Below are 72,089 nucleotides of genomic sequence, written 5' to 3'. Positions count from 1 at the left end.
ATGTACAGATGTTTTTAGGTCTCTAAGGTGTTAATGACTTACAGGAAAAGGTCACTGACAACAAAATCTCTTTCTCTGCTTGGTCTGCACATTTCCTCCAACCAGAGGGGCCAAAGGCAACGCTACCACAGTCATTAAGAGGTCGTGGTTTACACTTATTATTCCATTATCGACCTTGATCTAAAATTTGCATCATGCTTTCTTCTTTATGCAGTGGTAATCGATGTGTGCTAGCCTTTTTGAGTTTTAAAACCAGTGACTGACAATGATAAATGGAGGTGCCAGTACTATACAGAGCACAAAAACTGAGCAGAGGAGACAAAGGGTGCATTGGGACACATTACAGTGAGACAAGAAAAAAAAGAATAAAGAATCATTATACCTAAGAAGGAAATCTGGAGATGTTGAAATTTTTACAGGGCAAAGAAAGAAGAAAATAAAGGATCCAAGTCTGAGGAGAAAGAAGAAAGCCTGGCACTCAGGTTGATGTGCAGACACCCAATCAGACAGCCCTTCATCCCTTAACCCCCAGCCAAGAGTAGAGTAGCAAGATGAGAGGAAAGAGAAGAAGGGGGAGGAATCAGCTTTAGAAGTGCTGAAACTGGATTTCTTTGTCCTTTTTTTTTTTTTAGAAAAAGAATATAGACAAAAGGAAAGGGAGGAGTTCTACAGGACGTAATGCACAAGAGTTAATCTTCTTAAACAGGAAAAAGATGAGAGCAGGTGGAAATGTGGAGGTGAAACAAAGTGTTTTTTTTTTTTTTTTCCTCTGCAGCCAAGCTTTCGAGCTTGTGAGACAATGCTTAAAGGATCCAGTCAGGAGGATCACAACACAATGCCCTGTGCCAAGCAATGAAGATTTCATTCCGCTAATTCAGTTGCACAACTTGAGTTAGATTGAATTCACGGAGGAATATGAAGGTCAGGTGCTGTGCTATGTACATGCTCAATCTCTACAGCCATTAGTGCTTAGTTATAAAGCCATTAATGTCCATTATCATAATTACTTTTGCTAACTCGCAGAAGCCAGTGACACAGAGTGAAATCTGCAGAAGTTGCAGTGCAGACTCCCCTAGAATTCTCTACCCAAAGCCATTAGTGTTTTTTACTTTCCTGCCTGGTCGTCATGCATTGTCTTCTGCTCTTTCACCTGACTGCATGCTTCCTGTTCTTTATAAATACAACCTGGAGCCGCCTCTTGCATATGTTTGCTTGCTGTGAAAAGGTGTGCCATTAATATGCAAGTGCAGGCCATTAATTAGTAATGCAGCTCCCTTCTGCAGATGCAGTGCATGTCAAGTTCAGTAAAGCACATACTGTAGGAGAAGGCGGACATTTGGCGGATTACACCAGTTTGCCATTGAGCAAGCAGGGCAGTTGTTCCCCTTAAGGGGGCAATACATTCCTGTTTCATACCAGAAACTCAGCTCCCAAAAGAATCCAGTTTACTACACAGCACATTTCTTCCTTAAGCTGAACAAATCATTGACAGGTCGAATACAAACCTTATAGACACAGTTTTTGTATTGTTCCTCATAATGCTGAGTCAAAATAAAAGAATCTCCTTAACATTCATCATTTGTGGACCTCATTAGTGAATAGCTGTGTGGCGATATCCTCCCATTTCTTGCCATTGACAACATGCTGGAGCACTGTTTTCCTTTCTCATATGTGAGATGCTGGAACTTTAGGGTCAAAGGTCGTTAACGGCCAACAATCCAATTTCACAGCTCCTGCCTCTGACAGGCACTGTGTGATCTTGGGTGGAACCCCTCGAAATCCCCCTCTCTGCATATCCTTAAGAACACTCAGAACTTAATCAAACTTTAATTAGCCCTCTGCTTTTGTGATAATTCTCAGTCCAAGAAGGGCCAGCAAGCCTACTCATGCAAGATCCATTAGTGTGTATGTGAGGCTCAAACCATGAGAGGAAGCTGACCATAATCTGCTTCTTAGCCAGATAAGACCTCTGTATTAGACACATAACATTATGGCAGTCTGTCATGCACAGCTGGGGGATGAATCTTTTGATAAAGTTTGCCTGTCTAGAAATATCAGTACAAATGTACATCTGCTCAAACAAGAAACAAAGCAAACATAAAGGTAAAAAATCCTGATCTGAATAGTGGAAAATCAGTCTTTCAGCGATGTACAAAGCTTATGTTGTGCATTTTATAGCTATGAAGTTTTTATTTCACATTGAAATCTGTCTTGGCCAAACAAAAGGTAAGAAAAATAACATTTCATTGGGCACCTACATCTCACTAAAGGTTCAGGGTTTCTCTGTAAAAGACAGGCGTAAAAGAGAAAACTGACCTATGTCAGTGATGCATGAGTGTGTGTGTGTGTGTGTGTGTGTGTGTGTGTGTGTGTGTGTGTGTGTGTGTGTGTGTGTGTGTGTGTGTGTGTGTGTGTGTCATATCCAGCAGCAGTGAGAAATGTGATCCATAGATATGTTTTTAGAGTCAAAAAGTAATAAAAAACAATTATGGTCCGAGACTCTTTGACCTGATAGAGAAAATCCATGCCAACCCAATCTTGTTGTCAGTACTATGATCTTCTGAATTGAATGCCCTGTGAAATTAAATCAATGGAGTAACTCTCTCCAGAGCCACATCAATCTGTTGAGATTGTGCTGCATGCGGATTTAGAGGCCTACCTTTCCCCTCAAGACGACTTGGTTCAATAGAATTAATGTGAAAAGTTTGAGGATAGCAACAGGGCGCTTTGGCCCCTAAGGCCAATTTCAAGTAAAGTGTTCAGTTAGCAGCGGTGGGAGGTAAATTAAAGGAGCTTCCTTTGAGAGTAAGTAAGAAAACACAGTTTAAATGGTGGAAGCACAACACAACAAATTATGTCTGAGCTGAATGAATGATCATTTTAACAAAAGCAAATAAAGAAGTTTGAACAGAATGTAAAAAAGTGAAATAAAACTATATTTATTCTCTTCATCTGAGCTGCCTGCAGATGTGCAATAGTAACGCCGGAGATGTCATTCAGATGCTTAATACTCTGAAAACAGCATCTTATCAAATGTTAATTTGCTGCAGTATAGATGCTAAAATGCCGTCTTCATCTAACTGATACACCTTCACACTACTACAGAGGGACACATGACCTCTCTCATGAAACTAACTTTACATTGTTTTCATTGTTATCCAGACTGTGACCACTTGTATTTTGCAACTGAATGCACCACTACAACTTATGGGTATGTACTTCATGAAACACCAGTAATGAGCGAAAATTTGTATGTGTCTTGTGTAAGTGAGAAACCAGAAGGTTATCATGCCTGTCTCCCATAACGACAATGCGGTTGTCATCTATCCATCTGTTCCATAAGCAGCTGCTGTGATGCTCACTTGGCTTGAACTTTTGAACTATGACGCAAACCAGCAAGAATCCAGATCTCCTGAATTGATGATAAAAATATGGACTCAGGAGCAGAGATCCTGTCCTTTGGACAAGAAATGGTTAAGCAGTTTATCAGGTAAATATGTTGCAAAGAAGGGATTGCTGTGTACTTCATGTGCTGCCATCACTGTGGCCCAACATTTGTAAAGATATACACCAAGAAACTGTACAGAATACAGAGTCCGGACATTTGTGTGCATTTTTGTGAATGAAAGCCACTGATGTCATACGTTCTCTCTACAAATAGTCAAAAAGAGAAGGATAAGACCACATTGTACCTTAATCTGGTTTGAGGTAGAAACCTACAAATTGGACTGCAATGTATTACTTTTAATTTGACTATATTTTTTAAATTGCCTTGAGATGTCATGAATTGGAGCAATACTAATTAAAGCTTAATTGAAAGGAACGGAATTTCCTTTTCTACTTAATATAGTTTAAGTTCAACTACATGATCCCAGCTTTTGTGGGCTTTTTATTCAAGATATTGTTGAAATTAGTCTTAACAAATTCAGTCACCTGCAACACAGCAGAAATATTAACAAGTTTTAGCTCCCCTTGCACCTTTAATTTGGCCTCTCCTTTTAGATGCATTCTTCACTCATCATATCCGGGCCAGAGAATGAAAGAAAAATACCTATGAATTCTACTCTTCAAGTAGTACATCTTGTTTGAAACTGAAAAGTAATTAAACCATGGCTTTAGCATGTCTTTTTTAATGAAGCAAATTCATTAATAAGACCCAGTTGTTATCATCTGGTTTTGAACTAAACTAATAAAATGCTGCTGCACTTAAACTAACAATGCAGCTTGAAACAACAGTTGCATTCTATATGTCTCATATTGATTTTGAGTACTGACATTAATATCTGATGCAGTCAAAAACATACAGTTGAATGGTGTGTGTGTGTGTTTGTTATTAAAACAGACAAACACAAATCAAAGTATATGTGTTTAGATTTGCTCTTGTATGCATCTATCTGCAAAATGCCCAAGGTCCAATATTTCAGGGATTCCTCCATGGTGTAATTTATCATAAGATTTTGAAGTTTCCCTGTGCAAAAGCAACAGTTACCTCCAGAAGACATAGCATTACCATTCAAGGATACCAGTTTGACATATACTGGGCAGATTTGTTTCCCTGTTGGGTTGGCAAAGAGCAAACAAGAAAAAAAGGGAAAAGCCTTTGAAGTGCATGCTTCATGGGCTCGTCGATAACTGCTATTGAACCTTCCCACTTTTATTTAATAAGGTTCCCATTCCTAAGGCTTGATTTGCTGGATGCTCATTGCTATGCTAGCTGGGCTGCAGTATGCTGCCATACTGCTGATGCCAAGTATTTCCGCATTGATTACACCTCTGGGATTAGCTCAAATGCAAATGCAAACAGTATGTGTTTGTGCATGTTGGGAATGTGCTTGAAGAGAGAGGCGTGAGGAAAAAAAAGTTTCAAACACTTTTTTACTGATAACACAAGTTGTTTAATGTATACTTTTGAAAAGTTATCATTCTCAAAATACTTCAAAGAAATAGGGATAACGTTTATATCTAGAGGCTCTTCAGTACCAATAAAAAAAAAAAAAAATCTGTTAATGTGGGATCCCCGATTTAGAAAGCATTGTTATCATCCAGGCATATTCCATTGGCATCTGTGAGAATCATGCTTCCTTGAAAAGCCTGGGAAACATTATTTGGAAAAGAACGTCAAGCAGAAAGAGATTAACATGCGGCAAAGGAGAAGTCTCTAGTCTTATAATTAGAGTGTGGATTAAATTGCGATCAGCCATTTTGAATTAATCTTCATGAAAGCATCAGCAGGATGTGGCGTCCTTGTGCATTCATAGAGTACCATAACTGTAGACTTAAGCATTTTACCTTATTAAACAAATCCAATTTGGATTTTGGGAGCAGCTCAAGTTCACCGCATTGTGAAGGTCATTGAAACACAACAAGCTGGTTTAATCTTTCTGCCCTTTGGGTTTGATTGGTTATAAAAGTGTTTCTCTCCTTTGCACACAGGTGTTGATCCTTTTGTGTAAGAGATTTAGAAGTTGCTTATTGTAAAATGTGCTGTAGTTCTTTGTTAAATATAAAAAGGTTATTTTGCTTATTTAATTAGTGAGGACAGAAATTAAAAGGAAAGTTCGTGACCTCTTCCCCTTTTAACAGGTAAATGTGTCTGTGCTGTGAGACCAGTATTCATCTCCTCTGCACTATTCTGAGTTTGTCAAGAATATTTCTCAATGGAGCAATTTTCAGTTTGGCTTTTTTGCCAAATCTAACATTGGTCATAATAAAATAAACTTTGCATTTATGCATTGATGGCTGAGTTATCAGCCGATGGTCCATTTGTCCTGACTTGCACTCACGGAGTGAAGTCAGCTTCTTTAACCAGACCAGTAGGTGTGGAAGTTTGGACACACTTTCCCCTTAAATCTAGTGAGAAAGTGTGTCCAGGAATTTGACTGGTACTCCCCTAATGTTACCTTTCACCTATATCTAAGACAAGGAGCGCTGTACAAACGGCTGCTGCCTCAGTTTGCCTGATCCTGTTTGTGTTATATGTTGTTATTGTCTAGTCTTGGACGGGTTGTACTGGAAACACAAATTTCCCTACAGGGATTAATAAAGTATTTCTGATATCTGATTCTGATTCTGATATAAAAATATAGCAGTCACTGGAGTGGAGTTAATGATTCAAAACTTGCTTTGTAATATTTTCTGTTATATCTACTGGAAACCAGATCAAAATTGATGACATTTTAAATACCTTTACGATGGTTTTTGGGTCACTGTGGGGTGCTAAAGCAAGGTCACACAGGAAGATTAAACCTTCCTGTAAGAAGCCAACACCAGTATGTCTCCTTTAGTCTCAATCACAGGTCAGTAAATATTCATTAAATGAGTGTATACTGCAACCTTTGATGGTTTAATTTAATTTAATGAGTGGTTCGTACCTGTTTGTAAACAGAGCAGTTTGGGAATTGATTTGTGAGAAAATAAGTTTAAGATGGTCTGCTAACAGATGCTAACGCTAACGCTGTGGGAAGCTTAACAAAACAACTGAGAATCAAGTAAATTCACCTATAAACTAAATTCACTTTGCAGTTTATTAAAAAAAAAGTTTTATACAGTATGAGATTTTTTGTTGTATTCTGAACCTTAAAGAGAAATTTTGGTTAATGCCAAAACCAGAAATGCAATATTGTAGGTAAACATCTGGCTGCATGAAAAAAACATAGAGGGGTGGCTGTAGCAGTCATCCATCATGGATCGATTACATGCTTCCTGATACTATGTACTGAAGTGTTCTTGGGTGACACTGAACCTCACGTTGCCTCCCGGTGTATCTATCAGGGAATGAATGTATGTGACATAGAAAAGCACTTAGTATAATATCAATAAAATGCTGTATGAATGTGTGCGATTGTGTGAATGTGACATGTGGTGTAAAAGCTCTGTAAGTGGTCAACATATGACTAGAAAAGTGTTATATGAGTACAGTCTATTTACCATCTACCTTTTGTCATTAAAGGAGACTTGCATACTCTGGTTAGACTTTTAGTTTAATGTGTAAAAACTTGTTTGATATACTCTCTATAGAAATGAAGCAGCAAAAGTGTCCATACATAAAATAGATTTCATTAAGGAATGTTTTGTTCCTTTTTTATACAGTTAAAAACAATAGATTAAGAACAAGAAATCTAAAGTTGTTAATTCATACATTCAGAAAAAGTGATACAAATAATTTGTATTTTTCATATTGTTAACTGTATCCAAGTAAAATTGATGGAAATGTTTCAATTTAATGAAATATGTTGAGAATCAGATTATCACAACTATGGCATATTTTTGCCATTCTATAAACAGGACTCTAGATAAAGGTTCAATTATAATACCTGATATATGTAGAAGAATAACTCTTCCCTTCTGGAGCTAACGCCAGATCACTGTGTGTCTTCTCTATTCTTCACCACAGCTTCACATATCGAGACAAACTAAAGAATCAGTTGCCTTTTGTAAAGTCAACAATTTTGCTATTTTGCTAATTGTTTTAATAACTAGCAATCCATTTAAAGAGTAAATTTTAGTTTGTGGCTTCACCCCACACATGCACACAAGCATAATTCTTTTGTATGGAAATTGCAAACTGAGAGCCCTTTCGATTCCCATGGGGACCGCACTGAGCTGCGAGGCCATATGGAAGTGGGTGGACCGTGTCTTGTGGGAGAATGTGGTGAAACTGAAGAAACAATTCAGGTATGGAGAGGGTCACAGATAAGCGTCACCCTCCACAGGGACCAGGCATGACAGGAGTCACCGTCACCTGCTCTCACTCCTGAGTTCTGCAGTCGCAGCTGTCACAGTTGCATGGCTTTGGTGGCGGGTGGGAGACATCTAGCAAAGACAAAGTGAAGGATCGCAAAGAAATGTTTCACGCTCTGCCAACGCAAAACAAAAACATCTGTTTGCTATAACACAAGGACATAGATTCAAGCTACAGATCACCAAAGAGAATTTCTGCAAGATTACAGCTGTGCCACATTGTTTTTTTTTTTTTTTTTTTTTTTTTTTTTTTGTCACTCTTTTAAGTAATTGTAGCTCTATATTAAGTCTTTCACATTTTGCAATTAATTCAGCTGACTCAAAAATAGAAAAAGAATATGACCTATTCACTACTTATGAGAAGAAGAGTGGTTAAAATCTGGTTCAGAAATTACCTTGAATGTTGATGGCCACATTATTTCAAGTAGTGCTTTTACAAATATATCCCAGCCCACTTTGAAGAACAGCCCTCTCAACTGATGTCCTTCATGTTAACAGTTAACAGTATTGCTGTTTGCTACTCATAAAAAATGCATTTTGTATTTGCAAATACAAACAATGGACTGTATTTTCTTAATTTAAATCCTACAATATAAGGCAGAGAAGTGAGGTCTGACCGCATTTGTTCATTGAAGTATGTGTCGACATACACTTTCAACCAAAAGCCAACCGGTGCTGGTACTACAGCCAGTTCCAAGTTGGTTTTTATAGCTATATAGTTTTGTCTTTCCCATTTCATGTTGGACCTTATTTCCAATGTCTTCCGAATTTTGACCACACGCTGGTAAACAGTTTGGTCTTCAACGTGACTACCATCGTTGCCATGCTTGTCTCACTTCCCCAACAAATGGATGCCTTAATATCAGTTGTTTGGTTTTAGAAAACTTCTGTAAACAACAGTTGCCTTTTGTGATTGCTGCCCGCAATTCCATTTTTCCAAATGCTAGCTAGCATTTATGAACAGCAATAGAGGTTTACTATAACAGGATTTAAACAAGCTGTTCGGTCAGATTTCTAAACACCAGCTGACTTCACTAGCTTCAAATGCTGCATATGGTGACAGTGAATGCCACTATTGGTGGAATATTGGGTAGCGTTTACATATTGGCGATACAAAACTTTAGACAGCGGGAACATGAGAGGAATTCTGCAGATTTTTCCACTGCTGCTTCAACTTTAGTTTTCTTACTGGTCTTTTGAATTACAGAGAATATATACTAGTTTGGCAAGTTGTAAATAGTCTACTTGCCAGTATGTAGTAATATGTCGAGTAGTGTTTTAAACATGGTGTTTAAAACATGTTAGTCTGTCTGTATGGTCTTTATGAACCTGCCCACAGCCACAGATGTAAGTGGTTATGTGTGAACATGTAGAAAGGATAAAAACAATAATATTGAATGAAATATTTATCCCTATTCACATAGAGAATTTACAGCATACAAACAAAAATGGGCATCTTTTAATGATAGACTAGGAAACAGGGATGGGCCATGTCTATACTCTGGAGCTGCGATGAACAGGCGACCTGTCCAGGGTAAACCTGGCTTCTCACCTGCTAATTGCTGGGATAGGCTCCAGGTTCCACGTGACCCTGAATTGGACTTAGCAGTATAGAGAATGGATGGTTGAATGGGCGGATACTCTGGAGACAATATTTTGATATTAGCTGGTCAAAATATCAGATTCAAAATTTTTTGAATATCAAGATACCACTCTGCTGATATAAAACATGCCATTTGTTTTTATTTCTCAGATTTTTACACAATAAAACTGCATGAGAAGCAACAGTGTACTCTTTCTGTGTCACATGACTATGGTAGCCTACCAGATGTCATGATGTCATTATGATGTTGCTACTGTTAGTGATGATGAGATTTTGTTTGGATATTTTACTGGTTTGATGCAGGTTATTGTCCATTATGTTTTATTGTATTTATGATATTACCTTTACACATTACACATATATATTTTATTTTCCATTTAATAAATGTCAATAGTCTTATATTAATCTGAAGTTAAATTATTTTATTATTTAAAAATATTTTTATGTTTTTGTTTATTTTATATATCAGTACAATTTATTACTGTTTTAAAGCATTTCTTTCAAGTATCAATGATCTTGAGTTTCACTGGCTTTCCATATTGCCCTCACAATAAAGTAAATGCAAACTGTACAATCGTGATTTCCTTTAAGGATTAAGAAGTATTGATATCAATATTAATATCGATGAAAAAGTGCCATTACCTAATGGTATCGTATCGAATAATGTTGGTATTGGCCATCCCTACTAGGAAAGTTGGGCTCATCAAAAACCTGATTGATGGCACACATTTTTATTTAAAGAAGTCTTTTGAAACTTTGGTAGATTTTTCTCAGAGAGGCGCCCTCTAATGACTCTCTTTTATCTCTTGCTCTGTCCTTTTCTTACTTTTCATCAATTCCTCAGACAATGGCTGCTTACGTTTCTTTGCTGAATCAACTAGTGTGTTGATATCCAACTGCTGATGACAAATCTCAGCTTCAATGTGACGCAGTGTCCCAGAAGCTAGAGCTGTGAAAGGCAAGGCAAGGAAAGGCACTTTATTTGTACAGCACCTTTCATGTACAGGACAATTCAAAGTGCTTTACATAAAACAAAGGCATTACAGATATTTAGAAATAGTAAAAGGCATTAACACATAATCAAAATAAAATAATAAATTGCATTAAAATGATTAAAAGTTAAAAAAAAAGTTAACATGCAGATTTCATGCATAGGTGCACGAGAAAAGAAATGTTTTTAACCTGGATTTAAAAATGTCTACATTTGGTGAAAGTTTAATCTCCACTGGCAGTTTGTTCCACTTATTTGCAGCAAAACAGCTAAATGCTGCTTCTCCAGGTTTAGTCTGGACTCTGGTCTGGACTAGGTGACCAGAGTCTTTGGATCTAAGAGCTCTGCTTAGGTTTATATTCTCTGAACATATCACAGATGTATTCTGGGCCTAAACCATTCTGGGTTTTGTAAACAATCAGAAGGGTTTTAAAATCTATTCTGTGACTGACAGGAAGCCAGTGTAAAGATTTCAAAACTGGTGTGATGTGTTCAGATCTCTAAGTCCTGGTTAAAACTCTAGCAGCAGCGTTCTGGATGAGCTGCAGATGTTTAGTGCTCTTTTTAGGAAGTCCAGTTAAAAAACCATTACAGTAATCCAGTCTACTGGAGATGAATGCATGGATGAGTTTCTCTTGGTCTTTCTGGGAGACTAAACTTTTAATTCTGTTGATGTTTCTGAGCTGGTGAAAAGCTGTCTTAGTAACAGCTTTGATGTGGCTGCTGAAAGTCAGGTCTGAGTCTATCAACACTCCAAGGTTACGAACTTGGTCGGTGATTTTAAGAGTCCGAGTCTCCAGGTGTTTTCCAATGCTGACCCTCTTCTCTTTGCTACCAAACAGAATAATCTCAGATTTGTCTTCATTTAACTGTAGAACATTCTCCTTCATCCAGGTGTTTATTTGCTCCAGACACTGACACAATAAGTCTACTGGACTGCAGTCATCTGGTGACAGAGACACATAAAGTTGTGTATCATCTGCATAACTTTGATAATTAATGCTATAGTTCTGTAATATTTTACCCAAAGGGAGCATATACAAGTTGAACAGAAGAGGTCCAAGGACTGACCCCTGGGGGACTCCACAAGTCATGGCCACTAGCTCAGATTCATAGCTGCAGATCGTAACAAAATAACTCCTGCCTTCTAAATAGGACCTGAACCAGTTAAGGACCGCTCCAGAAAGTCCAACCCAGTTGTCCAGCCTGTGCAACAGGATTCTGTGATCTACAGTATCAAACGCAGCTCTGAGATCCAACAGAACCAGGACTGATACTTGACCAGAATCAGTATTCAACCTAATGTCATTTAGCACTTTGACCAGAGCTGTTTCAGTGCTGTGATGAGGTCGGAAGCTGGACTGAAATTTATCAAGATTTTCATTTATCTTTCATTTAAAAAGTCATTAAGCTGGTGAAATACAACTTTCTCAATAATCTTGGAAATAAAAGAGAGGTTAGAGACAGGTCTATAGTTGATCATTATAGAGGCATCTAGAGTTCTTTTCTTTAGGAGTGGCTTAATAGCAGCTATCTTTAGTGACTTGGGAAAAATGCCTGATGCCAGTGAGCTGTTAACTATCAATAGGAGATCACTTTCTACTGAGGTAAAAACTGTTTTTAAAAAGTCAGATGGTAAAATGTCCAGAGTGCATATTGTTGAGTTCAAATGCCAAACTGTTTCTTGTAGGATTTTTAAATCAACCATTTTAAATTGCGACATAACATCAGAATTATTTCCAGGTTTTAGACACAGACTAGTTTTCTTGTGTGACTGTGTGGAATTAATATTTTGCCTAATTGTTTTGATTTTTTGACTAAAAAAGTTGGCAAATTGGTTGCATTTCTCAGTGGAAAGGAGCTCTGGGCTTATCTGTATAGAAGGATTTGTAAGTTTTTCAATCATAGCAAACAGAGTGCGAGAATTGTTGACATCCCTGTTAATCATTTCAGATAAATGTAGCTCTCTGGCCTTGCACAGCTCATTGTTATAGTTACGCAGGCTTTGTTTGCACAGGTCATAGTGAATTTGAAGTTTATTTTTCCGCCATTTCCACTCAGTTTTTCTGCATTCTCTTTTTAGGCTGGTAACCAAAGTGGTGTTTCTCCATGGTGTTTTCTGTTTTCTCTAAGTGCTCTTGATTCTTATCAGTGCAACAACATCCATTACATTCAAGACTTTCAGACTGAAATGATCCAGGAGTCCATCAACTGATTCTGCACTGGTTGTTGGTAACATGTGGTTTTGTCAGCCTCAGGATGCTGCTGGGCAACGTTGGCTCCAGGAATGTCCATAAAAAATGTCACTGTGCCATCAGCCGACTCATAAAAGCTGATTATTAAGTTTGGACAGCTACATAAATAAACAAAAAAAAAGATAAGTGACATTAACCTGGGTCCTCTGGACCCAATCCACCTCAACCATTAGACTACAACTCCTCTAAAAAGTACTGATGTGAACGAAAAGAGCGAGATTACATAATACATTCCTACATTCAGATGTGGAGAACATGTTTGACTTGTACCCTGCTTTGGCATACTTTTACAGTAGTAAAACATTACATGTGCTTTTTATCATGACCGATAAAAACCACGTCTCTTGGTGCAGGTTTGGGCATGTGCACTCAAGACATCAGCTGTACCATTATTCTGCTTATAGTATACAGCTTATCTGAACAACATGGTTTGCCATGACTATCTGGTTTGAGCCTGTATTGTCTAGTTTGCTCCAGACACAGTGTTTTTATCTAACTACATACTTGTTTTCTTTTTGTTTTTTTGTTTTTTTATTGGATATTAATAAAAACATAATCATATATATAATAAGAGAAAAATTAAGATCGGAGCCACCAAATCCAGTAATAGTTCATTTCTTTGAATTTAGCTACTCTTTCCATTCTTTCCTGAAGTTTGGGACAGTTTTTTCTTGTTTCAAGTCCAACACATAGAAGAAAATGAAAATGCTCCATTTACCATAAAAGTACCGTTATGTTCTTCGAGAAAACAAGATAAATGTGGGGGTAATGTGTTAGATAAAAGTGTTGTTTAAGCTTTGCCCCACCCCCAATTAAATAAATAGATAAATAAAATTTGTTTGTGTGTGTCTTTGTTCTGTACATATCTGTGTTTGTGTGAACATGCTGAGCAAGCCTGATAACTGCAGTGTGCGGTCACCTTGCCATATGATTAAAGTTTTTGATCTTTAGCTGTTTAAAAGGAGGCGGTTTGTCCTCAAAAGGGAGAAAGGAACACGGGAAAGGGGGAAAAAAAAAAAAGGCATGTTTTTATCAGTCACAACCAGAACTCAATATTTAGCTATTTTCCCCAGATTAGGCTTATTCAGAAGGTCCTATAGGTGAAATGCCTTCAAAGATAATAAAGAGATTAAGATCACGTTCAGAAATCCCTACCAGGGAAGGAAGAAAGCTTTTGAAATAAACAAAGCTCTCCCACTTCCGACAATTTCACACTTTTTTTCCACCCTGTCGCAGAGTGATTTGGATTTGGCTTATGCTTAACTTCTTAAATGTTCACATTAAGATCTAAAGATGTGTTCATAAAGATTTTTTTCCTCCTCAAAGTCAACTAAAGAAATAGGATAAAAAGAAAGAAATCCAAACCCACAGCAGATGGAATGATTAAAATATGAAACTACAGTCGCCTGTCTGTGAAAAGGGTCCTGGCTTGATGCATGCAAGGAAAAAAAAGGGGAAAAAAAATCATTTGTGAGAATGAAATGAAGGTTGAAATTACTCATATCATTTCTGGAACAGGAGATGAAACACTTGATTATTCGATTGGCCATCTAATCAAAGTCATGTATAGCCACACTCTCCATCCAAGCTGTCATCTGTTGTCTTGCTGTCAAAGTATTTGGAGGGACACTGGGTGGCCCCAGGTGTCAGCACAGACATGAAAATGACTATGTAGCAACGCCAATGTCCATTTACTCCACTTGCTCAATGAAATGGTAACTAAGGGGCAATCAGGCATCATATAAATGGAGGCAGATGAATCTGCCACATATTTCTTAATCTAATTCCAAACCTCTAAAGCCATTTTTTTTGCCAACCTGTGACAGGATACCTGCCCTAACAATACAACAGCCTTTAACCTTTGCATCTTCACACCCTAAAAAATAATATTTTAGTTACTTTATTCACAGCAGGATAGTAGTAAGGTTTTAACCTGGCTGCTTTTCATAGACTTTTTTTTACATTCACTGATTTGCATGCACATTTTTCCTTTTGTTTAATAAAACATTGCAAATGTATTAATGATGGTTTTTGCTCTGCACAGGCTTTCGTTGAATCTTAGGGCTTCATTATATCCTGAGGTGGTTTTCTAGATTTTAAACTTCTTTAACATTTTTAAATTATTTAGATTTTGCACTTTAAACCAGTTTTTATTTTTAATTCAGTAGGCAGGTTGTATCTACTTATTATTTTACCTTCCTGCGAGTTTATGTGTGAAAAGCAACAGATCCACCCTGAATTGCTCATATGCTCTGTTCAATTCTGTGCAAACATAGAATTGATTCAGTTGTACATTTTTAAATTGCGCACACACTGAGATAAATAGTTGACCATCTTGAAATCACGCTGTTTTGTGGCAGCACCGATCAGTCCCGGGCAAGACATTTAATCTCTTGTCACTTATCTGAGTTCCAATTTGTCATCTCTTCCCATGAGCGCTCAGAACACAGTTTTTGCACATATTTGTTGATGCATCTTATGAATGGGACGCCTCGGACATATCAAAGGATTTGCTGTTTGTCTCAGAATCCGTCTGCCATCTGCTTGCCACCCTCAACCAAGATGCTTCTACTGGAACCCTCCACACTTAAAAGCCCTGCGTTCTGTCTGTGGCAGTCTATCAGCTGGATTTAGTTTTGGCTTTGGCTTTCAAAGACATTTAGAGTTCATTAGTAAAGTTATGTTATGTATAAATACTACTATATTTCTAAATTGGGTTATTGTGGTAAACTACATCAATATTGCACAACACATTTTACATTTTTCTCTCAACTGTGAATGCTCATGCATCTTGGTACCTTTGGAATGGAAGAGATTATGTTCAGCAAAGTTCTTAAAATAATCTTTATTTACGAAAGAGCAAAGAAAAAAACCAGGAACATTTTATATTTGGATAATTAACTTAGTTGTCAAGTTCATTCCTCTTATTTTTTAAAAAAAATAGGTATATCTGTAGTCAGTCTTATACTCTTCCAGCAACACTTTTTCTATTTCTAAAATATTTAACCTCTTCTGGGAGACGACTGCCAGCTACATCAACTCATCAGGCCTAATGGTGTCTATTAATATGATTTATGAAACAAAGCTTCTCAGTAAGACACATTACTGTTAAGGAGCGGAATATCCTGCAGAACTCAGCTGCATATTGTAAATCTGACACTTAAAAGTACATGTAAATGCATTAATATGTACTCACCCCTCACATTAGTATCACAGTGCCAATAGTCAGCTACAAAAATGAGACAAAATCTATGTGGAATCTTGATCTGCAATCATAAAGTGTCATCTGACACTGTGCAACCTTGTGTGACTGGATAGAAAACTTGTCTTCAATTGTCAGGGCAAATACCAGAATTTAAGGTATTAAAGTGTGTAATATGGAATGTAAATACTGTACAATTATGCTTAAAATTTCAAGGCTGTCCAGATTTATTAAATGCTTTTCCACTTTCACTGTTTTGCTGCTGGAGAGATATTTTCTTTACTGTACAAATGCAATCACACTGCTTTAGGACATGTCTTAATTCATGTGTGATGTACAATCCCAAGAAGAAAAAGAAGATTTACAAAACCTCAGAGCTGTAATGAAAACACATTGGAATATTCGTTTACGTGTATTTCCATGTCAATCACTTTAAATTTTTTTCTTAAATCAGATGACTGCTTCTTTTTTCAGTCTTTATTACAACCTGTGTGTTTACACCCCCACTGCATCCCTGTACCGGCTGAATTGAAATCAATAAGAAAGCTGATCAATTTGTTGCAGATCTGATTGTTTTTTTTTTTTTTTTTTTTGTTTTGTTTTGTTTTGTGTGTGTGTGTGTGTTTAGATGAATGGATTATTTTTATTTTGTTTGATGATGATTTAGTGACCCTTCGTAGTATGGCCATGTTTTCTTACTGTGTGCTAGCTTATTTTAATATTTTGTTATATTTGTCACATTTCAGTGTTTTTAGTACATTCTCATTAATGCATGTGTTTGTGAAACAAAGGTGTAAAAATGTGTTTGATGCCATAAAGAAACAAGCACTACTTTTAAGTGACAACTGTAATTAAAGCTTCCAAAATCTCCCTTCATACTGTGTCATTTTTTTGCTTGTATATGGTCATAGACAGTCTGATGTTCTATGTGTTTTTATTAAAGTGACTTAATCTTGATTATATTAACACAAGCTTGGTATTCAAAACAACGAAAGTGAAGGAAAATCCTCCAATCCAATGCAATAAATAATTAAACATGAATTATTGCTCAATTAAAAGCCAGAGTAGCCACATCCTCAAATACTCACTGTGGGTGTAACGAGTCAGAGTATATGAGAAGTGCTTGTGGGAAGGTGGGGCCTCTAGCACTTCGCACCTGTCAACTTATGTAAATGTGACTCTTTATTAATGGCAGGACAGTGGCTTCCCTCCAGTGACTGTCAATGTGTCAATGGGAGCAGGACCTCCCTTGTGGCTGTGCTGATTATTTCACTGACTCTGTTACTACTAGAGGGCATGCTGCAGACACTGATAACACCTTCCTATCTCATTTGACCCTATAGAGTGAGCAGAAGTAAAGGAAAACACTGCAACAAATCAAGAAACGAGGCCTTTTTTCATCAAGTGACAAATAGCTAATCAATCTAAAAAGGCAGCACATTTAGCTTCAAAAGCCTTGTCATGCTTAGCTTGCAGCATGAACACATTATAATCCTTGCAGGGTTTGTGAAGAGAGGTAAGACTATGGTGTTATCAGTACAGGAGAGATGCCTGTGGGTTGTAAACATGAAAACAAAATGATGACATTTGAAGAAATGTTGGGCAAAATGTCCAAACGATGAAAACCTTGAGTGGATACACCTAAACTCATCTCTGTGTGGACATGGTCTTCTTTGCATTGATTCGTATTTATTTGGAATCTTTAATTTGATTGGTTTACATTTTGTTTTGTTTTAAAATGTTCTAATTTTCTCTTATTTTCTACCATTTCAAGTTGTTTTTTTTTCTCAGTTACATTTTTACATCTTTGTAGGCTTTTTGCTTTTTTAATCTCTGTTTTTTTATCAGTTAAAGTCACTTTCTAGTTGTTTTCACTCAATCTTGAGTTCTTTTAAGTGGTGGTTTAATTCACTATAAAATACGAATGTGATTTTTTATGCACAAGTATTTTTGCAAATTTAGATTAACACAATATATTGAAGGCTTATACTGTGCATCTTCATAGACATGTATCTCTATCAAGCAGTATGTAAATTGATAGTCTTGGCTTCAGAATTTGAGTGTTTACATTGACTAATACTCAAAGGCCAGTAATTTGAGTCTGAAATGGTCCACTTGCAGCATGGTGGTAAATCAGATAACACTGTCCCCTCACGCAAATATGCTCCCCAATCTGAATATCAACTGGAGCTTTTCTGTGTGAGGTTTTCATGATCTACCTGTAGGATTTTTCCTGATTTCTTTGACAGTTTAAAGCAGGGATCATCAACTTGGGACTTCTTGGGGTCTGTGTCTTGCAGGTTTTAGAAGTCTTCATGCTAGGGCTGGGCAATACTGCAAATTTTAGTGCTGAGCCGATGCCAATCAAATCCAGGGAAAGTATTGCAGATACCGATATGATACAAATACTGATACAGATATAGATACTGATACCTTTTGCTTTTGCCTTTAATTCTTGATAATTTTATTATCATAATCAAACACAGTATAAACCTTGTTGTCAATAAAACATTTTTAATAACAAATAGAATGGCAGAACTGAAAATTTTAAATTTATTTTTTTATTTGTAAACAAATCATGAAGCCAGGGAGGTGGGTGCTGGTTAGTGTTCACAGTCACTTGGTTTGCGAGCACTTCCTGCAACTCCAGTTCCTCCGGTTCCTCCTGGCTGAGAAGCCGGCGGGCGTAACAACTGTTATTACCTTTTATCACACAATTGTTTTATAAAAATAAAGTCAACAATGCAAATTAGCTAAACAAAAACTAAACCTACTATTGGCTTTACTCTCCTTCACATTCTTTGGCTTTATGCCCCCAAAGCTATAAGAAAAATATAGATGTCATCACACTGGTATTGACAGATACCGATACTCACCTCGGTATCGATATTATCAATATTTTAATCGATCCGCCCACCCTACTCCCTGCTGCAATACACCTGATTAATTTTAAATGGATCTCCAACATGTTACAAGTCTCTTAATGACCTGTTTATTTGGGTCAGGTGTGTTGCAGCAGAGAAACTTCTTAAACCTGCAGGAATCAATGTGATCAAGGTATCTAAAGCTGATGATCCCTGGTTTCAAGAATTTGTATGTGTTCAAGTGGTAAATCTGCAGTGACTGTTTGTGTGTGTTAATGTGTACTTGGTTGTATCATCTGTGTTGCCTCTGTGATGGACTGATGATCTCTCCAGGTCGTAGGGTTGGGGTTATCGCACAACAAATGAAATATATCAATGTAATCAAAAGGAATTTTTTTTTTTTTATCAAAATCATCCCTCTAAAATTACATTTTTCAACCACAACATGCAAGAAATGAAATCTTTAGAAAACCAGTCTACCATCAGTCAGTGTATAGCTTGTTTGAGGGCTGTTATCAGGTTTGTATCAAGTCAGCTTAGTCAAAGCAGGCACTACCCAATATAACACGTCCAGATAACAATCTTACTATTCAGTCTGCAGCCTATATTCTTTCTGGGCTCTTGTTCTATCTGCTGCTACTTCACCATCTCACATAAAATCCACTTTAATCTCACAGTAAACATAAAAACAACATGAGGCAAACTTCAGCTGCATGTGAAAGAATGTGACTTCATGACAACCAGCAACAGCAACATGCCTTGCAAGAGATGCTTTAAAGAAACAGTCACTGAAAATATATGCCAGTTATCTTAGAATACATTTGATGTGAGATGTGCGATAACCTAATGGCAGTACATTACAGATAAAAACAAATATGGTGAACACACAACTGTCTGAAGTAAGGCAATAGCTTCCTTTACAGGTGGACTCTGCAGGCTTTCACCTGCAAACTCACCCATAAATCCTTTAAATTTAGCTGGCATAGCTCAGGCCCGTTTTGTCTGTTTATTAGCTTTCTTCTGAAAATTACTTTTCTTTGTGATTACCATATATCTCTATGAAGTTCATTTTTAAAATAATACAGTATCCCATTTATGTATTCTGCTTTTTTGTTTTTTTATGATTCTCATATTGATCCCTGGTCAGTGCAGGCCCCTTTTATAGTTGCAATAGCTGGATAAATGCAACTTTCCCCTTGTGACTGTTCATTTCTTAATTTCACAGGTTTTCTTTGCACCTTCATGTTTGTATTAATGCACATGACAGACAAAACCCATAAATGGCATTGCAATGCAAACCTAGAGTGTAAAATGTCACCATTTACCTTGCCACGTGGAGAGGACACTGGTGAAAAAAGAGAGGGGAAAAAAAAGCATGGAATGGAAAAGTATACTTACTTAAAGACTGTGTAAAAATCTGTAATACTATTTTGGATTATAAGTTAGAATATGCACCTTTATTGTCCTAAATGCTGAGATACTGCTGGAATGAAACCATAAAATCCCCATATAGAAATGCAACAACACCTCCGTGCCCACTCCATAATTGTATGCATGACACCGTCATTCATTTGTCTGTCAGATCCATGTGCAAACCTGTATGTGCGATCTGTGCTTTAACTTGACAGGCTCATCAGAAAGTCAGCTCTTCATCATCACCATGTTATAAATAGAGTCCAGAAAAAGGAAGCAGCCTCCTACTTGCAGTCCTGACTTCAAGCTAACCAAATTGAATAAAATCTGTTATTCAAAACTCAATGGGAAATGTAAATTCCATACCCATTTCTCAATTTAATGGCAGGTTCAGCAATAAATTGTAATTGGCCATATCTCTCTTAAGAAGCTCATTCAATAATTCAAAATATACTAGAATTGGCACAACCCCAAAATATGTTTATATGTTATATTTTTTCTTTCTCTAAATACCAATGGAGTCTAGGTAATTTAATACAGAATACATGGGAAATTTACACTGTCCAGTATCAGTAGCTAATTTCCTCAGGGAAATTAATCTCCACTGGGTATAAGATGAACACTGTCCAGCGTCTGCTCTGTAAATATTGACAGATGGGGGAGAATAAGACAGCTAAAACTAGCTCATATATGTGAGAGCTAAATTATGTCTGCACAGAAGCTTAAATTTGCACTATGGCTGATATTTATAAAGACTTTACTAACATAAATCATTTGTGTACTGAGGTGACTTGGATGGAAGGGGATTTAAAAAAAAGCAAAGAGGGAGTCAAGTGAATGAGCTTAAGAGGTTTTGGCATTGCAAGGAGTTATGATTATTTCATACAGGCTTGCAAGGCTTGACCACTCACACTGCATCTCATCACAGATCCTTGAAAAGAAATGAATATTTGAAAAACAGGAGCAGTTAAACTTAATGCCCATATTTGAATTTCCTGACCAATCCCAAACATGGTTGTACCTACCTATTCTGGAAAGTCTGACATGTTCTCATAAAGTATGGAAGCCTTTACAAGCCAAAGCCTTTTTTTTGAGATTTTTTAGATTTAATCCTGATGAATGCAGAACCCAAATATCATGTTTAAGTGGCATTGGCTAAATCAAGGACAACTTTTTCTGTCTAGGTTTAATTGTGTTTTTAAGGACATGCTCTATTAAACTTTTTCTTGCATTCTACATCTTCATGAAGTTTATACTGTAGTATCATGCCATTCAGTGCTGAAACCCCAAGACAGATGGGGTCACTTACGTAGATACTCTGGATGTTAGGGTTCTGTTATGGTTACTGGGTTTTTGTGTTTCTTGGTTTATTAGGTTCTGATTTATAGTTTGGGTTTCTGAGCTTTTGTCATGTCCAGTTCTGTTTTCCCTCATGTGCTCTGGTTTCTGTACCTAGCTCGTTACCCCACCTGGTTTGATTTGTCATTCACGTCACCTGCTCCTTGTTACTCCCTCTGCCTATAAATGCTGTTGGTTTTCAGTTTTGCTTTGTCAGATCCTTGTGTGTGTTTCCTGCTCCTCAGTTTGAGTTAAATAAACTCATTTTCACCTGCACGACCTGTCTCCTGCCTTGACTGCCTACAAGTGGGTGCGCACCTCCGACAACACGCGCATAACAGTGGATGGTTTTCATTCATATGCAGATTTGAAAGTGAGGGTAAGGACTTGTACCTTTCCAACTGTTGTTGAATCGTTGCATAAGTTTGAGCTATAGCCAAAAGAAAATAAGAAAAATATTAAATATTGCCAAGTATCACATCATCAGAAACTAGTTGAAAAGCAAAAGTAACACAAAAATACCTTTTTTTTTGCCAATCAATCTCACACTGTCAATCCATGATACAAAATGTACTGTATTAGTTTAACAATAAAGAAACCAGCTAAATAAACAGAAATCTACATTTTCTTTGTTTATTTCTTTTTTCTTTCTTTTCTTTCTTGGGTGAGAGCTGAGAAATGTGTGGTAGTGATAAGGAAATTAAAATAAGTGTGTGTGTGTGGGGGGGGAGTGGAAAACAACAATAGCAAGGATGAAACCTACGAGGAAACTTGTCTGGGTTTCTATCTCCCTCCTCCGCTCTGACCTCTTAATACAACTTGTGTTAATTGTTGATAACTCAACAATAGAATGACATTTCCCATTGCCACCTAGTCATAGCACAGCTGGTGTGTGTCATTTACTGACACAGAAGGATAACTGGCAACCGCACAGCAGTTCCCTGTGATGAAGATGAAAGTGAAGGCCATTTCAGCATGAACTAGTTTGTAAAGAGTTTGATATGAGCATAATCTGAAAAATGGTAGATTTTCCTTGCATGTATTGTTAAATTAAAAGATATTTATAATTTATCATGTAGTGCTTTTCAGCCTTTTTATGAGCCTGTGGTCCCACGTCCATTAACCAGGTCCCTAACTGCCCCCACCATTAAAATGTAGGGTAGTGTTATGTTTGCACTGATGGTCTTAACATTCAGTTATCATCTTTTGCTGAAATCAAACTTTTTTCCTGTGTGTGTGTGTGTGTGTGTGTGTGTGTGTGTGTGTGTGTGTGTGTGTGTGGTCGTTCATTATAATTTAAATATGACTTCCTTCAGATTCTATGTGTGATGCAGCTCTAAAATGACCCACATGTGCAGCAGAAGATGTGATGAAACACGCTCTGTGTATAGTAGTAATTGCTTCACGTATCAGCGTGTGTGTATTTCTTTGAAGCTGTTGCGCAATCAGAGCCAACAAAGTTATAATATTGTTTTGTCTATTATCTACATTTTACCACGCCCCACCTACTCCAGTATAGATTGTGATGTCTGTCTCATTTCAGTGCTGAAAAGAGTGGGATGGATTGTGTCATCAGCACACAGACTGAGGTTACTGATAATTTACTACCCCCCCCAAAAATGTCAAAGAACATCCTTCCTGTGATCATCTGTTTTGTGACTCAGAGAAGTGCCCCTGTTGTTTTTATTTACTTACATCTTAAAAACAATAATAAAAAACAGCACTGAAACTGCACAAGAACATGTAAAAACATGATTACTGATAAACTCTTCCTCAATGAGCATTGCCAAATCTGTAAAACTAATCATTTCCCAAGAGGCGTTCATAGCGCCTGCTCATTTGGCACTTTCCTTCCATGTCCTCCTCTCATAACAATAACATTAAGCACTCAGGATTTTCCCTGCACAACACCTGCCACATTATGAGATGACGTGAACCATCCTACCATCCCGGTTCCCATCTGGCAGCTGCCAACATTATAACTGTTCGCTAACACGGGGGTTAATGAAACCCCCGTGTTAGCGAACACACCTCGCTGTTCAGGGCTCAAGCTGCTTGGAGATGCACATGCAGCCCTGAAGGATTGGCTCCATTATAGATGCCAGCACGGGGCTACACACACTTCCTGAATAAAATAATACTCACACCTGCTACCTGGGCTCAGCTGTTGCCATGCAACGCAGAGATGATGCATTCTGTTGTGTACTCTCACGCTGTGCGCGCAATGTCTGCAATTACAATGCAATTAGTGGACTTCCAAAATAGTTAACTTGCCGGTACAAAGGCTTTTGTTTGTGCTACTATCCAGCATTTACTTCCTTATTTAACAAGCTGTTTACTTAATATTTGAGTGAAAAAAGAGCTCCTTTAATAACTGAAGCTCAAAAACAAATGAAGCACTGATTTTGCCTGAAAACATGTGAGTAAATGTTGTTTTATATATTTTTCTTTTTTTTTAAATCAATACACAAAAACCTCCAATGTTGTAGTTAGCTACATCCAATTATAGCCAAACATTTTAATTAGTAGGGTCAGATGTACATATTTGTATGTAAACACAAAGGCAAAAACGAGCATGTGCTCTACATTCATCAGATATTTAATCAAATCACATGCATGCCTGGTTCTATTCAATAAATCTCTTGGATTATGATAAGGCACAATTACTCAGGCCCAGTTCGGACATTTATGCCTTAAGTGAAGTGAAAACAAAGCATATGATGATCAGTGATCCGTGTGCAACCTTATCAACTTTTATGGTAATCATGACCAAACAAAAGATTAAGTGCATACTCCCTCACTACTCAGCCCTAATTAAAATAAACCTTTTGATTAAAACATCTTTTCTTTAAGGAACTAAATTCACGTCTTTGCTTAGATCAAAGTTGATATATCGTGACATGGATGTCTGGGATTTCACCCTCCTGGATATGTCATATTGCAAAAGCAAGCCATAACTGGAAGTAGATCCTTTTGCATAACAAGGTCTCTGCTGTGAATAGAATTGCATAGGAAATGTAATATTTTGACAGTTCTTCCCATGAAATTGTGTGTTTTATTTAAACAGTGGTTTGCTCAATGATACGTTATGCCACTTAAAAAGGAATGCTGAGAGGCTTGAGCTTTTAGACAGTCAAAGGAAATCCTGAATATTTGAATCCAGCTTGAAGGAATATGGGAGGGATTGGGTGGGGGGTATCTACTCTGTTGCCATCAATATCAGTGCATGCACCCTCATACCTTTTCCTTTCTTTGTACACTTAGTGAATGCTAGATGAAAGATCCAGACCTTTGCTCTCTGGCTTTTAAAACCCCCTTTGAGGATGCCACGCGACATTTATCGCAGGCAGTGTCTTTGAAACAACATGAAAAGGCTAAGTTTCCAATATAAAAGAGGAGGGGGTATTTAGGTTTCCAAAAAACAGGCTCTGAGGGGGCAGAACGACTCTCAGTTACTTGATCATTGCAAATGAAAAACACACAGGTGGTAGAAGCAAACCACATTTCCTCCCTGTCAATAATCCAGTTAGACCATCACAACAGGCATCAATGTTGGGCTCAGATCATGTTGACTAATATTTTCTTTTTTTTATTTTCTTTTATTTATTTATTTATCTATTTATTTGGGAAGACATCTTTTGTGTAAAAATTTCCCCTGCTGATTTCTCTGTCATGGTACCATATATATATATATATATATATATATATATATATATATATATATATATATATATGTATATATATATATATATATGTTTGTGTGTGTTTTATGGGTCAAAGCTTTACCCACCCCACAGTGAGACCCGGCTTTCATTCACCACACCATAATAAGTACAATAAGATGCTGTTTGGCCATTATCCATATCCATGTCACAGGCTCTTTTTCAGCAGACTCTACTATAAATGAGAGAAAACAAGTCAACTTTTTTTTTTTTTTTTTTGTACTTTCACTTAAATTTGCACAGATCATTTGCATTTAATTTAATGTGAGGTATTCTATGTCTGCAATTTTGTGCTAACTACATGGGATAAACTATGGCCAAGTACACTCATGCACATTCTTCTCCTAAAGGTTTTCTTTGCCAGTATACAAAAAAGGGTTGTTAAGTGCTTATCAATCGCACTCTGGAAAAAGTCTTGTCATTTTTCAACAAGAAAAAAAAACACTTCTCCAAGGAGATTCAAAGTGTATGAGCATTTATACCACGTAGCAGTTAAGAACCTTAAGCCCATGTAGAAGAGTTATGTGAAGAATCAAAGAACATAAAAACAAGAACTCGGGGGAATTGTGCCAATTGTATGAATGGCTTGATGAGTGGTTTAAAAGTGGGAGTAGAGTAGTCAGTGATGCATAAGATGTAATCTGTTATTACATGTCACTTGCATGGATATCAGCTTGCTTGCATCTGGCTCTTTCACACCTTCTTCTGCTCACTATAGTGTTTGTGCTGGTTGAGATCTAAAGATGAGTTTCAGATGTTGCCACAGTCAAACACCTTTAGTAATGATGGCAGACAATTTATGTGAAGCATGATGAAATATCTTACATGACTATTTCTAGACTAACATTTGATCTCAATTACCATAAAAGTCACACTTTCTCGAAGCTGTGTAGCAAATGTTAGCATGCCAACACACAAAGCTCCACTTCAGAAAGAATTTCACCTCTGTGAATTACAAAAATATATATATATTTTTGATTATCGGTAATATTACTCTTTCTGGAATTTATATAACCATGTCAACATAATATGGATCTGTCTTCTTTCCTTGCAGTGTGCAATACAACTTGATGCAAATCCTCTATTGTGCAGGTTACATAGTGTATATTTATAATCATCTCACAGTTGCATTAGGAAAGCAGAGGGAAGGCAAGTGTGAGGTGAATGGGGCAAGCTATTTTTTAATCAACTACAGTTGGAGCAGCAGCATGCCCTGTAACATTAATCCATCATAAATATGCAATAAGCATTACATATAAACATCTTTATCAATGGTCAGTTTGACTTCAATCAGTCAAATTATCTCAGATCCATGAGATCATAACTCTGCACAGCGGCCAGAGATCAGTGTTGCTATTTGCTGCAAATGAAACAGGCATGTGCACACATTATCATATTCTGTTTACTGTTGATAGTATTAGTAATTGATTGATGTACAAAGTATAGCAAAAGCTGTATATGGTATTCTAACCTGTTCTAATTACTTTTTAGAGCATTAACTGGTAACATTTAGTGAAATTTCAGAACAAATTGACAAATGACATGGTTTTCTCTGCACAGACAGGATGGTCAGTCTCCCTCTGCAAACCATGTGCACATAACTCAGTAGTGATAAATCATGTGTGCTCAAAAAGTTACTCAGTTCCAGCCACTTAATATCACAACACCCCAGGTTTCCATTACACCAAGACAGCAGTGGCTCGCTCTTTAAAGTAAATTTTACCTGCACATCAAGAGTACATTTGTTGTGCAATTTGATATTTGAATACAAAATCTAGTCTTTCCCATTTTCCTGACATGAAAACTAACTCTGACAGTTGTAAATGGGGATAAGAATTATACCTATCTGGTTTGCCTTTTGTTATAACAGCTGGGAAACACGAGTACTTTCAAGTATTCCAGCTTTATGAATGGGATATTTACAGAAAGCGTCATTGACAGACAGGCTGTCAGAGCTAGAATTAAGAACATTTCCTCTTCCATTAATTTAATTTATCTGAGTAACTCCAAGTCAGAACACTTCCGTAAAACATTTTATTTTCTTAATCTAGGCTACTGAAGGAATGCACATGGTAGCAAAGACCTATCTATTTAAAAGCTATGTTATATAACTAATTCTGGTCAGGTAGCTATACTTTTTTGGGAAAGCAACCCATCCATCCATTTTCTGCCGCTCATCCGGAGTCGGGTAGCGGGGGCAGCTGCCAAAGCACGGAAACCCAGACTTCCCGCTCTCCGTCCACATTCACCAGCTCATCCGGAAGGATCCCGAGGTGTTCCCAGGCCAGCCGAGAGATGTAGTCCGTCCAGCATGTCCTGGGTCTTCCCCGGGGCCTCTTTCTGGTGGGACATGCCCGGAACACCTCACCAGGGAGGCGTCCAGGAGGCATCCTAACCAGATGCCCGAGCCGTCAGCTATACTGCTCAACAGTAACCCTTTGATTTTCACTGGTATTGCTCCATCAAGCAATGGATCTGCAAAGCCCCTGAAAACTCACCAATTATGTGCAAAAACAACACAGGAGACGGACGTCTGTCTTCTGCATTGAGTATAAATGAGCCTTAGAGGTAAAGACCCACTAATTACAATCTCAGAAAAACAAAAATGATTAACATAAAATATTAAATCATTGAATCAAGAGGGTGTGTAGCACCCAGATGCTAGTAATTCGATTTACCATCAGTGAGTGTGAGCACTTAAAACATCTGATGTTTTGGTATTTTTGCTGATCATTGCAATGATCCTAAAGAAGCTCTTATCAGTCGGTGAGGGTTTACAAGCCATTTCCAAACAATTTGGAGTTCATCATTCGACAGTGTGAAAGCTTAATCTTAAGTGGTGAAAATCCAAGAAAATCGCCAATCTTCCCAAAGACAGACATACCGGCAAGTTCATCCAAAGGTCAGATTGTTTAATGCTCAGGGAAACTGTAAAAAAAAAAAAGACAAGAGCTAAATCTCAGACTCTACAGGCCTCAATTATCATGCTTAATGTTAAAGTTTATGAGTATACAATTAGAAAAGAGTTAACAAGTATGGCTTGTTTGGAAAGGGTGCCAAGAGAAAGACTTCTCTCTAAAAAATACCACAAAAGGTTTGCAAACTTGCATCCTTTGGGCTGTTTAAATAAAGGCAGAGATGTTTGTTCATTATACACAGCCAAATGTATTTGTGTTCTGGGAGGCATTTAAAAAAAAAGACCTGGCATTCTAAAAACTGTCCAACAAATTGAAAACTTTGCATAAAGATGCAACACGTCTATCAGCATGTGTAGCTTTTTTTGTTTTTTACCTGTATCACTGGATAAAGACTATGTGTTGAATCACTGATGTCTGCATGATTGATGCATATCAACATACTCCATGATGTGCTTTGCACCGCAGTGTCTGAACAGTTAAGCATCTACCTATGACCGTTCATTCGATTTATCATTCACATTACTTTCAACTTTGTGACAGTCTGCCACTTGAGAACTGCAGAAACCTTTTGTACACATGGATGAAAGGATCGAGTCGGTACAAGGACAATTGTCAGTGATATCTTTGTAATGAGATTTATCCTGACTAGTCACACCGCAGATTGGATATGACAATAATGACCTTAAAATCTGCCTGTATGTAGATGATGTATTCAAAAGAAAAACCTTCAGCTTCATAATGTCACCTCCACTAAAGTGCCATTATTCATTTAGTTGGCGATGTGTTGATTAAGGTAAGTTTTCAATATTAAACACTTGTCACTCATTTTTTAACATCACTTTCTTTTGGCAGTGACAGAGTATTTGATTTGCTAATTTGCTTTTGAATTGCAAATCAGGGTCTCCTTGGAGCTTTCCATGTGCCATCACTCAATTTAGTTCCTCTTTGACTGACTTTTAGGGAGGTCAGCAGCAGCAAAAACACAGTTTCTCAGTGGAATCCTCTGACCCGATAAGACCGAGAACACAAAGCTCAACAGAGCGTTATCAGCGGTGGCACGTATGGTGAAGGCATGGTTTGAAAGGATAAGCAGAGAAGGGAGCTCGGGCACGGTCAAAACTCACACAGATGAAAATGTTGTGATTTGTTTGTAAATGCAACAATGTGGAAATGTTGTACAGTTAAAAGCAAAAAAGAGAGATGTAACAGTCATGGGTCTGTTGTCATCTTGCTTTTTCTCTTGGTATTTGGGGACGTAAATGCTTCAAAGTATGAAAACCCGACAAAGTCCATTTCTAACTTAGAGTAACAATAAATGGTCAGGCTGCTAAATAACTGCAATTCCAGCAAGTGTTCTGTTTAAATGGCTGCTCTGCATGAGCACTGACCAGGAAAAAAGTGTAAAAATGTGAAAAGAAAAACAGGTGATGCTGTTTTAGGACTTTTATCACTGCTGCACAAACACTTAAACTTCAATGATAAAAGAAAAAACATGTTTATCCAGATCCTCAGTTTTATCAGAGTTTCTTCATCCATGTTGGCTGTTTAACTTCAGTCATTACATCTGCTGTTTTACAACAGATATTATAACTGAGGTATCCAAGTAGAGTATTTTAGAAGGCACGCAGGTTTTACCATATAAGCCTCTTGGGGGCCTTAGAAACTGGACTCAGCACACGTCATATGTAAACATGTGATTCTACAGGATTGGTCAACTCTGGACTTAACGAATGTCTTTGTTTGAAAGGTATATAAGGATGTCACACCCATGTATTTTTAGGTTGCGCATTGGTTTTGAGACCTCCAGATTTTCTGCAGAAATCTGTTTTTGATGTCTGTGTTTTTGTAATAAATCTTTTTATTATACATGAAGCTGGTATCCGGAGACGTTTTTTCCTGAGTCATTTTTCCAACTCATCTGACCCAAGATACGGTTGGTGAGTTGATGATATATGAATTCTGCATTATGATCTAGAACATGGTAGAGATGATTTAGAACAACGCTCACTGTTGGACATCAGACGTTTACAAAAGAGAAGGTCAATTAACAGCAAATATTTGTAGCATTGGCTTTTTCTGTTGATACAACACAGTAAAATATTTCAGGCAAATAAAAACTTGCGAATGGTGATTAATTATTTTGAAATTATTTGAAATTTGTGATTAATTTTAAAGCTGCGATTAATCATGATAAAAAATTGTAATCATTTGACAGTCTTATATATATACACATATATATATATATATATATATATATATATATATATATATTTAACAAGTTATTTTTTTAAAAAAATCTATTTTTTAAAAAGCAGCTGCAACAAATCTAGAGACTTTTTCTGGTTATATTGGAGACTTTTGGGGACTGACGTGAACGCAAGCAATGTTTACTCTTCTCAATGAGCAGTGGTGCTGAATTAGGCCAGGGGTATTTCCTGTTTCTGTTTCTACTGTTTTCAGTTAAAAAGCAATTAAATGCATGAGTTTACAATATTAATGTCTATGTCTTTTATTTGATTCAGTCGTCCACTAAAATCCATTTAAATAAAAAAAATGTTGCTTTCTTGGGCAAATATTTTTTTTGCAAATAATATATGATCAAAGGAGATTAATTAATTACAAAGCCTCTGGTTACTTGGATATTTATTTATTTTTATCATACCCCTATTATATACATACCAATATACAGATAGTAAAGCAGCAGTGCCTTCTTGTTTAAGCCATGCAAGGGTCTTTGTTTGATTCTTGCATTATGTGCAGGTGGCTTTAAATGGCTGTTTTAAATTAATATTCACATAATATGTCTAATCATGGTACAGTTAAGCCGAACCTCAATCTGTTCAAGTGGTGATCCAGTGTTTTTTCCTCATTACCTGAACTTACTTTAAAAGGCCACTGGCTTTTGCTAATGATTTTAAATACCATGTTTTAAAGGACAACCTATGTCCTTGTCATTCTTTTTATCTACTTTGATCCTTGTAAGGTACCCAGTTCTTGCAACCTCAGTTTGACACACACCATGTGTTCTGGGGCTTCCAGCCGAAGGACACACCTGCTTTTCCCGGGTGTTCAAAGCTCACAGTGTTTAATGCTGTGGCTTATGCTCATCATGGACAGCTTAATTTATTTCTCTCTATTGTTTTTTTTTTTTTTTTTTTGAGGAACATTAAATAAACAAATAGGCTTGCATATTATTGCTCCAGTGCTGCTTCCCGTAATAGCCATACATTATTCAGTTATTTTTATTGTCTCCTTTTATTGCTGAAACACTTGATATTGTCTACTTTGTGTATCAAAAATCATTTTCAACGAGACTGCAACAAGCAATAGGTCATCCTGAATGTCATATGATTATAGCATCACTTACTGATGGTGTTTGCTGATGCCCTTCGTCATACTGACATTCTTAAATTGGGCTAGCTGGGGATAAAGGATTCAGGATGCTGCGTCCTGAGTGTATTCCAAAAGAGTAACCCACCTCACCAGAGAGGGAGAGAGAGACACTGTTTAACTCTGGCTCCTCATTCAGCAGGGATCTGCATGTCATAATGGGATATCATTACTTCACTACCTTCATTACAAGGTCCTCATCTGCCAGGGCTGGAGTGTAATGTTAATTATCAAGAAGGCGTGAGACCAAAAGGGGCATTGTAGCTCAAAATGCCATTTTGATTGGATTTTGTTCCTTTTCATCTCATTAAGAACTTCTTAATGGCTTATTTGGGCGTCAACAACTCAACATGCTGCATATACGTCTTTTTTTTTGTTTTTCTAGGGAAAAAAAAAAGCACGCTGTGGTTGAAATAGAGTATGAATATGTGTTAACAGGATTCTGAGTCCCTGAAAAGACAGTACGGACTGGAGGGCAAACATAAACCTGTTAGCAAGAGCTGCTGCATAGTCAAAGAGCTCAGTTTAAAAACAGACTAATTTTTAAAATGGAAATCTTACATATCAGTACTGAAGTTCACCAACAAAGATGAAAAGATATTGCAAACTTAAAAAAATACACAATGAAAACGTAATATTTTTTTTATTTTGAATTATGAAGAATGATCTTAAAAACTATGTCTCACAAAGCTATTATGAAAGCGATGAAACACAGTTCACATACAGGACAAAATGCACAATCAGTAACATACGTTCCTGCATGCATTTAAACACACATCTAAACGTGCAAACAAGCCTAACTTCTTCTAAAGATAAGCACTAATTATTGTCAAGGTTCAGAATCAAGCCTACGATTTAACTATATTTCTGTTAGTGTCTTAAATGAGATATTTGTTAAGATAAAAAAGATTTTATTTTTTTATCTGATCCCATTTCCCACATAAAACCTGCACATTAATGCTGTTTTCATAGTTTTGTTTGTCCTTATTTTGTATTAATACCTCAATTCTATTGTATATTTGTATCAAATTTTGTATGTTTATATTTACCTATATGCTATTTCTGTATTTTGTGCATGCTTTTAATTTCTGTGGCATATCTCTTCATGCATATTTCTCACTTGTTCATGGTCTATCTCTATGCTGCTACAACAATCTGAGGGGCAAATAGAGCATTAATCTATTCTTTTCTTTTCTTGATAAGCTATGCCTGTGTGTACGTACTGCTGCACTTCATTCTGTTTGTGGGATGAAAATGGCAAATATAGGTTTAATTTTAACTTCATTTCATAATTGCCAACTTCATAATTCATGCTTACCCAAATTCTGCAAGGGGGCGCTTCCAAGGGAAATCATATGGGCATGTTGTGCAGAATAGCTCACGAGACCAACAAAAGGGACAAAGAAGAAAAGAGATGAAAACAACTATTTTCTGTAATTGTGCTATATAATGATCTCCTCTGTTGTCATCATGTTTAATATTGTATATTGTTATTAAAACTGATTTCTGAACCCTAAAACGAACGCTGAACTCTGCACTGCCCTCTAGTGGAAATCTTGCCAAACAACCATGTCAATGTAAAGAGTGTTTGATGGCTTTCCCTCTTAAAACTTATTATTTCACCCACTAAATCTAAATATTTATGCAACTGAAAAACAGAAACTGTAAAACAGGTACATACTAGATTCTTTCTACCAAGTCAATAAGTGCAGCCTTCTTAAAATTATAAACACACCATCTTTTATTTACAAAAATGCAACCCGTTCAAGCCATCTTCTGAAATGAACACATCACCAAAGATTTTTCTCTGAAGAAGAAGTAAACACATCAAGAAATCACTGAAAACATCTGTTAAGAGGCTTCCCTTGTCCAAGATAAGTGCCTTGGAAAGTGGTTAAGCAGTGACGTGTGTGGAATTAGCAGTCTGGTATGAATGGATCAGGTTGAATGCATGTGAAGTGTCAAACACAGGCTTGTGTGCAAGCAGTCTCAGGCTGTCAGTGGGGTCTCTGAGGGCCACTTTCCTCTTGTCCGTGTCATGTCATCCCTTTGTGGTCCCACACAACACCTAACCACATGCACTTTTGAAAGAACATGGGAGTCTGTAGGTCTGTAGGTCCTCTTCTCTTTTCTGTCTTTCAGGTGTACCTATCACAGTCATACCTGCTCTCTGTCTCACACAAAGATGCTCTCATACACCAACTCACAATCAGGTCAGGGTGTGTGAAGAGAACCCACAGGCAGGCTGCTCTGCTGTTTGAGTGTAGCTGTCTCAGCCTCTGCCTTTGAAGTGCATACAGACAGTTGGATGTCAGAGGAGCTGTGTGCTCCAATAGTTGAGGAGAGAGAAACATCTTTGGGTTCAGATATGACACGGTCTCACACACACACACACACACATTTATATATATATATATATATATATATATATATATATATATATATATATATATATATATACATACTGTAAAAACATGCTTGCTGAGTAGAGGAACAGAAGAAAAGAACTTTCCAACAGGGAAGAATAAACCCAAAGCTCAGGGTGTAAACAAAAACCACATGAGTCAGAGATCCTGACCAGTAGAGGTCTTGACCTTATCAGCTGAGGAAAGCCCAAAGGTGTAAGCAGAGCAGTGGTTTCTATTAGATTAAGACAGCTGAAGCTCAATGCTAGCTTCATAGAAAAAGAGCCTGAAGGTTGAAGTGAGAAGCAGAAGGAGCAGGTGAAGTTTTTTTTTAAGGTGACTGCTGATGGGGACCAGGGAGAGGGGAGGGCAAGGGCAGGGGGAGTTGTGCTTGATGGGTCAAAGAGGAGGTGGATAAATACTCATGGAAGTGGGAGTGAGTGTGAGTCTGAGAGAGAGAGAGAGCTGTCACAATGGGAAATGGCTCTGGGGTCAGGAGCTGGTGAGATCAAAACCCAGCTTGCAACACGCTTCTCAGTCAGCAGATTAAGCTGAGCTGGTAAGAAACAACCCAAATTTATTATCAGATGTCAGGCTTTATTCATTCTCTTATTTTTGCTGTATCTGCTGTGAAACCTGACTAAATAATCCTGCAAATTTATTCCTCAAGACATCACCTTGCTGCTTCTCTGCAAGCAAAAGGCAAACCATGTGGTATGATCTGTGTGCAAAAGTTATTCTAAACTGATGACCAGAAAGCATTGTGCTGGGACATGTTTCATATTCATAATAATGACTGTCAGTGCTATCAAGTGCTTTAACTAGTTATATAACTTATGATTCATTTCAACATAATTATCCTACACAGACTTTGGCCACATCTACTCCCCTCGGTCTCCATTAATTGCACTGAAACATGGTGAATTGCTCTGACTTTCATGTGATTATGTGGACATTAACATTGTTTGCTTGCCATTTGGAAAACTTCCTGCATCCAAATCAGCTGAAGGCAAGAAAAACAACTATATTACAAAACAACATGGCTCCCAGCATGTTAATGCACATCCAGAGTTGAAATTATGGCCTCAGGAAATAGCAGAAAGGGTATTTTTATTAACTGATGTTCCATTTACCTCCATTGATGGTTTCCAGTTGCCTTCGTCTGTCCACATGGATGTTTGTATGTGGCCAACATATGAAAACTCACATTTCCCACACCCTTCCTACCACGGAGAAGAATTATATTGATTTTGTTTACCCTGAGACCTTTTCTCAAGTGGCATTAGACCAAATTTTTTCCTCTTATCTCGTGACCTTGTATTCATTCTGATGCAACATTCGCTGTGAGAAAGGAAGCAAACTGATGATTTTAGAGACCCTATGACCTTTTGGTCAAGCACCGTCACCAGAGTTATATTTAGCTCTGTGATAATTGGTGAGTTTTATTTATTACTTAAGTTCTTTGAATTAGTTGTAATGCTTCATGACATTTGTTCTTTTGCTGTGTAACATCGATCAATTATTATCTTATCATCATTTGTTATAATCATGAAAATAATTTCTGAAGTTAAACAAATACCTTTGCTGAGATAGAGAGTAAGTTTCAGTGTCTGTCTGTTAGCAACATAACTCAAAAAGTTATGGACTGATTTTAATTCAAATTTCTACAAATGTCAGAAATGGAAAAAGGAAAAAGCGATAATATTTTGGGGGGGATCCGGCTCACCTTTTGCATCCAGAATTTTTTTAAAGCATTCTTTACTACTAAGCGATAAGGATAATCTTGCCATTACAGCTTCTAACTCAAAAGATAATGCCATGTACCACTGGCAAAAATAAAAAAAAATAATAAATAAAAAAAAATAAATTGCCTGTTGATGGAAAAAAGTGATATTAGCTTGAAGTATAAGAGTGTTGGCATGGGGTTGGTACCTGGGTGGGCTGTTGGGCCTTTGGGGTTTTTCTCAGATGAGTGACCCTACACTGTTAAAAAAAAATAGTATAATTTGCTGTGAAAAACTGGCAGCTGTGGTTGCCAGTTTTTCACCTTAAAAATTACAGTGACAACGTAGAGAATATTATGGTATTCCACTTTGGCAACCGTAAATGGCAACTGTTATTTATTTATAGTAATTTTCTGTGACAATAACAGTTAAACACTGTTTTAAAAAAATATTATTTTTTTACAAAAAAAACTTATAATTTACAGTGAAAAACTGGCAGAAGTGGTTGCCAGTTTTTCACCGTAGAAATTAGAGTGACAACGTAAAGGATATTATGGTATGCCATTTTGGCAACCGTAAATGTTGCAGTACACAACTGTTATTTTTATGGTAGTTTTCTTTAATAGTAACAGCTAAGCTGTGTCGAAAAAATAGTTAAAAATCTGTATAATTTACGGTAAAAAACTGGCAGCTGTGGTTGCCAGTTTTCCACCATAAAAATTACATTGTCAACGTAGAGGATATTATGGTATGCTATTTTCACTACCGTAAATTTTGCAGTACACAACTGTTATTTATATTTGGTAGTTTAATTTACGGTGAAAATCTGGCAGCTGTGGTTGCCAGTTTTTCACAGTAAAAATTACAGTGGCAATGAAAAAAACATTAGCAACTGTTAAATTTTCAGTACAGAGTGTTGTTTTTGGTATTATGTTGTAATAGTTATAAATCTGTTGCCAGCTACTTACTGTAAAAGCAGAAGTCTCTTAGTAACATGCAGAACAATTTGTAAGAGATTTATGGTATCATTTTTAGCTGCTGCAGTTGGCCACTGTTAAAAATACAGTACAATGCATGAACAGCATAAAACCCTATAGTAAACAATAAATAAATAAAGCTCATTGTACAGGTTATTATCAATAAACCTGAAAAAACTGTTTATTACGTTAACACATTCTCTGAAAAACAGACTGAACCAAACTTGTCCAGTGTACTCACAAGCAGCATATGTCCATATGAAGGATAGTCCATGAATAAACAAAAATGAGTTCTTGACCTGGGTTGATCAAGAGCAATGAGTCACCAAGCCCAGACATGACCTAAGAGGGGAATGAATATGGAATAGTCTCACACCGATATGATGTTCAATCAGATCCAATTTTAGATTGTACTTATTTGGGAATACCATTTGTTTACATCCCAGGATCAAGTCATCTGTCTTACTTTTATCCTGGATTTTAAAAGCAACATTAGACTGGATAACTCTGATCAAGCTGTTTTGTACTTCTGCTTAGGACTGCAACGATTAGCTGACGTTGTCGACAATAAAAATTTTAACAGCTTTATTTAACTATTTTTGGCAAAAAAAAAAAAAAAAAAAAAAAAAAAAAACACCTACAGAGTGAGACATCGTCTTCTTCTTTATCTCTGTTGAGAGTTGCACATGCGCAATAAAGTCTGCCAGGGGAAAAATATGGCAGCAGACCAGGGAACTAAATGGCGGCAGAGAACATCAAAAGTCTTGGATAACTTCACATGAAACTTACAAAATAAATTAAATACATGTGAGATTTGTAAAGCGGACCTTGTGTACCACGGAAGTACGTCTGCAATGCTCGAACATTTAAAGAGGAGGCACGTCGGACTTACATAACAACCTTATGCAAGATTTCAAAGCTGAAAGTGAAATAAAAGCCATTAAATAATTATGAGATACATAATCCGATTAATCGACTAGTCAGAATTGTCATTAGTTGCAGCCCTACTTTTGCTCTTTCAGCTTCTTGTGCAAGAAGCAAGCTGTAGGCATCATCACCATGTTTGGCTGGCAAAGAACTCTGTGACACTCTGAGGTCCTGTGGCACTGAAAACTGGCTCTACCAGTGAGGATCTGCCTTTTTCCTCTATCTAATTTGTCTTTGTAATGACTGAACAAATCAATAGGAGATTAAAACTGAATGCATATAAACACTACATGATACAATATATTATGTGACCAATCATAAGTTAGTTTAATTACATTTTCTACTGAAAACCACACTGAATCCTTCTCCTGGGATCAGAATAATCCAGCTTTTTGGAATCAAATGTGTCCCGATCCTACCTAAAAGTTTTGAATAACAGAAAGTGAAGGTTTGCTCAAGATAAAATCCAAAATTTGATTATGTAATCTAATCGGACTTGATTTTTTTTTCTTTTTCTTTTGAACAACCACTTTTTTAAGACTTGATCCAATTTGGATAACTTTCATTCGAATTAAATCTTTTGAACATGTGGCCTTTGGTGCACTTTTTTTTACTGCAGCTAATGATGTGAGCAGGGACTCAAAAGAGAAAGCAAAATACAAGGGACTCCATGATGTTTGCACCTCTGTGTCCTTTGTTATCAATCATGTATGACGCCCTCACAGAACTCAATGATCTGTCAGGGATGCTCCAAAAGAGAGATTTGACAATGCCTGAAGCAGAAAGGCTGTAGCTAGACATATTTGAGTGTTTGAATCCATGGCATCATCACTAGTCCCATCAACAGAAGCTGTTTTTCAAGTATTCAAGTATTATGAAAATGTAGCTCTTCTTAAAAATGAGATAATGAGGATCAATGCAGGGCAATTATTTTGCAGCATGGCAGAAAATATAAAATGTAGGATGACTCCATCAACCTCCGCACATGTCAGCACAAAAAGCTCTTTGCATAGAGGTGAAATTCAACTGATGAATAATATGATGGTTCTTCAGCCAAATGAATCAACAACAGAAAGCTGGACATGCATAATGGTGATGCAGAGGTGCTCCGCTTGTGTAACAGGCTGAAAGTAGAAGTATCCAAGAGGAAGTATTCAAGGATTTTGGGAATACATGGTGTAAAGGAGATCCAGGACACCAGCAGACCTGAAGCCTCTACTTAAAGCTGTCAACACTATTGCTGTGTCTACCAGTGAATGTAAGTGAGCCTTCAGCAGTATGAATGACATTCTGTCTGCAAACCCCTTTGCTATAAGCAGGCTTTCAAATCTAATTTTTATATAATGCAATGGGCCACCTTTAGAGTTGTTCAACCCACACAGTTATGTAAGGTCATGATTGGCAACGGGAAGAAGATCTGCTGATGAGAGAGCACCAAACCAACCAAATAAGCAAAGATGAACCCGAGACCTGCTGGAGCCCTTTTTAAGTAAGCTGATATCTTAATTCTAATATAGATAATCACTGAAGATGCAGACTACTGTTTTAAGAGCAAGGATTAACATTTTTAACTATAAACTGTATGCGCAAACCTTGCTGATGTATTTTTAATTATTCAATGTATTTAAAGTGGCACTTCTAAGTTCCTGATAGAAATAAATTTTCTCACATTCATAGCTAATGTTTTGCTGATTCTTTTTGCTTTCTTTGCCTTCTTTTTCAGCCTTTGCCATCTCCTATCCATATCTATCCCTGCTGTGTGATGGAAGTGGAGTCAGTTTGTTTCGTTGCCCTCCAGTAGACTCCACAAGTTCAGGCCTGATGATTTTTTGCATTTCAAACATTTCTAAATATACAGTTTAGGTTACCTGATCACCAATTTGATATTCAACATGTTTATGCAAAGACTGTGAATGGCTAGTCAATATATTGAGTTTTTGAAGATACTGACGTATTTTCAGAATAAAGGTAAGATAATAAGGCAGAGGCTGAATTATATTTTACAGAAGGAAACTTCTTAAAAACAATATTATCTTTTTAAAATGTTAAAGTCTAAATGGGACTTGTCACTTATTTTTGTTTAAAATGAGATTCTATTTTATATATATCTTTATTTTTTTAAAGTTATTTTTCATATCCATGTTAACGCCATAAGGCTTGAAGTTAATAAAAAAAAGGTTCCATGACACTTTGAATTTGGTTCATGTGGATTTGATTTTGAACTGGCTTTATTCATTTGTTCTTTGACACTGTATGATGTTTAGGCAACTGGAACTGTGAATAGGTGCTGTTATGCTTTCTGCCGTAAAACAAGTATCGCTCTGCTGCCAATAAAATGGGGGGGGGGGAAAATTAAGGAAAACATGAAAAAAATATGACAACAACAACTACTACTACTACAACTATTACTACCCCTAATAATAATAATAATAATAATAACATATATCATAATAATATACAGCACTTGCAGTTTCAAAGTGTTTCTTTAGTTCTTATCTACCTGTCCTTTGATTACAATCAAAGGACAAAATTGAGTCAAAAAACGCACACATGGTAGACCATGTACTAGATGTTTTACTGCACGGTTACCCAAGTAATCTCCCTTCACAATGCAATCCAATAAAGCAGAAAAGTTAAAAAAAAATAAATCATAATAAATTCTTGGCCGACCCAGTATATAACCTGGTGGAGCACATGACACATACCTGAAGCTGGGTCCTTGCAGGCTCTTTGCTGCGTGCCTTTCCTCTCTCTCCTTGCTGTCTCCATTGACTAAAGCAGAAATCCCTCCCCAAAATTAGAGGAAAATCACTTAAAAGTAAAACAACAACAACAACAATACCAATAATAATAACAATTAAAGCAGCAAGCGGCATCCATCGGGTCCGAGCGTTTGGTCCCCAACTTGTCAGGAAGCTTCCCACCAAGTTTGGAGTCACTCGCACAAATCCCCTTAGACTAGTTCGTTCAAATACGATGCATATAAAGTGAAAAAAATGGGAAAAAAGTGGAAGTAAACTCCAAGATGGCGGCACCCCATTGCCATGGCAACATGTTTGACTTTTTTGCTCGACTTGGGGTGTGTGAAGAGTTTCGTCTTCATATGTCGAAGACATATTTTGGGATTTTTTTTGTGTCTAGGTGGCGCTGTTGAGCCACTTTTGCATTGCAAGTGTATGCAGACCTTAGAACATCGAAATTTTTGCTGGGCTTGACGTGTGTGCCAAATTTCACAACTTTTCCTGGGTGTTTAGGGGTTCAAAATTGGCCTCAAAGCGTTTAGAAGAAGAAGAATAATAAACATTTCAACAACAATAGGGTCCTTCCATACTTTGCATGGCTCGGACCCTAATTATGATATTATTAACAACAATAGTCACTTTCTTTTGGCATTTAAATGTATTAGAGTATTACTTTTTTTCTGGCTATCACAAAAGCCAGTCAAACACCTTCAAGACAGCAATCACTTGGGAATCTGAATGCAATGCTTGAGAAGTGGCAGGAGCAGAAGACTAGAAAAAAATCTAAATAAGAACAGTGTGTACAGATAATTACAACATTCAATGCTGCTTTCAAAAGATGTATTAGTTATCTGTTCAGATATCTTACCTTAAAAGATATTCTCGATCGTAGTAATGTCAGCAGCATTCAACCTACTTCACAAAGACACTTAAACAAAAGCGCAAACGTTCTTCAAATACAGTTTGATTAACTGAAAGCACAGTATAACACAGTAATTCAAATGAATCAATGATTAAATCCACTAAAGAGGTTTCTCTTGGTAATAAGAAAAAGACAAAATTGGAAAACTCAGCATGCAACTTAAATCACAGTTTTTGTAATCAGTCAGTCCTCCCCTCAAATTGTCTCAATTTCCAGGCCTGATAGAAACAACAGCCACCAAAAACATGAAAATAACAGTAGTATTAATGCCAAATGTTTTCACTTTGACCTTATTTCTCAAGTACTGAAAAAAAACAAAACAAACAAAAAAAAAAAAAACAGTGAACTTGCTTCTAAAAACCACTAATCACTTTCTCAGAGACAATAGCAGAGTCAAGGCTGACCAAGGCTGGTTAGGGCAGCACTGTGTATTGAGTGGGTGAATATACATAAAAATGTGCTGACATCAACCCATTCAAAAGACCTCTGAAAACCTGGCCTTTAAAACGTACAGTCCTGTTTAATATGAACATCCAAAATTGTAAAAACAACATCATGGAACATAATGAAAAGTATATCAAATCTTTAACAAACCTCTCCACTCATGATCAGCAAGATCCGAGATGAGGGTGAGGACTCGTGGGTTTACAGGTAGTTGCTTCTTTTTTTTCCTTTTTTCACTTTTGTTCCCTTCTCGGGATTGATGTTGAAGAAACACCTTTATGAACACAAAAAATTATAACCAATTACAAATCTAAATACAGGGGTGTGTTCTAAAGATGTGTGTGCGTGAGTACAGGTGGGCTTTTTCCTCTTACCTCTGAAGGAATTTAAGTGTTGAGCTCAGTTCCACAGGATAATGAATGTTGAGGCAGTAGTAGCTTGCCAGCATCAAACAAATGGCAGATCCGAAGCTGGGGATTTGCCCGTTCACAATCTTTTGGTCAACACAGAGCATGAATTGCTTAGCAGCAAAGCAGGAGTCTCCTGCAAAGAAGTAGTAGAAAATAATTAATAACAAAACAGTCATTACCATCCAAAAGTGAACTTAAAAACAGGACAATGAATCAAACATCATATTTGGCTTAGTTTCTTTTGGTAAAACTCAATATCAACTTACCACATACAATGATGCACGGTGTGACTGGCAGGCTTTCCACATGTACTTCTTTCGCCAGACAGGTTTCTTCCACGTAATGAAAGAGGATCTCTTCGTTTTCATCAAAATAGCAGAGAAGGAGTATCATGTCTTTTAGATTTTCCGAGCAGCATCATTTTGTCCTTTCAGAATGTGCAGGTTTGTGACAAGGTGTCTCACTTACTGGAAGGAACTTCATGTCCCATTTCACACAGCCGTAAGTATCTTGTACTGCTGCCCTTTGTTCTGCTGGAATCTCATCGGTGTCATATTCATCTGACACTTTTTTGCGTTTTGTCATCACAGGTGTTGAGGACCGCTTTACATTGTCAACCCTGGTTTGTAACTGTTTCACAAGGGAATGATAGCCTGGTCCTACCACAATGCCTTCAATGGCATCTTGCAAAGACTTTTGATACTTTGCAACCATTTTTTGGCAACTTCTACAGAGGCCTTCTTGCTTGGGGATGGACATACCTTCATCACCTCCGAAACAACATCTGAGTCATTTCTCTATGCAGCCGTGGCTTTGGCCTTTTCTCCCTCTCCAAACACTGGATCAGTTCTTCTGGAAGAATTTTCCATGGAATATCAAAGTTGTCAGTCCAGTCTGAACCAGTAATCTGGTGGCTGTGAGAAGGGGAGGCTTGTAATGAGGAGCCTGATGAGGTAGATGGAAAGAATCATGCTGGCTGACTGCAGATTTCAGTGTTCTGTGCTGTAAAAAAAAATTAAATAATTAATCAAATGTAATAAATAATGTTTTGTACTTGGCTATAATAGAAAGTGAATTTTGTCAAAATGAACATACTGGTTTTATTTCCAGGCAGCAACCAATTTCCTTGCTTGAACTGGTCTGAGTACTGACAGCAGATCACTTTCTTGTACAAGGTAAAATCTTCATTTGTCTCCACCCCCAAAGATTGTAGGATTTCCACCAAAATATCCAGAAATGAAGTTGGGAGTTCTTGCAGCACTCTGGTAATATCACTACGATCATCCATTTCTAAGTAAAAAAAAATAATAATTAAGCTCAATGAAATCCAGACTGTTAGCAGACCCAGACATCTTTTAGTGTGACAGTACACAGTGTTTTAATGGAACCATTTGGTATCCTTCTTTAATGTAGGATGGCAAAGGACAGAAATCAATTAAGTCACTGACTTTTAGACATTTCGTAATTTCCTTGTCTTTCCAAACTGAGTATACATGGTACTCAGGACAGAATTCTGCTACATTAACACCAGAAAATGAACAGTGTCATTTTTTATCAAAATGAGCACTGGTTACCAAACTCCACAGAATCAATGCTACCTGTAATAAGGAACTGTCCTTTCTTATATGATGTTCCTTTATACACCATTTCTACTGTGGCCTTTGTGTTTGTGTCACTGAAATCAAATTGTCTGACTGCATCTTGTATGGCTTTGCTGTACAGTACTGAATAAGCTCGACCCATTGATCCTACTGAAAGATAAGCATGCAGAATCTGATGTCTTTCAGAGAGTGTATGGGAGAGGTTTTTAAAGTTTTTTTTAAATTCCTCGCACATCTCTTGAAGTAACTGTGCTTGCTTTCAAATCGCATTGTCCATAGTCTGATTAAAGGGCCAAATTTCAGAATGAGAGCTTGGTGATGACGCAAATAATGGTGCTTTGGTTTAGGTTGCTTTCAGGGAACAGAGCTTTCCGTCACTCTAAATATTCTTGAATAAGAATGTCGAGATAAGCAACCTGAGGAACAGAGATTTTTTTGTGCACATACCATCTCCACAATGTCTTTCAGCTGCATTGTCAAATGCCAGATATCATCTGTTTTGTCTTTTACTTTGTCGCCAATTATGAGAGGCAACAGCCTTAGGAAATTCCAGTTTTGTACAGCCTGGCCTGACAGTTTAGCTGCTTGAGGGCTGACTTCACATGGCTTTGTGGAGGCATCAGAGTCACAGTATCTGAACTGTTTAATCCGCCGATCAAAGTAGAGTAACTAAACCATCCCCTTTTCTTCATAAAATATTTGACTTTCTTAGGCTCTACATAGTTACTGTTACATAGAACTGTTTTTTGAAACTTTGAGTTCTTGAATATGAAGTCCTCATTGGCCCTGTATGACATGCAGAGAACAGATCTGATTGTCTGACAGTCTCACAAACACAACACACAAACAACACCTGGGGGGCATGTCATGTGGTGCCTGGGGGGGTGCTTGGGGCTCGCTGTCCTCTGGTCCGCCTGGGGTGTCCCCCACGGGGCATGGTGGGTGGGCTATGTGTGACGTGACTGTGTGATGGTGAGTGCTTATGCATACGGCACAGGGGAGGGTGTGAGTGTGGGGTTATATGGGGTGCAGATTGGAATAGGTGAGGGGTGGGGGAGGGGGTCTATGGTGCCCTGGTTCCTGGGGTGTGCTGCTGGAACATCGGGTTGTGTGCTGGCCTACGTAGGGTGGTTGTCTGGGGGGGCCTGGTCCTCCTAGGCATGTTGCTGGCCCTCTGCCTTTGGGGGGTGGGGCGGCCGCCTCTGGGCTCCTGGGGCCCTGGGCCCTTCGCTTGGACTGTCCTGGGTGGCCGGTCCCTGGCGGGGCCGGCGGCTGCCAATCTTGGTCCACTGGGACCTTGGGGGGCTCTTGCTGGGGCTCTCCTCTGCTGCCCTTCGGGTAGTGCTGGAGTCGTCTTCATGGTGGGGTAGCTTGGGTTAGTGCTCCGGGGCTGCTGCTGCTTGAAAAAGTATAATTGTGATAATTTTATGATTTATCACTTGTACCCATCAAATTAGGAAAAGTCACAAAACATGAATGAAATAAAAAAACAGTCAACTATTAATTGACCCCACGTTGCCACATGCAGTTACTATCCCCCCAGCCCCTTGTCCACCATTTTGGCCACCATTTTAGCCCTTGTACTTTAACAAACTTCTCCAAAGCTGTGTCCCAATTCAGGGTCTGCATACTTCGAAGTGCGCAGGCTATAGGCTATGAATTGTGCTCCGTAGTCTACACACTTTGAAGACCGCTTAACGTTCCTGAAATGGGACAGCCAACAAGAATTTCCTATAGTAACAACACAGGACATTGAATCACTTAAACCTCAGAAATTACTCATAGGACGCTTCAGTGGACGCTAAACACTGATAGTAAAAGAGAGAAAGAGAAAAATACACGGTCTGGGGCGCTGTTGTTTTACAGCCATTACACACGTCATTAACCCCTTAAAAATCCACAAATATCAAATATTAACAAATTTTAATTTACACTATTTAACAAAAATGTTTTTCCTTGGTTTTGTAATGTTTATACTAAAGTGTAGTTAAAAAAAATTGTAAATTTTTTTTTTTACACAAAACTTTATTGTAACCCAAAACTACTCTTCTAAGCTCAGTTGCTGATTCGCCACCGTCTTGTGCGCAATGAATTCTGGGAGAAAAGAGGCCGCGAAGGATGCATAACCAGCAGCCTTCGTTTGAGGTCAAACGAAGTGCCGATTTGAAGGGTGGATTCGGAGGGTGCTTCAAATTCAGTGAAGTGGGACAACACATCGCGCACCGCGATGACGTATGTGACCGACGAATCCGCACTTTGAAGTGTGCAGACCCTGAATTGGGACACACCTCTAGAGGGATTTCCGCTCGACCTCAAATTTACTGACAAATGTTACAGTGTCAAAGATGGAAATTTCTAGAAAGCTTTATGGCGTGGCAACATCGACCTCTCAAAGGCTAATGACTTTATATGACAGGAAGTGGCTGTATGTCGTGTTCAGTCATTCAAGATCGTTTTCTTTAATAAACTTATTTACAGTAATTCAGTGTTAAAGAAACAGTTTAAAACAGATTTACAGTTTGTGGTTTGTAACATCACCATCATGAATACATTGATTAACTGTTCTTGTCTGTGTAGAAATTACGGTATGTTTACGTTAAAGGGCAAATGGTTTTATACTGTAAATTTAAATGTCTGCATTAATAAAACCTGTAATTTCTACTTAATGTTTCTGTAAATTTAACAGTAATTACCCACTTTTGATTTTACGGTACATTCCCATTAATTTTACCTATATAAAAAAGAATCACAGCACAATACTGTGTATTTTACATAGTTTATCTGTAAAAATTAAAGTTATATATTGTAAATTCATTTACGGTAATTCTGTGTATTTACAACAGTGATATACAATTTTGAAATTTACAGTTTTTTACTGTTGCTATTTCACATTCTTTTTTTTACAGAAAGACTTTTTTAACATTTGGGGCAGCTATGTTCCTTAGGCGCACGGTTAGCCAATTTGGGATTGTGGACACTGGTTGTAGTTGATCCTGGTGGTTTGTAAGCCTTTAGATTCCCTGTTTGTTATTATACAACTCTCACCTTTGAGTAGTGATTTTGAGTTTTGGTTAAAGAGTTTTTTTTTTTTTTTCACTCATTAAGAGTCACTTTTGGTATATTTGGATTCATAGATAATTTAAGTTACGTTCTCATTAGGAGATGTTTTTGTTTGAACTTGATAAGTCTAATTTGTATTGCTGGTTAATTGTTAAATAGATAAAGAGAAGTTGGTTTATTTTTCTTTAGAGTCAATTGTACTTGTAATCGTTACCTTATTAAGGACACCTTTTGTTAAGTATTCTTTTGAGTTCTCCGGACATGATAAATTACCTGTAATAGGACACCTTTTGTTATCTACTAAGTATATTTCTTTGTTTGAACATGGGGTTTGTTTAATAAATTATTATTGTATATCATGTTGTTAGTCCAGCTTATTTTCTTATCGACCCCGATACCCCTGGTTAAAGAGAGGGTCGTAACATCTGCACTCTGAGTGCTTCTAGTTGTATAATTTTTACCCATCCAGTAACTCATATAAAGATTATTGCTGTCGTTGTGCAAATTAAGCTAGTTTAAACTGCTAATAAATTAGCCTATGAATGAAACCTCAAAAATGGCTACTAAATGGATCTTACAGTGAGATCATTGTCTCATGAAATGTTCATTTTATCAAATCTGCAAACAGTGGAAATCAAACCTGGCAAACAAAGGGTCATGCCAAATGTGATTTACTAGTAAACTCTCTGACTGATATACATAAAAAAAACTACACAAATGATTCAATGCTTGTTTCTTTTTTGATAATTAGATGCTTCATGAACATCTGTTCAAATAACTCAGCCCTGTTGAAGCTCATCTCTATATTCCTCATTGTACATTGACAGAGCTTTTATCCTTTTTTTCCCCCCTAATGTCAGCACCACAAAAATAATGTCTTATAATCCACCAGTAAATTCCTATAAATTTTTGGTTTATTAGTTGTTTTGTTTTTTTTTGTTTTTGTTTTTTTTTGCCTTTCAGTGAAATGGGCCAGCTCTGTACTTTTTTTTTTAATTTATTTAAATTTATTTTTTTTATGTGTGTTCTACTAAGACCGCTAACAGAAAATAGCCTTTTGAGGCCGTATGAAATTTAGAGGGAACACCATTAGAGATGTTGATAATTGCACAGCACTCTAGCTCTTGTACAGCATGTGGTCTTGGACAAGATCTACTAAAAGCCTTAATAGGACCTGATTATGGAGCAAGAGAGAAAGTAAAATGATTAAACAAAAAAAAAAAAGAACTAAACCTTACAAATACTTTTTCTTTCTTTTTAATTTGGTCAACGTTGGCATTAGGTTAAGCACACATGCAGCTTGACTCTATAATGTAATGACATGAGAGCTGAGACAGCATAGAATTAAAGTTGATAAGCCATAATTTTAGCTTACACTAAGAGGAGACGTGAGAACTGTAAATGTGTTCTTTAAAATAATTATTGCTAAGACAGAACACTCCTCTTAATTTTTACATCTTTCCAAAAAAAAAAAAAAAACAACTAGGGAACATGAAAATAAACCTACCTACCTAACTATATTGCAAACATGGCTATTAGCTGTCAAGACCATGTTATCCATTCTCTTCCTTCATGCTCATGTAAAGTGGGAAATTATTCAGGCCCCCTTAAATATTTCACTAGTTGTTAAGGTGCCGGAGTTTTTAAAGTTTTTAAATCATTAAATGAAATAAATGGCAGTAAAATTATTCATTTAATTTTCAGATTCTTCCCATTAGCAGTCTCCCTGATGAACTCTGCCCTCACACACATACTGTCACCCCATCCCCCCAAATTGTATTTAATTTACTACCAAATTATCAGTTGCCATATATTTGCCACCTACATGCGGGTAATGTCGGTGATAATTGTATGGTAACTGACCCATATTGCCTCAATGTCCCATATTCATCCCTTATGGGTGGATGCTAACTGCATTTTGTTTAACTTACAAGAGACATACAATGACATTAACTTCTATCTATCTAGCTATCTATCTTGATAAGTGAGGCATCAGAGCTGTTAGCACCTCAAGCTACCAACAATCCTGTATCTCACTCTCTCCAACACGCCACCACGCACACCACATAAATGTTCCCGCATCCACAGAACAGCCTAACCTCAATGACAACACAAGCATGTACAAACATCAGAACATTGGAATCATTATTGTACTTTATCAAGAGTGAAAAAGCATTTTCATATGTTGCATGTTTTCTCTGTAATCCACTTTGCATCACCAACGAAGAGCACTTTCTCATCTGCTTCATATTGTGTTTTTCAAACTTGATTTCCTCATAGACTTTGAATATACCCCCCACCATCCATCTGCTTTACACTGAAAATTCACATGTCATCTAGCAGTGGAAAGTGGTTCAGCTGGTTTAAATTACTGAATCAGTAATAAGCTTGTAGAAAACTTGAGGACAATCTGTTGAAAGGGAGTGTAAGAGGAAGGAAACATCTAAAATCTTTAGGACTGGATTTGGACAACCCTGGCTTAAGTTCAGCAAAATAAATAAATAAATAAATAAAGTTTTAGGGCAAAGTTGATGCAACACTACAGGAAAAAAAAACAAAAAACACTTATATCAGCGACCGCTATCAGTTGATCCTTTTTATAGATTGAGCTTTTCAGGCAACAAACTCAATTTCTGCCAAACCAAGGTGAAGTTTTAATTTCTGCGCCACCCTAAACACAACACCAGTTTGCCAAAACATTCTGTTTTTGTTTTCTGCTTACATTTAGGCAATAAAACTACATGATCAGGGTTGGAAAATTGACTAAAATGCATTTTTCATTCTTCCAAACCCTCTTGCAGATGATAATTTAACAGTTTCCTTGGTGACACATCAACATGAAAACTGGTGGTTGCTTGTTGGATTTATTATTATTTTTGTAAACAAAAAGCTCAACTTTTTTAATCCATCTTGTATTTTATATTTTTGTCAATGTCCATAAATCATAAATCTTAAAATTTGATTTAGTCATCAAAGCAACTAATTCACATATTTGAAATATAGAGTTGGGATTTTAGAAAACCTCTGCTCGTCTTGTGCACTTGAATTTGCTAATATAGTGTCAGTCAATTAGATGGTGAAAAAAAAACAGCTCATATTCATCCATCTGTGTAATAACAAGCTCATTTATCTAACGCCAATCTTTAAAATAGAAACTGTCTGGAAACTCCATTTGTAACCAGCAGTTTTGATCATTCAAACTTAATTTTTGACAAATGTTGTTTTGTTCCTCGGTTGGGCATGTGGCAGATGGCTCCAAATTCTAACACGCCCAGGAGCCTTGACTGCTGATAAGGAAGAGAAGCAAGTCAGATGCCTGAATCAGAGCAGTACAGGATTAAAAAAAAACTTTGCTGTAAACAAAACATATTGCCACAGTTGCAGGGTTTGCCCAAAACTGATCCTGAATCCACTAGTAAACAAAGAAGCAGACTGTTTTATTAACAGCATCATCTTTTGCTTTCACCATAACAAAGGAAATAGTTTCTTAGAAAGTTACTTTCAACTCTGTGATTAACCCTTTCTTGTTTAAATAAGTCTTGGGATTTATAACCTTGTATTTGTATACAGCATTAACAAAGTGCCATAATGATCCAAACCTGGAAGATTTCAGTTCTGAAATGGTTGAGAAATATCTGCACAAAAAATAAATCAGACTTTCTTTTCCAATTAAACAACAGGAATTACAAACACCATTACCTTTTGTCTTACAGGAGCTGATTTCAGAGCTTTAAATCAATAGCTAGTAGGCACATACAACAGTTTGATAAAATATGCAAACAGATGCTCAACAGCTGCAAAAAGGCCAAGGAATTCTGCTACAGTGAATGTGAGCTATGCACGCTCCTGGAGTCGAGTACGACATGATCTTCACTCTGCGCTTGTATGTGTGTGAGGGTGACAGAGAAAAGGAGTAAGAACAAAGGTGCTCCCCATGCTGCAGGAGCTCTGTCAGCGCACCTTCCTCAACTTTACTCCTGCAGATCCCAGCTCTCGCAAAGTAAATGCATCTGTGCTTTAAAAGGCTGCAGTTGAAATTGAATAGTGTAGACAGCAGGCAAGGCCCAATACCACCAGGAAAAGGTTGTGATCATCTGTATGGGGCTTTAGACTCATTCCTCTATCGCCCCTCTCTCATTTTCTCCCTGGCTCTCCCTCTCAGGCTCTTTTCTTGCTCCCAGTTTGCAGAGGCATTAACCAGATCATTAATGTGACGGCAATCCGCATATGAAATGTAATTTGCAAAGAATTCATTTCTACCGTCCATCTGTACAATTGCTCTCATCCTTAATTTGTTTTGGAGGAACAGTTCTATTGGTCACCATCTGGGTGTTTGGAAAAAAAGCAGAGAGATGTGTTTATTTAATGTTAATGGCAAATTCCATTGGCTCCATGTAAAAAAAAAAAAACAAAAAAAAACTTTACAAATAAAGAAATAGATAAAATTGTACTGGAGGAGCACAGATGTCATAATAAACATTTAAAGAGGGGCAGAATGGAAGGTTCCCATCAACAACACAAACACCACTTCAAATCAGGAAGAGAAAAAAAATCAGTGACAACAGATGCGCAGCATAATCTCACTTTTAGGAAGCTCATTCTGGGGGCATTAGAGAAGGTTTCTAACTTATATTACACCGCACCCACTTTAAAGTCATCACAGTTGTTGCCTGCAACAATAGTTCCCTACAGTTGCCGGCTAGTGTTTACTGGTTTGTTGTGCCAGCCCTGGAAACGAGAAAACATCCTCTGCAGCCTTGGCAATGAAAGTTTGGAGGCAAGAGGATGTGTGTGGATAGAAGCGAAGAAGAGGCACAGAGCAGCTGTACATGTCTTTGGCATGTATAGAGCAAGTGCCAAATGAAAGCATTCAATCAGCCACTAGGCAGCAATAGAGCTGGGGGGGAGCCGAGTCACGTCACAGAGCAACTGATGGCCAGTGACAAAGACTGCACAGCAATAACAAATGCAAATGTCTTGCCCTGTTTTATAACAGAAAAAATGAATAAATAAATAAATAAAACTAATCCTGAAATGTCACACACAGTAAAAAAAAAAAAAAGAAAGAGGAATATAGCTACATTAAAATAAACAAATGTGCTTAGCAATCCTGAGCACAGATGAGATGCAGAAAAATAGACATAACAAACATGAAAAAGTAAAAATAAATAAATGCAGGTGTAGTTACAATATTAAAAAAACACTACAACTACAATGAGTAAGATGCTTGACAAAACCTAGAATTTTTATATTGATATAATTAAGTTTGTTTCACTTGTCTGTCTTCTATATTATGAGTCACTTGATGCAATTAGTAAGACAAGAAAACAAAGACGCAGCCCAGTGGCTTTAATGGTTTAGTTTAATTGTAAGTTGGAGTTCAGTGAGGACATAAAAAGGGTTGTAAACCTGAAAAAACACAGGCACCAGAAAGCCAGGAAAGTACCTCGGTTACACTGCAGCAGGCACTAAAAACTGTTTAATTACTTTACACTGGTGTCTTTTTTTATGCTATAAATAATATTACATACAAACATGTACTACAAGTACTTCTATCAATTTAAAAAAAAAAAACAGTTTTTTAATTAAAATTATATTAAAGGTGCTCCGAGTAGAATACTATAGAAGATCTATCAGATCACAGGTAGTGTGCTGCCTCCCCCATTTTTCAATTGAATCTAAGCAGCCATAGCAACGGATCATTAGGTCAACCTACATGTTGATCTTCTGAGAAGCTACACACTCATTTGTGTTGGCTTATTCTGAAAGAAAATGTAAGGAAATGAATGCAATGAGAGCATAAAAACAAACCCTAACCTGTCAGTCCTGTCTCTATTACACAGACTGGTTGCCAAGGACGGGTTTCATTCATTAACCCCCGGTCATCAATGTAATCTTAAAACTCCTGCTTGCCATTAGTAGCTGTGTTTTCATCCAATTTTAAGGCACATTTAAACCAAAAAAATTAAATATTACTGCCAAGCAAATACACCTCAGGATCATTTCTGTTACTTGATGTTGAACACAAGGCTACTATCTTCAGCCCATGTTGGTGTTACAAGACAGAAACTAGAAAGATGGCTTAAAAACTCTATTTTTAGTAAATACGGTGATTATTCCTTCATCTCAGCGAATATTGGCCAAAATGATTCTACAGAGGCAGAAACAGATGATCGTTCATATGATCAGCCATGTGAGTAACGTATTTGCTGTTTTAGAACAGGTTCAGATTAAGTGTTTCCATCTGCTCTGATGTGCATCAGCACTTGAAAAGAAAGGCAAAACACCCCTGAAGTGAGTGTAAAATCATCACTGTCAAAATAAGGAAGGTGTTCTGCTGTAATTTCAAGGTGCCCATAAAACATTGCTGTGTGAAGTATGTACATTATGTTATCTAACAAATAAAACCATTTAAAATGGTACATTGCTAAGAGACCAGGGTATGGGATAATTACTGTCCACAATACTCCACCTTTCTTATGTATTACTTCACCTTTTTCTTTTTTCACCTACTACATCAGCATGCTCCTACAAAATGTACAAATCTGCATTTTTTTCTGGCCTCATGGGAGTTACATTTGGAGAGGCCCCACAGGGAAACTGAGCAAAGGAACAGAAGAAAAGGTAGGTAGAGATGAAGCAGGAGATGCAGTGGTGAAGCATACATGTTCATGTGCACCTGCAGTGTTTGATGAATGACGAGGATAATGACTGATGATATCTGGGAGGCCTGAGGGAGAACACCTGAGTGGCTCTATCAAACACACACACTGAAAGGGATGCACACGTGTGCACATCTACTCAGCCCTGTGGCTTACACATGGTCATTGTCTTGATAAGACAGAGTAAAGTGTTAGATGGACCTTATCACAGTGCTGGCCTTGTTTATCAATCTCAGTAACTCAGCAATTACACATCCAGGTGTTGATATCTCTAGGTTTTGATAATCATTTCACATATATACTTTTTTCAAATATGCAGACTGGTCCCTTGTTGCTGCAGCTTTTTTGCTTACCTGTTTGTGTCCTTAGCTTGTGACAGGAGGGTTTCACAAGGGGCAACAGCACCAGTTTCCCAGTTTCCAGGCCATAAATTGATCACAGAGACATTCAAGAAGGTTAAAATTTGGCTGATGTTGAGATTGTAGCACAAACAGTGACATTTTTTTTTTAAATAAAAATTATATTCAAGGCTTAGAAATAAAGGATGTATGTTATCTGGTTACATTTATCCAAGCACTGTCTCTACCAGTACTCTCCATGCCGTCAAGTACATAACAAGTAGATTTTGGGGTTTAGTCAACTTTGATGTCCGCATTTTAAATTTATTTTTTGAGGTCTGCAGACAAGAAAATCAAAAGGCATTCAAATGATTGTCTTGAAGTTTATAACAACATAATTTCTGTTTTACACAAATAAACAAAATTATATAGTGTTTGCATGCTGGAACATTCTGTCAATAGTAAAAGAAACTCTTGAAAAGGAAAGAAAGAACAAGAACAAGGCTGTCTGTAAATTTGCATTACACATGCTAAAAATGTCTTCATTGTTTAACATCAGAATTTCCTGTTCAGCAGAACTATACTAAGTTTTGTTCACAGCCTGGCAAAGAAAATGAGCCAGATGTCATCTGATTTCATGCACTGAGGGAAAACATTAATGTGGCTTTAAATGCTAAATGCTGACCAGAGAGTTATTCAAGTGTGAGTTATTCAAATGAGTGTCACATTTGCTTTTAAATAGCATAAATTCTGCAGCATAAACGGCTTTCAGGGTGGCTTAAAACCTGCATTATCTAAGCAGCTTGTCAAATGACGGGTGTTAAAGATTGCCTGCACTGTTTCAGGGTCTAAATACTGAAGGACCCAAGTTGTCTATGAAATGACACAAAACATGTTCTTCATCCCAAGACACAGTAATGTATTTGCTTATAATTCCCAAACATACTACATATAATCCAGTACAAAACCAGGTTAGACATTTCATTCTTGCATAGCAAAGTTTCTATAACTCTTAAGATCTTTGTGCAATCCACATTTGATGTCCAATATCAGCACACATGAAATACAAAAAATAGAAAAGTCACATTCTGTTGTTTATATTTACACATCAACTGTAATGTGTCATGAAACATGTCATTTCTATTTGGATTCTCCAAATGCCTTTTGAGGGTTGTTTAACCACTTACAGCCACTGTAAATGCAATATATGATACATTTGATGGTTTTGGTTATGGTTCCCATATTGCAGTAGAGTATTAAACTGGACCAAAAGCAACCCGAAATATATCTGGAAACATTGGGGATAACTCCTGGTACTTATAAACTGGTGAAATTGTTCTTGCTCCTGGAGTAAAATGTTACTTTACTTTATTTTATATGTATAAATAAAAAAATAGCCAAACCAAGCCAACTTTATTTATAAAGTACTTTACGACAGCAGCCACTAAACAAAGTGATGAACATTAAATGTGTAATATGTTTCTCCTGTTTTTTTTTTTATTATTATTAAATATTTTTTTTTATTGTTGTTCTTTTTCTTACCTGCCAAGGCAGAGGTTATGTTTTTGATGATGTTGGTTTGTCTGTCTGTTAGCAACATAACTCAAAGTTATGGATGGAGTTTTATAAACTTTTCAGGAAATCAGAGAAATAAAATAAGGAACAAGTGATTACAGTTGGGGGTGATCTGGATTACCACCTGGATCCAGGAATTTAAAAAAACAAATTCTTCACTATGGGGAGATAGGGATGATATTTGCCATTAGAGCTTCTAATTTGAAAATAAGCCCACAATCACTGGCAAAAAAAAAAAAAAAAAAAAAAAAAAAAAATTACAATGGCTTAGCAGAGGTCTGCACTCTGAGTGCTTTTAGTTCTTTTCTTCAAGCTTTTTTTTCTTTTTTTTCCTTTTTTTAAATCTTTAAAGTGTGAAGATTGTCTAATTTTTGCCTTGGGTTGTACTATAAAACATTACAGGACAACTTAAACCAACCTCACTGCTTGATAGCTTGAATCTGCCACCAACAATTCAGAAGAAAAACACATAAACAAATAACTGAATACTTATAAATAATAAAATAAAAGAACAGCGGACAAGATTGTGCTAACACACAGCTAATTAGCACAATCTTAGCTGGAAAGAAAAAGGAGGACAATGTACAAGGTAATAACTCTTTCACTGTCCTACCTGGATTGCTCTTGGTGCAAAGCCAAAGAGTAAATCATCTCACAGAGAAATGGGAGGACGAGTAACAGGCAGAGCCCAGTTTGCTGAGATTAGCAACGTGACTGGTTGGCCTGCTCTGCCATCCGGACCATGCACATCCTCAACCCCTCTCATTAGCAAGGCACAATCATGAACAGTTATCAGAAGGAAATCTATCAAATCCTCTCCACAACAACTGGACATGCAACTACAGAACAGGATTGCGCCACTGCTGCAGAATTGTGGATCTACATCTGATGACTGAAATGAAATCTCCCTACACACCACGGTTAGACCAAAAAACAACCCAGAAAATGAAAGGCGACAAGACAGTTGGGCCTCAGACTCTGATTGTTGGTGACTTTGGTGTGAAAGATGTGAGAAATGTATGTGGAAAACGTACAAAAGTACTGTGCTTTCCCAAGGATATGGTATCAGATGTGTGAGGCAAAATTACGCAAATTGTGGTGGCACACCCAACTGTGAAAAACATCATCCTGCATGTGGGGTCAAATGATGTGAAACAACAATCTGAGGTGCTGAAGCAGGATTTTACTGAACTGCTGGATACTATCAGCTGTCTGGATGCCTGGATATTCATTAGTGGCCCTCTCCCTCCTATCAGAGGAGGAGTGGAGAGATTCAGTAAGCTGTTTAGTCTAAATGCATGGCTGTCGGCTGTATGTACCACACATCCAGTTCATTTCATAAACAACTTCAGCTTCTTCTGGGACCACAGGCACTTTTTTAAGATAGATGGATTCTGCCTGAACAGGTCAGGAGTGAAGCTGTTCGCCTCCTACCTGTTTTATTTTCTGAACAGACACTCTGTTCCCATGGACAAGGACAACAGACAAGAGAGACCAAAATAACATGATAAGACAGAGCTTAGAGGAAGCCTTAAGAAAAAAAAAACACCTCAGCCCCCATCCCGAAGAAAGCCCCAAAGCTCTCAGAGAGGACCCACCCCCTTCATCTCATCATACTCCATCCAGGTCACCCTCTCTCTCCCCATCCTCCCCACCCCTCCTATACTTCACCTCCAAGATGAAGGAGCTGGTCACTCTTGTGACCAAACTAACCCCATGCCCCAGTATGTTTTTGTCCCCCATAAACCCCCCACCTGAGCGGCTAAAGGGAGGGCACCCAGCCCCTCCTGTACCACCATGCCAACTTCATGTTTCGTATGTATGATGTGTGGAGGGTCCAGGCTGCGTAGATATAGCAGTCATGATTTTTCCCAGGACCAGCTGGATCCCTGTTTATTAGAAGGTTCAAAACTATCTGTAGTGTTTGGTAACAGAAGGAGAAAAGTAGCTCGGTCAGAACACAGAGAGCTGCTTTCTAAAAAGTCTCCAAGTAGAGTTAACATACCCTGTGAGCCACAGCGTGCCCCTAAACATTGGGTAAACAATTCTAAACCCATCAAGTTAGCTTTATTAAATCTTAGGTCATTAGCAGGGAAATTTTTAATTAATGAGTTTATAACTGGGCACAACCTTGATTTTATGTTTTTAACTGAAACTTAAATCAAAATAATAGTGCAGCTGCTCCTATAGCGTCTACCCCTCCCAAATGGAGTTTTATCAGTGAGGTCAGACTGAACAGTAGAGGAGGAGGAGTAGCAGTTTTATTTAATGAATCCTTTCAGTGTAAGCAGTTATCTCTTGGAAGTTTTACTTCTTTTGAATATGTGGCTCTTCAGTTGAAAGCTTATAATAAAATAATATATCTAAATTTCTATAGACCACCAGGGCACTGCGCAGAATTTCATGATGAGTTTAGTGAACTGCTGCCTACAATCTGTTTGGATTTTGACTGTGTAATTATTGTTGGCAATTTTAACATCCATGTAGACAACCCTCAGGACAAAGCGACTAAAGATATGGGTAACAGTCTGGAGAACGTTGGGCTGACTCAGCATATAACAGAGCCCACACACATTTAAGGACACACTCTAGACTTGGTGATTTCTAAAGGTTTGGATGTTTCCAAGGTTACTGTGTGTGATGTCTGTCTGATCATTGCTGTGTTTTCTTTGAGTGTACAGTTCCTGTTCACACAAATGTCTTAACAGAGATGATCACAAAACGCTGTATAACTAAAAACACGACTGGGATGTTTAACCAGGTCTTCTCTTCAACACCTGCCCTGTCAGGGGGTTCAGCCAATGATCTTGTCACTAGTTTTAATGCTAAAATGTTAAATATTGCTCCTATTAAGGTGAAAGTTGTCTCTGGAAAGAAAAAGTCTCCATGGAGAAATTCCACACTGGTAAAGCATGGAAAAAGAGAAAAACAAATCTACAAGTTCATCATCACATGTATAAAGAGAAACTTCACTCTTATAATCTACAACTGAAGAATGCAAGAAAGTCCTATTTCTCTGGCATTATTAGCAAAAACTATCATAATGCTCAGGTCTTATTCGCTATTGTTGACAAGCTAACAAACCCTCCTGTGTCAGTAGCACCTGAACTTTGTTCCACCAAGACCTGCAATGAGTTTCCCAAATTTTTCATGGAAAAATCAAAAATATCAGACAAGTAGTTGGTTTATCAACAGCAGGTTCAACTGACATACTTTGTCCATTGAAAACCAATTTAAGCACCATGAGATAGTTTAATCCCATTAACAGCAAAGATCTGGGTGACATCTTATGTCAGCTGAACTCCTCCTCTTGCTGCTTAGACATCCTGCCCACAGGTTTCTTCAAAAAGGTCTCAAATACTCTGGAGTAAGATCTGTTACAGATTGTGAACTTGTCTTTAATTCCCGGCATCTTCTCAGACCTTCTAAAAACAGTTGTAATCAAACCTCTGCTAAAAAGGGACAACCTAGACAAGACACAAATGAGCAAGTACAGGCCGATCTCAAATCTTCCTTTTCTAAGTAAGATAATTGAAAAAGCCGTTTTTCATCCGTTAAACAACTTTTTAACACAAAACAACTGCTACGATGTCTTCCAATCAGGTTTTAGACAGCACCACAGCACTGAGATGCTCTGACCAAAGTCATTAATGACATATGTTTGAATACACACAATGGAAAAATGTCAGTCTTAGTCTAACTGGACCTCAGTGCTGCATTTGATACAGTTGACCACAATATATTGCTTAAACGACTGGAGAACTGGGTTGGCATTTCTGGCACTGCGCTAACTGGTTTAAATCTTATTTAGAGAATAGAAAGTACTTTGTGTCAATAGGCAACTTTACATCTGAGCAGACAAAAATTACATGTGGAGTTCCCCAAGGTTCTGTCCTGGGGCCTCTTCTGTTTAACATCTACGTGCTCCCACTGGCACAGATCATAAAGAAAAACAAAATTAGTAGATGACACACAGATATATATTAAAATGTCACCAGGAGACTGAGGCCCCATACAGGCTCTTGGTAAATGCATTGAGGAGATTAATGACTGGATGTGTCTAAACTTTCTTCAGTTAAACAAAAACAAAACTGAGGTGATTGTCTTTGGAGCCAAAGAGAAACGATTAAGTGTCACCACAGAGCTTCAGTCTATACACCTAAAAACCACCAACCAGGCCAGAAATCTGGGTGTATTGATGGACTCAGACCTTAACTTTGAGAAACACATTAAGGGAATCACCAAGTCTGCCTACTATCACCTTAAGAATGTATTAAGGGTAAAAGATCTGATGTCTCAGCAGCACCTGGAAAACTAGTCCATGCTTCCATCTTTAGTCAGCTTAATTATTGTAACAGTGTTTTTACAGGTTCTACCTAAAAAATCAATTAGACACCTGCAGCTTATTCAGAACTCTGCTGCTCGAGTTCTCACTAAGACCAAGAAAGTGGACCACATTAGTCCAGCTCTGAGGTCTTTACACTGGCTGCCTGTTTGTCAGAGAATAGATTTTAAAGTTCTGCTGCTGGTCTATAAAGCTCTGAATGGTTTAGGACCCAAATACATCAGTGACCTCTTGATCCAGTATGAACCTGCCAGAACTCTCAGGTCATCTGGATCCAGTTTCTTAAAAGGTCCCAGAATCAAAACCAGACATGGAGAAGCTGCATTCAGCTTCTATGCTCCACATGTCTGGAACAAAGTCCCAGAAAGCCTCAGCTCAAACACTTAGTTTATTTAAATCCAGGTTAAAGGTTAACCTATTCTCTGCTGCATTTCACTAGTTTTTATCTAGAAGTCCAAATCTACATCTGGTTCTTTTAAGCTGGAATCATGTTTAAATATTGTCTTTCCCCACACTGGAACTTTATTTCTTGCATTTTATCTATTTTATTTTAGCATATTCCTTCTGTTTTTATTTCATCAATTGTATTTCTTTTAATTTTTTTTTTAATGCACTTATTTTGCTTTCTGCACCCTGCTGTAATGTTTTATGTAAAGCACTTTGAATTGTCTTGTACATGATATGTGCTATACAAATAAATTTGCCTTGCCTAAATTTATGCATTGTTTTTTTTAAGTTACTTCTCATTTTAGTTTGCTTAGTTTTGTCTTTTGGAAACCATCTTGATCCTGTTTTAACTAGGATTATACTGTAACTTTTACAGTCACAGAAGCAAGATGGCGGACCCAAAGAGCAGACCAAGGGTGTGTCCCAATCCGCGCACTTCTATACTTCGAACACTACATTTAAGTGCTTAGTGCGCTGACACAGAAATTTCAGTAAAAACTCAGTGCACTGAAAGTACCCGGATGCTGCCCTAAACTCGGCCAAAAATCTAGTGCGAAATGATGGACACTACACGCACTAAATGGACGCCATCTTGCTGACATAGTGGAAGGGGAGGGACTTTCAACCAGTTTTTCTGAGCTGGCAGCCACCGACTCAGCGGTACCGATGCAGGCGGAGGCTATTTTCTACTGTTGTAAGTATGAAGTTATTTGATCAAAATTCTAATATAAACTGCCACATGTTTCTTATCTCTTCTATCCCTGATGACAGTTATGGATCTGATCATTTGTTGGAGGCTGCAGTAATAATACATTTTATTTATAAAGGCGCCTTTCTCACACTCAAGGTCACCGTACAATAAAAACACAACAATGAATAAATCCAAATAAAATACAAGAAAAACATAAAACAGTGATTGCAACAATGTACATGTTATAATGAGTAAGCCAGTTTAAACAGATGTGTTTTCAATTTGGATTTGAACAGATAAATAGAATCAGAGTTGCGGAGGTCAGGGGGGAGTGAGTTCCACAGATGAGGAGCAGAGCAGCTGAAAGCTCTACTCCCCATGGTGACAAGGCGAGCGGGGGTGAAGATGAGGTGAATTGCAGAGGAGGATCTGAGGGAACGGACCGGTTTGACAACACGGAGGAGATCAGAAAAATATGGAGGGGCGAGGTTGTGTATGGCCTTAAAGGTTAACAGCAAAATTTTATAGTGAATGCGAAGGGTGATGGGGAGCCTGTGGAGCTGCTGTAAGATGGGGGTGATATGATGGATGGATGGGGTTCTAGTGATGATTCTGGCTGCTGCATTCTGTTCCAGCTGAAGTTTATGAATTGATTTCTGGGGAAGACCAAACAGAAGGGAGTTGCAGTAATCCAAGCGTGATGTGACCAGGCTGTGTACAAGTATGGCGGTGGTGTGAGGGGTGAGAGAGGGGCGTAGGCGGTTGATATTGCGGAGATGGAAGTATGCTGACCGTGTTATGTTATTAATGTGTGATGTGAAAGAAAGAGTGCTGTCGAGGATGACACCCAGACTCTTTACCTGAGGGGAGGGAGAGATGGAAGAGTCATCAATGGGAATGCAGAAACTATCAGATTTAGAGAGGGTGGATTTGGTGCCAACTAGTAACATTTCGGTTTTACTACTGTTTAATTTGAGAAAGTTTGAAGTGAACCAGGACTTAATGTCATGAAGACAATCTGTGAGTGAGGTAGGTGGGAGAGTGGAGTTTGGCTTTGTGGAGAGATAGAGCTGGGTGTCATCCGCATAACAATGGAAATGTATGTGGTGTTTTCTAAAAATGTAACCGAGGGGGAGGAGGTAGATGATGAACAACAGGGGCCCCAGGACTGAGCCCTGGGGCACACCTGTGGTGACTGGGAGTGACTGGGAATGGGATGATTTCAGCTGTATGAACTGAGTGCGGCCAGAAAGGTATGATTTGAACCAGTTAAGAGGGGTGTGGGTAATGCCAATAGAGGAGAGTCTAGTCAGAAGGATGGAGTGGGAAATAGTATCGAAGGCCGCACTCAGATCAAGAAGGATAAGAATGGATAATAAACCAGAGTCAGCTGCTAGAAGAAGATCGTTGGTGACTTTTAGTAATGCTGTTTCAGTGCTGTGGAGTGGACGGAAACCAGATTGAAATTCTTCATATAGATTGTTAATGGATAGATGGGCTCGGAGTTGTGAGGAAACTATTTTTTCCAGTAATTTTGAAATAAACGGCAGATTGGAGATGGGACGAAAGTTATTAAGGTTGTTAGGGTCCAAGCCGGGTTTTTTAAGTATTGAGGTGATGGCAGCAGTTTTTAACAATGGGGGGACCAGACCAGTGGTGAGGGAGGAGTGTATGATGCAAGTAATGAGCGGCGCCAGTGAGGAAGCAGATGCTTTTACTAGGAAGGTTGGGATGGGGTCTAGTCGACAGGTGGATGATTTTGATTTCCTTATTAATTCAGTGATGGCAGTGATAGGGGGGAGAGTAAATGCAGAAAGAGAGATGGAAGGAGGCAGAAGGGGAGGTAATGGAGAAGGATTATAAGAAACATTTGGAGCGAGATGTTGATGAATATTCTGGATTTTGGATGTGAAGAATGAGATTAGACTGTTACAGAAAGCAGATGAGGCCATGTGAGGTGGAAGGGAGTCAGGAGGTTGTGTAATATTGTTCAAGAGAGAAAATAGAGCCTTTGTGTTACCTTCATTAGAATTAATTAAACTAGAATAATAGGTGGATTTGGCAAGTTTGCAGCAGTCCCTATAGTAAGTGATGTGGTTTTGATACATTTCCTGGTGGATAGTTAAACCAGTTTTCCTGTAGAGTCACTCCAGTTGACGTCCTTTGGTTTTGAGTTTTCTGAGAGCAGGGGTAAACCAGGGTGAAGAGCAGTTGAAAGTGACTAATCTAGTTTTTAGAGGGGCCAAGTTATTGAGCAGATTCTGAAGACTGTTATTGTAATGTGAGACAAGATCATCAGGGCTAGAGAAACTGTCAGGGTGGGGTAGAGCGTTAATGGCAGTAGAGAGAGTGTCCAAGTTAATGTCCTTAATGTTACGGAAGGATATGTCACGTGAGCGCTTGTTTTTTGCAAGAACCAGACTGACAGAAAAAGAAATGATCATATGGTCAGAGAAGGGGAGCACATCAGTTTTGCAACCAGTGGGAATTAAACCTGAACAGCAAACTAAGTCAAGAATATGACCTTTTGAATGAGTTGGAGCAGTAATAAACTGCTGGAGACCAAAACTGTTAAGACAAGACATAAAATCCCTGGTGAGAATATTATTTACATTGTCCATATGGATGTTAAAATCTCCAAGAATTATTATGTTGGGCGATCGTGAGGAGAGATCAGCCAGAAATGCAGAGAAGTCATTTAAAAAGTCCTTATTGGGCTTGGGTGGACGGTAAACTGTAGCGATGAAGGTTGGAACAGGACCAGGCAGCAGTAGGACCATTGATTCAAACGAGGGAGCGGAAGGGGCAGAGACCTGTGAGACTCTCCACTTCTCACGGGCAAACAGCGAGAGACCACCTCCACGGCCGGAGTCACGTGGTTTGCAATAGTAAACAAACCCAGGCGGGTTAGCTCCATTTAGGCAAGTGTAGTCATTTGGCTGCTGCCAAGTTTCAGTCAAACATAAAAAATCCAACTCACGGTCGACGAGAAGATCCTGGACGAGATGTTCCTTGTCAGTTAGTGAGCGGATATTCAGAAGACTGAAGTTTACGGTGGTGTCAGAGTTGGTAGCCGACCTAGCTAGGTGGGCTAGCACACTGTGATCAGCAGCACGACCGGTGTTCCGATGAGGGCGCCTGGATGTGGACCAAATGGACTTTATCTGTTTGGAGTTGTCCGAGTGGTAGTTCCGCCGGGAACCCCGGTGAATGGTTCTCCGCCGGGGAAAGACAGCCAGGTCAGGATGGAGGTGAAGGCATAAATCTGAGGGTTCATACTGCAGTGGCCAGCAGGAGGCGACCTCAGCGGCGGTGGAATGTGCAGTCATCGGAGAAGAAGAGGCAGAGGCAGAGGTCACAGTGGGGGCGTTTGATGTAAATGTAAACAGTCATGCACGTGTGCAAGTTTGCACCGCGTGTTGCATATTAGCCGCAAGTATGCGGCAACCCGACCTGTTCGGATGAAAGCCATCTCCACAAAACAGTGAGGCACGGTTCCAAAATAAATTAAAATTGTCAATAAAACTAACATTATGGGAGCTGAAGATTGAGTGGAGCCAAGTATTAAGTCCAAGTATTCTGCTAAACCGGCCTGCGCCGCGGGACAACGTGGGAATGGGGCCTGAAATGAAGACACTCAGTCTTACAGAGTCGAGGAAAGTGAGAAGCTCAATGAAGTGTTTTTTAGTGATTTCTGAATGCTCGTGTGCTGTATCATTAGTCCCCACGTGAATTATGAGCCTGTGGACTGTGACAGGAGCTGACTGCAGGATGACCGGGAGTTTACTTAAAATATCGGAGACTGAAGCACCAGGAAAACAGTGCGTAACTGCATTGAAAAATCGGATGTGTTTTATGATTGAATCTCCAACTATCACCGTAGTAGGAGAGAAGAGTGGCCTTGGTGGGGACGAATGTAGGATGTCCTGGGGTTGTGAAGATATTTCAACTGGATTGTATTTTCTCATGTCGGAGACAGGCTGTGGGACAACAGACTCGAGCCCCGCGCATTGCGTTGCCAGAGGTGGTGTGGAAGAAGGAAGAACACCCCCGGAGCGCCGGAGCACAGCCTCCTTGAGGAGCCTGCGGCGGCGGGAGGCCGAAGACATATGCCGGGAGGTGGAACGCTGAGGGATCCGGTGGTGTTCGGACACTGGGCCAGGAGATGGACGAGTCTCGGGCTCCACCAGAACTGGAGCAGCATCAGCCAGCCCATCACACAGCAAAGCAGCACAATCTGGGGTACTCCTCCGGAGCGCAGGGAAGTCAAGAGAGGACTCCAGGTCTGGAGGGACCTGTGCCGTTCTGCTAGTACGAAGGGGCGCCGGGGAGTCGATAGCCAGGGCCGCGTATCTGTTCGACAGGCTCAGGGGCGGCGATCGGGACGTATTTTCTGATATCCTCTTTGGTCTGCGGACAAATACCTCTTCATCTGATATCAACCCTGGCCTGGGAGTTGAACAGAAAGAGGGCCGTGGGCAGGTGGATGGATCCCACGGAGCAGTGTCCTGAAGAGCAGCGCTGAGTGAGGCAAGACGCTTGGATTGTCCACAGGCCACGTCCATAAGTTTGTGGAGGAGTGCTTCTTTTTTCTTCAGCTCAGCTTTGAGACGCCGATTGTCCTCCTCAAGGTCAGTAATAATACCAGCAGCTTTTTTAAGAAGTTCTGTATCATTGGTACTGTTATTTGTAGCATTTACTTTGCATGATGTGCTGAGACCAAGTGACACGTCTGAGCTGGGTGACGCCATTTTGACTTGTGTAAAGACAAGTTAGCAACGTAAATGTTAGCAGTTTTATAGCCGATTTCGCGGATGTAGATGGGCTATAAGTGTTAAAAATGATTAATGCTAGATGTAACTGGGCGGAACGAATGTAACCAGAAGGAGCTGGAAGGAACGGGCGGCGTACTTCCGGGTTGGCGAACTGCGCACACACCGGCTTTGTGATTGATGTCTGCTATAAAAGACAGCTAGGACGCCACGGTAGTAGGTTCGTGTGCATAGTCGTCCGTATCCGGTTGCGTCGTGCACCCCTGGCTCGGTAGGTAAACGATTTAAGGTTGTTATAGTTTGTGTACAAAACAGCATGCTGAATTGCCTTCTCCCCTGCCGGTGTAGGTACCATTTCAGGGTCCAGGTAACTCATTGCCACACGAGTGGAACACCCTACAAGGATAGAAGGTATGGCGTCTTAGGCGTGTGTTTTATTGTGTTTTATTATTGTGAATAATGGTTCCTTTTCTTGTGTTTTATAAAGACGGGTGTATCACAGGAGGGTTTGGGGTCATTTTCTGCCTCCTGTCTCTTGCTGAAAAGGTAACCGTGCGCGTGGCAAACTTTGTGTGGCACCTAGAGCTTTTATTAATTATTTGACTTTGTTTGTTTATAGGTGCCAACATCCATGCATTGCCGTTTTGTTCCGGGTGTTTTATTATCTTTTTTTAGAGCTATTTTTATTGATTAATTGCTGTTTCTTTTACTTTCTTTCTTTTTACTAATACATGTCCGTTGTTGTGTTCCCCTCAGGATACTGAGTTTAGCAGCTACCAGCGGTTGGCGTGAAGGCCCCACAGTGGCGACAGCAGACAGGATTGGGTGTGGTGTGGGGTGGCCCATCACCGCTTCGTTTGTATTGGTTTTACCTTTTATTAATTATGCATAGTGGAACATAGGTTGCTGTGGCTTTTCTTAAGATTAATTTATTGATTTGATTGCATGTTGTTTTTTAACGAAGCAGCTTGGGCCCGCTCGGTAGTCCCCCTCCACCCTGATAGCCCTGCCTGACGATTGCCGTTGCCAGTGGAGTGGCGCCTCCCCCTCGCCACTGTGGATCAGGGTTGTACCGTGTTTTTATGTGTTTCTTTTGTAATAAACATTGTGATCCTGAGGGGACCAGTTGCCTCAGCCCATCCTTTACTAAACAGGATTCCATATTAGCGTGATTTAAGTGCTTAGCTGAGGTAATTTGTCTAAGAGAGAGAGAGCCATTGTTCTCCCGGTCTGTTGGACCTTTTAGGGCACGGTCACATATAGGTTCTGTATGTTTATTCATGATTGTTGAACCTCCAGATTAAGCACTGCGGGGTCTCTGGCATAAACGAAATGGTCCTTGATTTGAAAACTGATTAGGAAACACGGCTGGTTTAGAAAACCGGCCCGTTTCCATGGTACTGCTGACTTAGCCGTAGCTGATTGTACATCACTTTAGAAAAGCGTCTGCAAAGTACCCATAAAGTACATATATTGTAATGTTTGCTTTTATATTAACTGCCATTGTGTGTTCACCGCAGTTCACTGTGGCATCAAACTACCGAGCCAGCAGTGGCACTGAGGCATTTACCAGAGGAGGAGAAGAGGAGGTGGCAAGAGAGAAATGTTTTAATAAAAAGTTTAAATAAAATGTTTTCTGCATCCCTGTTTTAGCATCTTCATTATTGCATTTCATATTTTAAATGATGATTTCTAGTATAATAGGTTTCCTGTTGCAGACGTGAAGGTATCAGTGTAAACACCAATGAAAACAGATGTATAATGTAAAGTACTTTAATTCAGTGAAACAATATCTTTGCTTATTTAAAAGCTGTTTTATTAGTGTTTTAAATTGCACTTTATTCTAACAAGTATGGGGGAGACACATGAACGTGTTCTGATGTTTTCTATTGTTATCTACTGGGATAGATGAATACAGTGGAGGCCACGGTTCTTTCACAAATGAAGCCTTTTAAAAGGCATTTAATAGCATAAAAGTATGATGACATGCAAACACGTATGTTAACGTGAGTTTGGATTTTGGAAGAACTTGGACGGATTGTCCTAAAAAAAGTATATTACCAGAGCGGCGCTGCTATTAGGCAGCATGTAGGAGGGTCATATACCTTAAAATAAATAAGCATGCGTTCTAATTCATGTGCAGCCCGAGGAGGATCCTGCGTTCCTGGAAGTTTACAGGTGGGGTTAAGTAAGGAGTAAACAAAGTAAAATCAAGAGTTGGAAATTCATTCTGTAAATTAAGGCAGCAGACGAATCACCGTCAAAAGCTGGTACGTCACTACCGGTAAGTGCAAAACGTTAGTGCTCAATTTGGATCAGCACTTACCCACGATAGTGTGCACTATAGAAGGTAGTGCTTAGTGCGCACTACACACTACCTTCCAGTGCACTCATGTAAGGGCGCGGTTTGAGACACACTCCAAGTACTGGAGCTGAGAACAAAAAGGATTTATTTAGATGAGCAATAGTTGTGGTGAGCTGATGAACGGGCAGATGGATGATAGTGGCAGCGTTATACGGGTGGAGACTCTGGAGCTGAAGTGGTAGTCTGTCCAACTGGCCTGAAACTGAGTGAGACTGGAAAACCGGATTCTCTGGAAGGACAATGCGTAAGTTAACCTGGAGCATGAGTAAGACAAGATTCTTGGACAAATACAAAGGCCAAATACCGCGTGTAAAAAGATCAACAATGTGGTATAAAAACACCATTGCTGTGATGAATAGATGTCCTGCAGCTGCGCTGATTGGCAGCTGCAACTCATAAACCTGTCAGGAGAAAATAGCCACGCCCACAAACACACACACACACACACAAAGGAAGAGTCCAGCATCCCATGACAATGGCTGGTTGATGGAATTTAGTATACACCCCACAGCTTACAAACTACTGTAAATACTTTGAAACTGTTTCATATGTTGAGAGTTTTTAGATTGGAAGGCAGAAATTGTTGAAATCCAGTGGTGCATGACAGATAAACTGTGTGATTAAGCTCTCACTAGCCACTTTCTGATCATATAGAGAACAACAATAGGGTCGGTTGCAATAAAAATAACATTTAAATCACAGATTGGACTCAATAGAGGAAAGACAACAATCTTGATTTCACAGTTTCATGCATTTAAAGCACATGCTAATACCACCCCTGATTCCCACCACCACAGCATCATTACAATCAGCATGACCCTATGTCTCATTAGACTGCAAGTCATGCACTATAGACAATTAATTCCAGTTAGTGTAACGCATGTTTTATGTCATATACATTCAAATAAAAGCACATGCATGATGTGGAAGCATTTGCATTAGATTTTGCTCATTATCTGCTTGCCTCTGTACAGTTAAATTACATCAAGATACAAGTTGCCTTGCATTTGCATTTTTTTATTGTATCCTCGGGAGAGAGAGAGAACCTTTGATATGGTTTTTAGAATAATCTCCTGAGTACAAGACAAGGCAAAGCAAGTTTATTTGTATAGCCCATTTCATGTACACGACAATTCAAATACATGCCTTACATAAAAAAAATAAAAAAAGCATTACAATAGGCTGCAGAAGAAGCATTTAAAAGTACATTAAAAACAAACTATAAAAAAGAAAGAAATGAAAAAGACAAAGAAACTTAAGTAAAATAAGCTAAAATGCAAGAAATAAAAGTTAAAGCATGAGGATGTAACAGTTGTTTTGATAAAAGGCGGTAAATAGAAAAGTATTTAACTTTGATTTAAAGCCTGTTAGAATTTCTGGACTAACTGCAGCTGTCTGATGGACTGTTTAGGGAGAACTGTAAGAACACTGTTACAGTAGTCTAAACATAAATACATGGAGATATTTCAAAATCCTGCAGAAAATCAGTCCTTTAATCCTTTATTTGTTTTTGTTTTTTTTACTTTATTTATTTATTTATTGTGTGATAAAAAGTGTGAAAAGGCTGACTTCACAACTGTCCTAATGTAAATGCTAAAAGCAGTGACCTAAAGATGGAGCCTTGGGGAACTCCACTGTTTATTTTTGTTCGCTCAGATTTGTAGTTACTTATTGACATGACATAGTCAGGACCATGATCTCGGATTTGGAGGTGCTGATTCTTGTCCCAGCTGCTTCACACTCTGCTGCAAATTGCTCCAGCAAGAGCTGAAAATCATGGCCCAATCCAACAGAATCACAGAAGCAGAGACCCAATCCCGAGGCCACCAAACCAGATCCATCCATAAATTCTATCCATTAAAGTTATGAACAGAATCAGTGATAAAGGGCAGCCTTGCCAAACTCCAACCCTCACTGGAAACAAATCTGATTTATTGCCGGCAATATGGACCAAGCTCTGGCACTGGTCATACAGGAACCAGACAGCTCCCCATCCCCACTGTACACAGTGTTGATGGAACACCCCTCCCCCCTCCTGAGCCGTCGGATGGTGAATTTCCTTGAAGCCATCCAGAAGTCATTCTCCATGGCCTCTCCAAACTCTTCCCATGCCTGAGATCTTGCCACCGAAGCCACGTTCCGCTTAACCTGCCAATTTCCATCAGCTGTCCCACAGGTGAAAAAGGCCTCATAGGACTCCTTCAGCTTGAAGGCATCCCTCACTGCTGGTGTCTGCCAACAAGTTCTGGGATTTTCTGCCATGACAGTGTAGTGACGATTAAACATTACTAATATTTGGATAAAATATTACTTTTAATAATTAATGTAAAATATTAATTAACCATTAAAGCTGAATTGACCAAGACATGATTTAAATGAAAGTAATCACAAACGACTAGTTACATAAAAGTGAATATTTATTAAGTAGACTACCACTGTATAATATCAAAGGAATATTTACAAGAGGTAAATGGGGAACATGAATCAAACAAACATGGCAAATTAAGTGTGACGTTCAAACCAGACTCTTATGGTAAGGCAATGTAAGATGTGGAGTACAATAAAAACAGAATTAAATTAATATGTAGGGGTAATTAAATTTAAAATGAAAAAACCACTCCAGCATGTCTTCAGCCACAGTCTACAGCTAGGGAAAGTGCCTACCCTGTGGAAAACATCCTGTATTATTCCAGTTCCAAAGAAAAAGCGTCCTGGTGAGCTGAACGATTACAGACCAGTGGCACTTACATCCCTGCTGATGAAGACGATGGAGCAGCTCATCCTCAATCTCCTCAAGCCCCAGGTGCAACAGGCCCAGGACCCCTTACAGTTTGCCTATCGCGCAGGTGTGGGTGTGAAGGATGCTATTCTCTACCTCCTACGCCATGTCCAAGTTCATCTAGATAAGGGGAAGGGCACAGTGAGGATCCTCTTCTTGGATTTTTCAAGTGCCTTCAACACTATCCAGCCCCTGATGCTTCTGGACAAACTGAGGGAGATGCAGGTGGACCCCTACTTGGTGTCCTGGATTGGTAACTACCTCACAGAGAGACCACAGTACGTCAGGCTAAAGGACACCACATCTGACACTGTTATTAGCAACACAGGAGCACCCCAGGGGATGGTGCTGGCCCCCCTCCTCTTCACACTCTACACCTTAGACTTCTGTTACAACTCAGAGCTGTGTCACATCCAGAAGTTTGCAGATGACACAGCTATCGTGGGGTGTATCAGGGATGATGGAGAGGATGAGTACAGGAATCTGGTCAGTGACTTTGTCACCTGGAGTCAGATGAACCATCTCCAGCTTAACACCTCAAAGACTAAGGAGCTGGTTATTGACTTCAGGAAGTCCAGCCCACAACCATGTCCAGTGACCATCTGGGACGATAAGGTGGAGATTGTAGACAACTACAGGTACCTCGGGTTGTGGCTGGATAACAAGCTGGACTGGACATGCTGTACAGATCACCTGTACAAGAAGGCCAAAGCCGTCTGTACTTCCTGCGAAGACTGAGATCTTTTAACATCTGCAGGAAACTCCTGTGGATGTTCTATCAGTCTGTGGTAGCTAGTACGCTTTTTTTATGCTGTTGTCTGCTGGGGGGGTAACATGACAAAAAGGTGTGCTAAAAGGCTAGAAAAACTCATCAGGGGGGCGGGCTCTGTGGTTGGCATGAAGCTGGACTCCCTGGTGACAGTGGCAGAGAGGAGAACACTAAAAAAAACTACTGGCTATTGTGAATGATGCCAGTCACCCTCTGCACACTGTCATCAGTGCACAGAGAAGCCTGACCAGTAACAGGCTGCTCCTCCCCAAGAGTAGGACCAACCGGCTCAGAGACTCCTTTGTCCCCCGAGCCATCAAGCTGTACAACTCTGCATTAGGCAGGGGGGGGGGGGGGGGGGGGGGGGGGGTGTGCAGTCCGCCTGATAGAACACATGCACAATAAGTTCTTTATTAATTTTTACTCATACAAACAGTTGCAATAACTTACACGTGCAAAAGTGAACTGGGAATCTGTACCACCTCTACTATGTGCAATGCTTGTTTATATTGTTTTGTTTAACTTATCTTATTGTTATTATTGGTATATTTATTGCATTCTCTTTGCCTCTATTTTGCTTTATACTTGTATATATTGTGTCTTGTGCTTGCCCTGCTTTACTGTTGGTGTTGTATTGCTACTGGTACCCAAATTTCCCTGAGGGCTCTCTGAAGGGATTAATAAAGTATTTCTATTCTA

The 72,089-nt window shown here is 38.5% G+C and overlaps 2 long non-coding RNA genes across 2 annotated transcripts; one reads left to right on the top strand and one right to left on the bottom strand.

Annotated features, from left to right (window-relative positions):
- Positions 1 to 41,810: 41,810 nt before the first annotated feature.
- Positions 41,811 to 42,364, bottom strand: LOC121640785. The gene is made up of 3 exons (XR_006010572.1): positions 42,253 to 42,364; positions 41,951 to 42,119; positions 41,811 to 41,850 (listed from the first exon to the last, which is right to left on the bottom strand). It is a non-coding gene; the product is annotated as an uncharacterized LOC121640785 (long non-coding RNA).
- A 23,256-nt stretch (positions 42,365 to 65,620) lies between these two features.
- Positions 65,621 to 66,482, top strand: LOC121640716. The gene is made up of 4 exons (XR_006010557.1): positions 65,621 to 65,748; positions 65,826 to 65,888; positions 65,965 to 66,023; positions 66,234 to 66,482. It is a non-coding gene; the product is annotated as an uncharacterized LOC121640716 (long non-coding RNA).
- Positions 66,483 to 72,089: the final 5,607 nt, after the last annotated feature.

This window comes from Melanotaenia boesemani, chromosome 5 (assembly GCF_017639745.1).
Source record: "Melanotaenia boesemani isolate fMelBoe1 chromosome 5, fMelBoe1.pri, whole genome shotgun sequence".
Lineage (NCBI taxonomy): Eukaryota > Metazoa > Chordata > Actinopteri > Atheriniformes > Melanotaeniidae > Melanotaenia > Melanotaenia boesemani.
Note: the sequence above shows the minus strand (reverse complement) of the source record. Positions and strands in the feature narration are given on the sequence as shown.